At 40.0% G+C, this 72,089-nt stretch overlaps 1 protein-coding gene across 1 annotated transcript; it reads right to left on the bottom strand.

Annotated features, from left to right (window-relative positions):
• Nucleotides 1-22,873: 22,873 nt before the first annotated feature.
• On the bottom strand, nt 22,874-44,837 carry INHBA (inhibin subunit beta A). Its single transcript, XM_073630537.1, has 2 exons — nt 44,078-44,837; nt 22,874-28,528 (listed from the first exon to the last, which is right to left on the bottom strand). Exons 1-2 carry the CDS (start codon nt 44,463-44,465, stop codon nt 27,681-27,683), a joined length of 1,236 nt encoding a protein of 411 aa, XP_073486638.1. The 5' UTR covers nt 44,466-44,837; the 3' UTR covers nt 22,874-27,680.
• Between the last annotated feature and the right edge of the window lie 27,252 nt (nt 44,838-72,089).

Raw genomic sequence — 72,089 nt, forward strand, 5'->3', positions numbered from 1 at the left:
TCACATTTCATACTGATTTGATGTAGCTAGTGATTGTCTGCCAGATGCAACTGTGCAGCTATTTATTGACCTCTGAAGTTGTTTCTTATGCACTTAGAAAATAGAATTCAGCTATTTTTTCATGAAAACACATGTTTAATATAAGAGAAACACTCACAGCAATCTGCATTTACACCTCGCCATTTGACTCTTTAATAAGCATGAATTTACAGTATCTGGAGAAAATATACTTTAACAGCAAGGCTAATCAATAGAATGATCAGAGAGTAACTATCTCTTACAGTTTACAAAAAAAAGTTATTTTTTTCAGAATCACTACTTCAATAAGTATAGTACTGACAGTTGCTTTAGATTATTCACATACACAGTGTGCCTCACATTAAAATTCAGGGCAATCTGGATAAAACAGGTGAACAGCTGGAGGCAACCAAGCAACAACCAGTGTGGGGCAACCTGCAACCTTTAAGTCTTTGAGGTAGTGAACATGAGTTCCCCTCACTTGGTGTTCAGAAACCAAGAGAATTGTGTGAAAAGGAGTCTTAAAGGCATGTGCCTGCATCTGAGCATGGTAGGTAAATGGGCACTCAGCTACATACCACCCCACTTGAACTTGCTGCCTTTGGCAAGGTTGCAGACCATTCAAATTTGTCCTATGCAAAGTGTACAGGGGGTCTCCTGAAGTTAGGTCTCTCTTGCTTCTATCTTCTGTCACAAGAGACTCTGTCAGGCCCAACAGTGGATTGTGGCTCAGAAGTAGGAATGGGCTGAACGACCCCCTGTTCAGTGTGCACCAGAACTTTCGAACATCGCAAAAGTTTGGAACCGAATAACAAACCCCATTGAAGTCTATGGGACCTGAATGTGAAAAAAATCAACATTTTGAAGGCTTATATGCAAGTAATTGGACATACAATGGTTATGGGAGTCCAGGTACTGCCCTGGGGGACATGTATCAATGAAAAAAAGTTTGTAAAAAACTTCATTTTTAAATGAGCAGTGATTTATTGATGCTTAAAGTGAAAGTATAAAAATGAAAAATTCCTTTCAATATAGTGCCTGGGGCATCCCCTTAGTCCACCTGTAAAATGGCATATCTGTACTGTGTATAGAAGCTGCTGCAGCAATAATTGCATTTATAAAGCCCAAAAAAATTAAATTTTCCCTGCAAGCTTTCTTTATTTTGTAAGCAACAGCTTCGAGAGCCAGTCTGTAAGATTTTTTGGACACATCCTGGTGTCTCTACCACAGACTTTGGAATTCTACTCCTGTCAAACAGGTGTGGAAAAATTGTTCTTTGGGTGTCGGTGGCGCTTTAACACCATAACCCTATAGAGGTACTCTTGATGAAAGCAAGAATTGCCCTTGCTGTCAAAAGTTGTAATGATATGCACCTGTCAAATAGGTGTGGAAAAAATTGTTCTTTGGGTGACGGTGGCACCTTCACACTGTAACCCTATAGAGGAAGTCTTGATAAAAGCAAGAAATGGCCTTGATGTCAAAAATTGTAATGATGTGCATGTGTCAAACAGGTGCGTAAAAATTGTTTGACAGTACATGCTCAACGTCTAAATGCAAACTTCTGCCTTTCCCCCTGGTGGATTCTGCCCCCTTCCGTGAATTTTCAGAATGTGCTGTACCACAATGGCAGGTTCCCAGTCACTATTTATTTTTACATGAGGCCATTCCAGCTCTCTACCATCATGTAGAAGGCAATGTTGTGGCATCATTGGGCAAGGCAGTCAGCCCCAAAGTCCACATTACTGCTGACACGTGGTCCAGCAAGCTTGAGCAGGGACCATATATTTTGTTCACAGTACACTGGGTAACTCTGCTTGCAACTTACAAGATTTGTCAGCTCTACCCCCTCCTACTCCTCCTCCTCCATGCCCTCTTCTGCTGAAATGTTCTATGAACCTCAAGTACCCCCTAAGCATTCAGAGGGCTATTCAATGAGTCAGGCTAAAAGGTGCCATGCAGTGCTTCAGCTGGTGTGTCCAGAGGACAGGAACCACACCAGAGCAGAGATTCTTGCAGCTCTGTAGGGACAGGCCCAGAGGTGGTTCACGCCATGCCAGCCAGGAATGGTGGTGTGTGATAGTGGTACAAACCTCCTGTTCGTCCTTAGACAGAGAAAGATAACACAGTCAATTTGGTGGTGCAGTGTTTCCTAAATAGATACCCGGGTTGGAAGATTTACTAAAGCAGGCCAGAAAAGTCTGTAGCCATTTCAGGTGATCATACACAGCCAGTGCCCAGTTGACTGAAATTCAGCAGGAATTCCACCTGCCCATAAACCGCTTGATTTGTGACATGCCCACCAGGTGGAACTCGACTTTGGCAATGATACAGCAGCTGCACATGCAGCAGAGGGCCATCAACGAGTACCTGTGTGAGTATGGCACAACAACAGCCTCAGGCTGGCTCTGCTTTTTTTCCCCACAACAATGGCTGCTCATAAAGGATGCATGCACTGTACTGTCACCATTTGAGGAGGCCAGAAGGAAGGTGAGATGTGACAATGCATGTGTCAGTGACACAATCCCTGTTGTGTTCCTGCTGGAGCAGACTCTGCGTGACATTATGGACAGGGCACTCGAGGCAGAGAAGCGGGATGAAGAGAAGGACTTCCTTTCCTCTCAAGGCCCACTTTATGCATACACCATTGTTCCTATGCCACAGAACACGCAAGAGGAGAGAGAGGAGGATTAGAGTTCCAGATACTGTAATCCTCAGTGACCCAGAGGAGTCTGCTTCGCATGCCTCTGCAAATTTGTGGTGCATGGACTCCCTCATGTTTCAAAGTCTGCGAAAGGACCCAAGAATATGTGGTGTAAAGGAAAGGATCACTATTGGTTGGCAACCCTCCTTGACCACCATTATAAGGGGAAAGACTCAAAGCTCATCCTGTCCCCACAGAGAGAGCAGAAGATGAAATCTATTGGGGACACCTTAAAGATGAGTTTATCTAATGCTTTTCCTGACTCTGGTAGGTTACAGTGTCCTGGAAAACATAGTTTTGAGGCTTATGTTGGTCAAGAGAGGAGCGATGGAGAAGGTGGCTGCCTAAGTGATCCATTTCTCAATTTTTTCAGTCCTCGCTGCCCAGGGCTGTCAGCTTCCACATACCATAGGCAGCATCTGCATCACTAGGTGGACAATTATCTATAGGCAAAAACAGAGATGGAGAGCTTTCCAGATGATGATCCACTGGCTTACTGGGTCATGAAAATAAACCACTGGACAGAACTTGCCCAGTATGCTACTGAGCTGCTGGGCTGCCCTGCATCCAGCTTGCTTTATGAACGGCATTCGGTGCTGTTGGAGGTTTTGTTACTGATTATGGACTCTGTGGACTGCCTGACTTTTATCAAAATGAATCAGTCCTGGATTACCAGCAGCTATGAAGCCCCTGATGCCAATGTCGCCGATTAAGTGTTTTGGGGATGTGGAATCTCTGCAGGACTTTTAGGCTGCCTAGTGTTGTGGGTGTTGATTTCATCTGGAAGAATGTTTTTGGTGTAGGTTTTATGGGCACAATTAACACCCAAAGAACAATTTTTCCACACCTGTTTGACAGAGACTGTATTTTTTTTCCTGCTGCAGCAGATGGGGCAGAGAAGTTTGCTGGCTATTGTCTACAGCTGGTGGTGTGCTGCTGGCTTATGTGCTGCAGAGACCTGGGACACCCTGCTCTATAACATCATCCCTGTCAGTGGAGGCTGCTGTTCTCCCCTGTCTGCAGGCTCATGTTCCTGCCTTCTTCAACCTCAGAACCAACATCTGAATCGAGTAATGGCTGTGCATCGTCAAGGATCAAGTGGCTGACTCTGTGTTCAAATAACTCAGCTTACCACTCCATGCCTGATGCTGGGGCTATGGCAGGAATAGCTGTGGACAAGGAGGCAGGTTTAGCCACTCTGGCAGCTGCAGGGGACTGCGCACTAGTCTCTGCTTGGGTGACGGAGGATTAGGAGGATAAGGACGGTTTAGTAAGCCAGCCCGCCACCTCCTCTGAATGCTGTGGCTTGTTAGCATGGGCAACATCACTAAACAGAGGAAATGATGCCCTGCCTGAGGATTGACCATGTCCACCTTTGCCTGTGGACACATATGCTGCTGGCCCCCTTACAGTGCCATGGAAACATCTGCCTCTCCTTGCTGTCCTCCTAGTCATGATGGGGGGAGTGGGGGGTGCTTATTACCAAAATTTAATAAAGATGTGTAAATGTGTACATGGATGCACTTTAATCAATGGAAAGTGGTGTTTGGTGCACTTTAATTTGAGTATTCACTACACAGACACACTCCACGGATACAGTATAATACACTGCAATATACTGCGTCAAACATGCAGTAATGCACAGAACTATATGGCAATAACTTGCAGTCATGAAATGAAATATACCGAATTAAAATTGTAGTAACTCAATGAAATATACAGCGTTAAACTTGCAGTAATGCAATTAAATATACAGCGTTAAACTTGCAGTAATGCAATGAAGTATAGATTGTAAGCTCTAACGAGCAGGGCCCTCTGATTCCTCCTGTATTGAATTGTATTGTACTTGTACTGTCCTCCCTAATGTTGTAAAGCGCTGCGTAAACTGTTGGCGCTATATAAATCCTATATAATAATACAGCGTTAAACTTGCAGTAACACACAGACAGAACTATATGGAGTTAAACTTTCAGTAATGCACAGAACTATATGGCGTTAAACTTGCAGTAACGCAATTAAATATATGGCGTTTAACTTGCAGTAATGCAATTAAATATATGGAGTTCTACTTGCAGTAACGCAACAAAATATATGATGTTAAACTTGCAGTAACGCACTGAACTATACAGCTTTAAACTTGCAGTAATGCAATGAAATATACAGCGTTAAACTTGCAGTAACAGATAGAACTTTATGGCGTTAAACTTGCACTAATGCAATGAAATATACCGCGTTAAACTTGCAGCAATGCACAGAACTATATGGCGTTAAACTTGCAGTAACCCAATGAAATATATGATGTTAAACTTGCAGTAACACAATTACCTATACAGCGTTAAACTTGCAGTAACGCAATGAAATATACAGTGTTAAACTTGCAGTAACGCACAGAACTTTACGGTGTTAAACTTGCAGTAATGCACAGAATTATATGGTGTTAAACTTGCAGTGACGCAATTAAATATACGGCGTTAAACTTGCAGTAACAGACAGAACTTTATGACGTTAAACTTGCAATAACACAATGAAATATATGGCGTTAAACTTGTAGTAACCCATTGAAATATACAGCGTTAAACATGCCGTAACGCAATGACATATACTATGGAGTTAAACTTGCAGTAACACACAGAACTATATGGCGTTAAACTTGCAGTAACGCACTGAACTGTACAACATTAAATTTGCAGTAACACAACTGAAATATACTGTGTTAAGCGTTCAGTAACGGCCAGAAATGTACTGCGTTAAATGACATGTAACGCACTGAAATATACGGCGTTAAACTTGCAGTAATGCACTGAACTGTATGGCATTAAACTTGCAGTAATGCAACTGTAATATACTGTGTTAAGTGTGCACCAATGCACAGAAATGTACTGCGTTAAATGACACCTAACGCACTAATATATACAGAGTTAAACTTGCAGTAACGCAATAAAATATACTGTGTTAAACTGTCACTATACACACACTGACTGAACTTTCCCTACATTCACACTAATGTAAAGATGAATGGTCGCACTACATTTAAAATTACTAAACTATCCCTACATTCACACTAATGTAAAGATGAATGGTCTCACTACACTCACAATGATCTATCCCTAGATGCACACTAAACTGATATTATACATTGACAATAGAATCAGAATAGTGCACTATAAAACACTAACTGTCTAATAGCACTGAACAGAGCCCTGTTCTATCCCTCTCCACGCCGCTATCACACTAAAAATGGCCGCTATGCAAAGAATACTTTTATAGTGTGGGGCGTAATTAAGAGCAATTGATTGGATACAGTCATCATGACAGTGTCCAGTCATGGCTCTGGCAGTGCTCTACGGCCTGATTGGGCGAAGCTTTCATTGTAATAGCCATTCAGGGTTTTCAATGCACTGTGCAGCGGCGCAGTGCATTGTGGTCATTCGGCGGGCTGAACAAATAGTTGAACAACCCTAAAATTTGGTTGTTCGGAGAACTTCCGAACAGCTAAAGTTTGGCCCGAACTCATGCTCGAGCCAAACCACTCACCCATCCCTACTCCGAGGTTGCCACCGTGGAAGCATGTAGAAAATGTGAAAAAATATACCATGCTGTCTCTTTAAATCATAAAAAACAGCAGCCAGCACAGAAAATGGACAATTGCAAGCAGAGAAAACAAATAAAAGTGCAGCGCTAATATGCAATTTCAGAATAAAGTTAAAACTGAATAGTGACTAAATAATAATCAGTATACGGTATATGAAAAAACTTAGTTGATAAAAACAATATGTGTGGTAGAACCCATGAAGAGACATAACACCTAACACATAAATACAAAATATATTGTGTACAAAAAGTGAGCGCGATATCCACAGGAAAAAGGAAAATCAAACATGTGAATGAGTCCAAGTCCATAGATGGATTGTCATGGCATTACTGTGACTTCAAAAATAATAAAATAGATATATAGAAAAGTTGCAAGTAGATAATCCACCACCAATTGGTTGAAGGCTTACCAAAGAACTTGGACTCAGACAGGCGTATGCCTAATGAGTCAACCGAGACAATGGGCTCTGCTGATGCCATTGTGTCAATTTTACTAAAGCACTTTTAGTATGTGAGTGTTTCTTTTGTTTTATTTAATAAAATACCCCTTTTTCTTAATGGAATTACACTATGTGGCCCTACATTTACTTCCTTCTTAAACATATCACCCGGGAAAGTTATTCATCCTGCTCCTCATTTAACCATTCTGAGGGTTACCAATCTGGAGAGCTATTGGAAAGACCATAGGAATACCTGACTCCCAGCCAGAGGTCGTCTATATGGATGCCTACATTTCTTGGTGTACTTCCCCACAAGCTCGGTTGACTTATTAGGCATATGCCTGTTTTAGTCCAAGTTCTTCCAAGCCCTCAACCAATTGGTGGTGGATTATCTACTTGCAACTTTTCTATATATCTATTTTCTTCTTTTTGAAGTCACAATGATGCATGACAATCCATCTATGGACTTGGACTCATTCACATGTTTGATTTTCCTTTTTCCTGTGGATATCACATTCACTTTTTGTACACAATATATTTTGTATTAATGTGTTAGGTGTTATGTCCCTTCATGGGTTCTACCACACACATTTTTTTTATTATATAAGTTTTTTTAATATATACTGATTATCATTTAATCACTATTCAATTTTAGTTTATTTTGAAATTGCATATTAGCGCTGCACTTTTATTTATTATCACTGTGGAAGCATGGACCTGGTCTGGGTGACCTTTGGACTTTGTAATATTTTCAGGATCTATGGCAGCCACCTTTGAATTTCTGGTGGCAGAGACATTTTTGGCTGATTAACTTTTACAGGTTCTTTGAAAAAACCCTTATGGGCCTCTGTGAGGACCCCTGTGGGTTTGCAGAGTTTTTCTTGAGTTCCTTCTCTCTCACCTGGAATTGGTTGTTGTAGGACAACTACAGGGACTTCTGCCCATGGTGTTTGCATATTTCCATGCTGGTATGTGCCTTTATGTCAGACTAATACTCCTCAAGCTGAAGGTCAAAGTCTGATGCTTCTGACTCTCTTTACAAACATTACCACTCTTTAAAGATCTGCTGAACTTCATACAGATGTGGTTTTCACTCCTAGTTAAAGGAAGTTGGAGTGTGTTCAAGTTCTTCTGTGGGTTCCATGTCCCATAGGTCTGTGAGCCTATAATGTGAAGGAGTTAAAATTAACAATTTTCTTGCACTTTTTTTTCATCCATTTTTTTCATTCAAACAGACAACAGAACATATGGATAGGAACAATTGAATGGTGTGCTTTGAACACCCCAAACTTTAGCAAAGACCCTATTAACATAAAAAACAAAACACCAAAATAGACCCCCTGAAACAAAAACCTACTTTTTAAGGAAAGCCTTTGCAGTTTGCCTCCCTATGTGGGTTGTTAGCTTTCTCATCGGCATCTATGCCTCCCTATGTAGTTTGTCAGCTTTCTCGTCAGCATCTTCAATACAGTGACACCATGGCTGTTTTGTGCCCCTCCTTTTATACTGAGGGAGCTGGCTTATCTAAATGTTTCCCTATTGCCCCTTCTAAGCCTACTGGCTAAAGTTAACCACACCAACATAGGCAAAAAAAAGGCATTCCTTGGATCCCAAGATCCTGGTCAACTACAGACCCAGTCAAACCTTCTCTTTTAAGGAAAAATGATTAAAAATGTAGTAACTAGAAGCCTGACTGTCAAATGAAAAAATCTTTGACAAATTTTAATCCAGTTTCAGAAAAAAACATGGATCCCCTATTGATTGACCTATTAAAGGCAAGAGACAAGCGAAAATGGTCCATCCTTGATCTCTTTATTCTTTCTGCTGCATTTGACCATAATATCTTACTGGATCACTTAAAGCTGCTCTGTGGTCTAAACGGTACAGTGTTCAGCTGTTACAAAGTTTTATTGGGAGATCACAAAGGGTCACAGCATGAATACACTCATCCTCTCCACTTCCATTCCATTACTAGGTGCCACAGAGATTCATTCTGTCAACAACGTTATTTGAAGTATACACGATCCCGCTGGGAATAATCATCATGATGGTCTCAGCCACCAAGGTTATGCAGATGACACACATCTTTACCGATCCTTCAAACCTAACACTAGTGACTAGCGTTTGGCGAACAGTTCAGGCCGTGCAAAATTTTGGGCCAAACATCGCTTGTTCGCCCATTTTAACAAACACCCGAATGGGCGAACAGTGCATGCACAGTGCATTCTAAGCCCTGACTGGGCAAAGCTTTGCTCATTCAGGGCATAGGGAAAGCTGGTTGCTAAGGAAAGGGGCCAGGAAACCGTCTGTGGCATCCTTAACAACCAATGAGTCATCAGCTGACAATAGGCTTCCCCGCTGACAGATGAATAATCCCCCCAATCTATACCCCCAATCCATACCAGGCCATTCAGGTCTGGTATGGATTTTAAAGGGAACCCCACGCCAACATTTTTTTGAAAAACAGCATGGGTCCCCCCAAGATGAATACCAGATCCTTATCCAAGCATGCAGCTTGGCAGGCCAGGAAAGGGGGGTGAGCGCCCCCCCTCCTGAACCAATGCAGGCGATATGTCCTCAACATGGGGGGTGCTTCAGGGTGAGGGGTTCTGACTCTTCCCCACAACCCTGGGTGGTGGTTGTGGGGGTCTGCGGGTAGGGGGCTATTCAGAATCTGGAAGCTCCCTTTACCAAGAGAGCCCCCAGATCCTGCCCCCCTCATATAAGAACTGTCAAACAGTGGAGCAGGCAGATGGCAGTTAGCCTTTGTCAAGAGGTAGAGAGTTTTTTTTTATTTTTTCGGGTCTGGCGGTGGCATAATCATAATTGACAATGGATCTACATAGGGGGACATTTTTTTTTTAAAGGAATTGTCAAAAACTGTGTGTGTTTTTATTTATTTTTGAATTTTTTTTGATGAATGGGTAGGGTTACTATGTACCCCATATCTTCTTGTTAAAGGGGGCTTCCAGATTCCGATAAGCCCCCTGCCAGCAGACCCCCACAACCACAGCCCAGGGTTGTCGTGAAGATGCCCTTGTTCCCATCAACATGGGGACAAGGTGCTTTGGGGTGGGGGGGGGCTCTGGTTCAGGAGGGGGTGCTCACTTGTCCCCCCTTTTCTGACTTGCCAGGCTGCATGCTTGGATAAGGGTCTGATATGGATTTTGGGGGGATTTTGTATTGCCAGGTGTTGGCAAAAGCATGCAGCCATGAAGTACATTTAAATGCATTTTCTTCTTTATAAATGTCAGTTTTTCTGCAGAAGGTTCTATACACTGTACAGATGAGCCATTTTACAAGCAGACTAAGTGGACTCACCAGGCACTATATTCAATGGAATTTTGAATTTTTATTTTTTCACTTAAAAATTATTGTTTTTTAAAAAGAAATTGGCATTGATACCTGTCTCCCAGGGCGGTCGCCGAGCCCCAAGTTTGGGTCCCATAGACTTCAATGGGGTTCGGTGGGTCAGAACTTTTTGTGATGTTCGGCTTTTCCGGTGCAATCTGAACCAGGGAGGTGTTTGGTTCATCTCTACTGGTGACCAAGACCAACAGGTGTTTTATTGATGTACAAGAGTAGATGAACTTTACCTGGCTAAAATTGAACCCACACAAGACAGAAGTGCTTATAATTGGAGGGCAGACTGATAAAAGCAGAATTCCCCCAAAAACGTGCATCTCTCCGGCATGCAACATCATTCGGGGGATGTGCAGGCACTGACAGCAGCAGCTTTTCTTCCTTGGGCAAGGAGTTAGCAGAGCTGCAGCAAGCATTCCATCCAGCCTTGCTTGGCTTCCCCAGCACTCGTGAGCCTTGCAGCGTACCTGTGGTTACATTAGCTGCCAATACCTTCAAACTACATGCTGTTTCCTTCCTCTTGTTTGTGATTGCATGCATACATGTTTTAATTAATGAATAGTCATATTTACTTACTGCACTATGATTTCTTTGCGCTGGACTTCTCTATTTTTTTAGCAGAAAACATGTCAGCTGGTATAAACATAAGAACTACAAATCTCATGTTCTCAAATCATGTGCACAGGCTGAGCAGGATCCTGGACACTGACAAGTTGATTAGGCAGCAAATATTAAAACACTGAGTATAGCACTATGGATAAAACCTGAGAATACATATTTTAAAATATATATGTTTGCACTCAATCAAAATGCAAACATATATAGCAAGCAAGTACAAGAGAAATTCCATGTAACTGACTTCATGGTGAGTATTAAAAGTGACACAATCCTGTAAACACTCCCTTGCTAGTGACAGTGATCAGATCTTCAAAACACAGTGGGTCTTCACTCTACACTATTGCCCTGTAGACACGGTCGGACATTGATCGGACATTCCGACAACAAAATCCTAGGATTTTTTCCGATGGATGTTGGCTCAAACTTGCCTTGCATACACACGGTCACACAAAGTTGTCGGAAAATCTGATCATTCTGAACGCGGTGACGTAAAACAAGTACGTCGGGACTATAAACGGGGCAGTAACCAATAGCTTTCATCTCTTTATTTATTCTGAGCATGCATGGCACTTTGTGCGTCGGATTTGTGTACACACGATCGGAAATTCCGAAAACGGATTTTGTTGTCGGAAAATTTTATAGCCTGCTCTCAAACTTTGTGTGTCGGAACATCCGATGGAAAATGTGTGATGGAGCCTACACACGGTCGGGATTTCCCATAACAAGGTCCTATCACACATTTTCTGTCGGAAAATCCGACCGTGTGTACGGGGCATAAGTGTGCAAGCAGGATTACCAGAAAACCACGACCCTCATATAAAGAGGAGTCATAGAAAGCTTTTAAGCAGCAAACTCATACAGGAAAATAAACTGTCTCAATACTCCTCCAGTCTTCTAACTCCTTAAAAATGATGGGATGGAGAACTAAAGAACCTCCTCAGCTTAAACAATGTGTTATTTCATGTGAGAATATACAGCACAAGAGACTCTTCTTATAGTGTAAAACCATTAGAATAAACTCTTTATTAAAATAAAATTGCACTCACAGAATATCAGCAATGCTACTTACAATATAATCATCAAAATGCCAGTATCCAAGAAAAAAAGGCAAAAAATATATGCTGCCATCAGGTCCTCCTTCCACATCTCAGGAATATTAGAATAATCAAACACCTGATTCCATTAGAGGATATGCCACAATCAATCCATGTTTCTGTATCATCCAGATTGGACTACTTTAAAGTGGTTCTAAAGGTAAAAGCTTTTTGCCTTAATGCATTCTATGCATTAAAGTGAATATAAACTCAACGTGAATGTAAACCCATGTTTTTTTTTAAATAACAAACATGTCCTACACTCCTGTTCTGTTCAATGGTTATGCACAGAGCAGCCCTGATCCCCCTCTTCTCGGATCCCACTCTAGTGCTCTTGATTTCTCCCCCTGCCAAGTGCCCATCATAGCAAACTGCTTGACACATAAAGCGCAGCTCGGCCCCACCCTCCGCTCACTCCTCGCTTGCTGTGATTGATAGCAATAGGAGGCAATTTCTCCTTCCATCTCTAAACCTATGAGGAGGGAGAGAGCAGAGAGAGCTGTTGCTCTTGTGCACAGCACTGGACCGGGATCAGGCTCAGGTAAGTATAAGAGGAGGAGAGATGTGATCAGAAGTTTTTTTTACCTTAATGCAGAAAATGCTTCCTAAAAGTTTTCAGGTTGCTCCCCTGCTAGCCATTGCAGTCCATTTAGGTTTTGTTGTTGCGGTTCCTGCATGGTATTTGTTGGTCGAATAATGTATAGTGTATTTACAGTTCACCTCTTCTAAATCCATACACTTAGAACTGAATTGTTAGTAAAGTCATTTGACAGATTGCCCTGTTCTTCCTGTGATTCCCGTTAGTTCTAGATATTCTGTGCAGAGTTGGCACACTGTCGATAGTATCCTCTCTGCCCCCAGCTTTTCTGTGCCTTTTGTGTCTCTAACTTCTGATATTGTTAGTGAATACTAGGATAGCCAGGTAATTGGGTGCAGGACAAGAGAGTTGGCCTATGGAGGCAGAAAATAAAAAAAACATTATTGCTCAGACTACAGTATATCATCTGTAAACCATAGGAGCAGTACATTCTGAACTGGATATCAGCATGAGATTTGGAGTGAAAAACATATAGGGCTTAGAACTTCAGTTCAGCTGCAGCCTGCTTAAAGTCTGTTCTAGAAAAGGAACCTGGTATTTTGTGGGCAGAGTCAGCTTCACTTTAAAGAGAATCTGTCATTAAATTACACTGCTTGCTGGTTGAAAGCTCAGGAAACTAGATGTGCCAGTAGAAATGTGTGGGCATGGGAGGAAAATAAGCTGACATTGATGTCAGTGGGAGGAAAAGTATAAGGGGTTTCAAATTACACTAGGGACTCTGGATGGAGATGGAAGGGGGGGTTAAAATGCTTTGGATAGGACAGGGTGTCCCTTTGGAAGATGGGGGCTCTGGAGAGGATTAGATGATCCTTAAGCAGACTTAGTGGCCCGTGAAGGGGGATTGAGGGATCTAAGGAGGACAGAGCAATTATGCGGTAAGGGGTCTCTAGTTGGGGCTAGGAACAGTGGTGACTCAGTGCAATGGATATTACACCCCTTTTTTCCCACTTTCTTCAAACCTGCTTTATGAGCATGCCTACCACTGGGTCACAAGATGAGGGGGGTGCTAAGGTTTTGTCCCCAGGGGATGCCTTTACTGGTGGTGGGTCTGCTATGTCTGTGGCCACTCTGTGGCCTTGGTAACAGGGTGGGGACACTGTAGTTTTTCCCACAGTGCCCCCTGCCCAATTGATAACATTGTGACCATGGCAGCTGCCCCTCTTTCTCCCAAAAATGGGCTGAGATACATACCTGGAAACAACAGGCCAGTCAGCCTAATATCAGTAGATTGAAAACTGTTGGAGGGGATAAGAAAACATATCCAAGAATTTACTGATAAGAATAGTATCATTAGTAGTAAACAGCATGGATTTATGAAAGATTGTTCTTGCCAGACCAACCTATTAACATTCTGTAGCGCCCTCTACCTTTAGGTAGGTGCTTTATTGTATATTTTGATAGTGTAGAATATAGTGACAGGTAAATTTAGCCAGGCCTGTGTTCTTTATTGAGCTTGGATGTTAATTCAGGGTTGGAAGTATCAGAGTAGAAGGAGGTGTGGCCGCATACACTTGGGCTCAGGGAGACCTTCTCTGCTTAACAGTGGATTCTGCTGGAAAGAGAGGATGGGCTGAGACCTGAGTGGCAGGAAACCCATGTGAGAGGATTGACCAATGGTTAATTTCTATGGTCAATGGGAGGTCTCTCATAAAAGTCTCTCACTGAAATGCAGGTCTCTCACTGAAATGCAGGATCGGGTGTTCGTGGATACCGGCATCCGTTTGGAGGTAACCAGAGGACTGGCCCTGGGAGTAGTCGCTAGGGTGGAGAAGTTGTGCATGATGTGTCCAGAATGTCATTGGCCCACTGTTGGAGTTCGTGCCCGGGCCCGGTGCGGACATTGCGGAAGTCCCCTGACCTGGCTGGGATCAGTACAATGGGAAACGCAGTACTACAACATTCAACCATCCACCAGACTATGCACTCCTCAGATGCAGGTGACCTGGAAGCAAGAGGGTCGTGTGTCACCCACCCCTGTCCACCTCTGTCCTATGTTATAACAGCACTTATGTTAGTCCACAAAATTCCAGACCAACATAAATATGTTCATAAACATGTCATTTTATGTGATGACAATTAGTGAGTTCCACTCTGGAAATAGCAGTTGATTCTAAATGGTTGTCAAAGCGTGCACCAAACACCAAGATCTTTACCACGGGAGGCACACCCCCCCCAAAGGGTTACACTCACCAAAGCTCAGAATATCTCAGGCCCTAAAGTAAATCCTTATAACACTTTAAAGAAAAGTCATTAGCATTGCAGGCGGATTTGGACAGTGTGAATCGCTCCAGTTGGATAAGCCTTTTTTTCTTTAATTTGTAGGATTACCTGCTATTTCCATGTCATCACATCAAATTACATGTTTATGAACATATTTATGTTGGTCTGGAATTTTGTGGACTAACATAAGCCCTGTGATAGAAGAGCCGTCACCAACACCCAATAATACTGACTTTTACCCTAAACCAAAAAAGTATGCACAGTGGGTAACCCAATGACAATGCCAGCGACCCTCAGCTGCAAATTAATCCACTCCTCCAGTAGTATGCTGATTACAATGCACAGATATGGATATCAGTTTCCAAACTCCACCACTGACCACCAGGAAAGCCAATAAAGGGTCCTAATTACAGCAATGGTACTCTTTCATCGACGGTCTCTGAAAATAGATCCAAACACAGGTCAAGGTCTAAATCCTCTGCTCCACTGAAGAGTGGTCTGTGTTTGGACCTCTTTTCAGAGACCATCGACAAAAGAGTACAATTGCTGTGGTGAGGACCCTTTTATTGGCTTTCCTGGCGGTCAATGGTGGAGTTTGGAAACTGATATTCATATCTGTGCATTGTAATCAGCATACTCCTGGAGGAGTGAATTCATTTGCAGCTGAGGGTCGCTGGCATTGTCATTGGGTCACTGTGCATACTTATTTGGTTTAGGGTAAAAGTCAGTATTATTGGGTGTTGGTGACGGCTTTTCTATCCAATGTACCAGTATATACTTCAGGATCATCACTTTGACTCATTATGAACTTTTATTTGATTTATTTGGACTTTAATTAAGCTCTGCACCTCTTTTATCATTACTTCTATTGTAACCAGCAATATTGTGCTAGCTGCTATTTGTTAGTTATATAGTTCAAGCACAATAGATTTGTATTTTATAATGGCTTTGAAACGACAGACTCCAATTTACAAGCCGACTTCAATGCACTGTTTAATTGGGCAACTATGTGGCAAATGGGGTTTAATCCTAAGGGGAGTAAAACTGGGGGGAATTCATAGTGGAGCAGGATCTGGGGGTTTTTGGTAGATCATAAGCTTAAAAGTAGCATGCAATGCCAAGCTGTAGTTTCCAAAGCGAGCAAAGTCGCAGGATCTGGGGTTTTTTGGTAGATCATAAGTTTAATAGTAGCATGTAATGCCAAGCTGCACTTTCCACAGCGAGCAAAGTCCTTTCTTGTATTAAGAGAGGTATGGACTCCAGGGAGAGAGATATATAATTTTGCCCCTGTACAAACCATTAGTACAACCTAATCTGGAATATGCACTTCAGTCTTGGGCACCAGTTCTCAAAAAGGATATAGGGAAACTGGAGAAAGTGCAGAGAAGGGCAACCAAACTGATAAGAGACATGGAGGAAGTCAGCTATGAGAAGAGATTAGAGTAACTGAATTTATTCTCTCTTGAGCAGAGGAAAATAAGGGAGGATATGATCAACATGTACAAATACATAATGGTCCATATCGTGAACTTGGTGTTGAGTTATTCACTGTAAGGTCATCACAGAATTCAAGGGGGCACTCTCCAAATTCGGAAAGGTTTCTTCATAGTAAGTGCTGTGAAAATGTGGAATAGACTCCCTCAAGAGGTGGTTCAGTAGATTGCTTCAAAAAAGGACTGGATTCTTTCTAAATGTACATAATATAACTGGGTACTAACATTTTTAGGTAAAGTTGATCCAGGGAATATCCGATTGCCTCTCGGTGGATCAGGAAGGATTTTTTTTCTCCTGCTATAGCAAATTGGATCATGCTTTGCTGGCGTTTTTGCCCTCCTCTGGATCAACTGTGGGTATAGGATTGTATATATGGGATTGTATGGGGTTTTTTTTAATTGGTTGAACTAGATGGACTTGTGTCTTTTTTCAACCTGACTAACTATGTAACTATGTAACTATTGGCCAACCCTTTTATAGTGAGTGGGCTGGGTTATTCAGTCCTTCAAATTATTGTGACTCAGGTGACCAGGGGCAAAGGCTATGCACTGAATTTTAGGCTGTTCCTTATTTCTGGCAGCAAAAAGTTTGCAAATCCCTGGGATTTACCATGAATCCATTATAGTGGGAAATCCCAGCCTTATCGCTGCCCACAATCTATTTAGTGCAACTATAGTGAGGTAAGGTGAACTGCACACACAAAACAAAATGTATTTCCCAGCACACTTACCAACTAGTCAAAAAAAATTACACTGTCTAAAAATTTGCATTAAAAACAGAGGTTTTAGTTGAGCAACATTTGAAAATATATGTGGAAGCTGCAGTGCCTCACCAAGGCTCCTTTGTGTAGTGTGGCGCTAACCCTAGTCTATGAAAGCCTCCATTCACTTGCATTTCCCATAGTAATGATTTTTTTCCTAAAGTGGTTGTAAGCAAGAGTATCAAAACTCAAAATAAACAATCTCATCTGCTAATGTGCTTGTATCATACAAAATGGTGTGCAAGGGTGTTAAGTGCATCCACTTTTTTTAAATAATTCATCCCTACAGTGAACACAGTACATGGTCACTGACTCAGGATCGTGCTCGCATATCACTTGCAGATAAATTTCATTTATACAGTAGGTTGGGAAATCATTTATGTGCACATCAGTACACATTGGGGTTGATTTAGTAAAACTGGAGTGTGCAAAATCTTGGGCAGCTCTGCATAGAAACCAATTAGTTTCCAGTTGTTTTGTCAAAGCTTAATTGAACAAGCTGAAGTTAGAAGCTGATTGGCTACCATGCACATCTGCACCAGATTTTGCACTCTCCAGTTTTACCAAATCAACCTCATTGTTTGCTGTGCAGTCAAAAGGGGCAGGCAAATTTGGTGATTCTACATGCTGCAGCTGAGCTGTATTTGGTTGCTTGCACTATATAAATCCAAACACAACATGCTACAATAAAGTGCATTTGGCACAAGTGGAAGTCCATAGGGGTTGATTTACTAAAGCAGTTAAGCATGTTTACATTCAATTGAATTTTCACTTGGCTTAGTAAATGTGGTGAACATTCACTTTGCAAATGAGATGTAATCATGTGCAGGGAAAATAAAAAAAGAAAACATTTTCCTTGCACACGATTAGATAATTGAAGCCAGCACAGCTTCCCCACATTCACTAAGCTAAGTGAAAACTACCTTGGAAAGTTAAAACTTGCCTTTAGTAAATCAGCCCCATAGCGTGTACAGCACAGTTTTGATATGATAATTGCCATCCTGGGACAGGAGAATCACACATTGGCCAAAGCTCCCCAAGCTCAAATACATGAACAATACAATCTGCATGGTGTCTAGAAATAAACAGCTTTCACAGTCCAGTGCAGTTCATAGCAACTTTTTTTATTTTTAACAGACACACATTTGCTGCCAGGTGGACAGGCTTAAAGCCTCACTTCTAGCACCACAAAAAATACCCTTGCAGTAGGGCTTCCTCACACTACAAGGGTTAAATGCTTGTTAAGTATAGACACAGGTAAATAATCTTTAACACCTACCTTACTACTTGCTCTGGCAGGCTTACTGTAAACTATGGGAGCAGTCCCCTAAACCCTTTTTATCTAAGGCAATCTTGCCAGGGGTCACACCCTGACGTGATCACATACAATGTAGGACCAATAGTTGTACTTAGGAACGGCTAGGGCCCACCCACAAGCCTAGGCATCAGAGGGTAGATGTGATCATCAGAATTATTACAACTTATACCTCTACCACTACACTTTTTTTGGAGTTCAGATTTAAGAAACCTGTGCTAAGAAAATACAGAGGATGCAATTTTGTAATTGTTGCTTCTAAAAATGTAACTCATTGTACAATGCTACCATTTGTATGAAATAGTTAACTGTAATTAGTAATATTTATTTTTTAATTAGTCTGCATTAGTGCAAGACACCATTAAAGAGGCCGTACAGCCAAAGCTTGTTTGGCCGTTCTTCTCCTGTGAATAACAGGAGTGAAGTTCGATCTGCATTCCTGTTACTCGTTTTTAGCAGACAGAGGGCTGAAGCCAACTGTCAGCTGGTGTCACTGAGCTGATCCAGGCACTGGAAGGATTGCGGCCATATGGTCGGGATCTGCCCACATGCTTGGGCAGGCACCCTGTTCAGCCTCTCTGCGAGCTGCTGAGGGCCTGAGTTGGCTGCTCTTGCCCCCTCCACAGCCCAATGCTCCAGTAAGCAAGGGGAGGGCAAAGCAGAGAGCTGCTGACTGACAGTCACCTGCTCTCTGCTCAGGGAGCCCTGAAAACCAAGCGATCGGCAGTGTTTGATCACTCGGTTCTCAGTGTTAGAGCCAGAGGGGGACAGATGGAGCATCGGACCGATGCTGCATCCAGTTAGGTAAGTATGAATCTGAAAAAAACCCATACTTCTCTTTTAAATACAATTGTAATTCAGAAAACACTAACATGCAAATGCTGCATTTAAAGTAAAAGTAGAGACATAAATAAAGAACATATTTACTCCAGTCAAAAAGTCATGAAATGTACCTACATATATAACTTTATGGTACAGCTCTGAAAGTGCTCAGTACAATGACCCCCCAGGAATAGAAGTGCAGTGCATAATTTGCCGAAAGTATTAGATCCCAGGGGTAAGCTGATTGAAGGTAAGTATTGTATTACACAGGGCAGCCCTGGAAAGTGGAGGGAAGAGGGGGAAGTCTTTGGGTAACAGGCGCATGAAAGTTGTTCTTTTACTACCCAGTCACAGTCTTGACCAAATGGTATTACTTTTCTGCAATGAAGAAAAGTAAATGGTCAGGACATTGTATATTGTTTGACAGTGGTGCATTATTAAAAGAAATAGCTCAAAAGAGCTTCAATTCCTTTTAGCAAGTAAGAGAATTAACAAATCTGCACTTCAAATATATATTTAGCTGTTTTCCCACAATTACACTACACTTTTAACATGATTAGAGGTGCCACCCTTTAAATTTGCTAACAGCTCATATTCCCCTCCACTACAGCCAAATGCTTGAGGGGGCAAAATTCTAGCAATTCTCGTTAGTGATGAAGTTTGCCCACCCTCTTTTGCCTTATGCATATTCCTATTGACTAATAAGTAGCTCATCATATTCATAGCCAATAGAAAAGGGGAAAGTAACAGACAAGCTCCAACATAACCAGTTAGGCATTTGGCCACAACAGAGCTATGCAGGTATGTGTACTTTTGGGTGCCTGCACTTTAAACCTGCTAATAGCTCCTCTTTTTTTAAGCATCACATTATGTATTTCTATAGGAAACTATTGGAAGAACAAGTGTATTTCTCTTTAAGGCATTGTATATTACTAAAAAAAATGTGGTTTACGATTGTCTATGTTCATAACTTTTAAATGCTATTCTATCCTTGATTTGAAAATGGTTGATATATATATATATCAACCATTTTCAAATCAAGGATATATATATATATATATATATATATATATATATATATATATATATATAATAGTAAATGCTTGATTGCTTGATGTTGGTTTGTATGAGTTTGACGTATACTAATGCATTCTCTACCATATTTTAATAGCCCTTGATTTAATCCCAACCTGTCTGATTATCTCCTACTCGATTAGCTCATAGACAATCCTTGAAAACCTTCTTCTTCAGAGAAGCCTATCCTACCCACACCTAAAAACTGTATTTTCATTTTCTCCTTTTGATCATCCCCCACAGCTTTTACCTTTGTTCCACTTGTCTCCCTTCTAGATTGTAAGCTCTAACGAGCGGGGCCCTCTGATCCCTCCTGTATTGAATTGTATTGTAACTGTACTGTCTGCCCCCATGCTGTAAAGTGCTGCGCAAACTGCGCTATATAAATCCTGCATAATAATAATAATTTAAGGGGGTCTCTCTGCAGTTTTTTTGTAATAAAAAGTTCACTGAACAAGTTTCAGCTTCTAGGAATTCTTCTGTCCTAGTTTTTTGTACACATAAGCCTCACATTGGCATTGATGGGTGCTCATGCTTTGAGTTTTTTGTAAAGATCCATTGAGATTAGCTAGTTTAAACATAACTCACTAATTGTATTCTGGTGCTGTGTTATTCTAAGTGAAGGTCAAACACTATCATACAAATTTCAGCAGTAAACTTTACTTTTGCAATCACCTTTCGAAATCTACGTAATGGTCATCAGTAAAGCACTTGAATGACACTGTTAAACAAAGGGTAGTTAAAAAACACTTATAGCCTAATTGTTTTTTCAAAGTTGCCTGAAGGTCTAGAGTTCTTTCATGGATGAAATTGTTAGTTTTACAGACAAGTACAGAGCTACACAGAACAATAGTTTTTTTTTTTTTTTACACAGCTTTCCCACTAATGGCTGAAATTGTAATTTATTACAGCCTTTTCTTAAGAGAATTTGGGGAATGATTTTTTAAGGAAACCTGTCACAAATCTAAGGTAGCAGCTGTTACCTTTGTTAGTACAAATTGACTATAGCTCTGTTTATTTTTTAGCATCACATTGCTGTTGTCTTTTTGTGTTTTGGCATAGCTGTTATAAAAACAATGCCAATTTCAAACTCTTGGGCAGAGAAGATCATCTACATCAGTGCAGTTTTATAGGATGTGGTGGCCATGCCTCAAGTCACTTGGACCATAGTTGCAATTTGCACATTGCACCAACCAAATCCCTGGGAATCCCTGGGCATGTAGAGGAGGCACTTTAAAAACCCAGTGGTCTGTGCAAGTATTTAGTACCTGCTATCACCCACCTTTGTCAATGTGTACTTTCATTGCTGACCTCCTCCTGACCTCCTCTCAAATTATTGAAGCCAGAGAGTCAGCACGGTTGTCAGGCTGCTAACATTTAGAAAGATAGGTGAGGTATGGCAGCCTCCATATTGCTCATTAAACAGAATTTCCTTAGATTCAGCTATCAGAGACTGCCTTGGAGGGAAGACCTAGTGACAGCTCAGTAGGGTTATAACTTTGCAGCAGCATTATTAAATTCTGCACACAATCCATTCAAAAAGTAAAACAATCCAAACAAACACACAATCCAAACAAAAAGTAAAATTAGACATGAGCTTTATTGCTAAATATTGTGTCTTCTTTTAGCTGTTCTTTAACAAAAACCTGTTACATTATGGTTTTTGTAAACTGCTATTGCTGACTTGTTTTTAAAGATGCAGGCTCCAGGGCTTGTATCATGAATTTTGACTTTGCTGTCTCGTGAGTTACTAGCTTGGAATAACTACACAGTTAGTAAAGTCTTAAACGTCCACCCTGACACTAAAATCTCTACATCTACAGACATCCATGATCTAACACTAACCTATCTAGCCCTGTAAAGAAGAAACCAGTATACATACCTTTTTTGAAGCTGCACCAGTCCAGTCTCCAGCGGCGGAAGCTCTGCAGAGGATACAGCCGACAATGGCTGTAAAATGAATAGAAAGTGAACTCGCCCATAGACTTACTATGGGGCTTCCATTGTTGGCTGTGTCCTCTGCACCCACCTCCGCAGAGAAGCCAGAGCTGACAGCTCAGCATAGGACCGGACCAGAGCAGCTTCAGAAAATATATGTATACTGATTTCTTCTTTACAGGGTTAGATAGGTTAGCATTAGATTGTGGAGGTCTATAGATGTAGAGATTTTTGTGTTAAGGTGGACTTATCCTTTAAGCCAGCATTAAGGTAACAACCACAGAGCCCACACCTTTAAAAATCAGCAGTAACAGCTGCCGTATTTGTACCCTCAGAATTTCTCTTTAAGCAATGCATGTACTATATGTCATGTATAAAATGCTGCTGAAGAGTCATAGTGTATAGCTAAAACAAATGTAAAAGAAGCATAATGGGGATTATTTATTTAAAGTACTCAGGTTCATACTAGCTTACATTCACTTCAAACACCCAATATCATTTAAGGTAACAATTCTATTCTTATATTTCCTTTAACCAGACAGAATAAAATGTAGGCATGGAAATGTTTTGAGTACATCATTCCCTATTCCTTTGTTTAGTTGCATCCATGTTGTCTCTAGTTCTTGTTTGAAATGTGAATGAAATCAAATGCATGCAGCTCAAAAAGTGTTCCAAGGCTGTGACAAAGTAATTGGCTTTCAACATAAGCAGTCCCTCCTTAGAAAACAATATAAAAATAGCAGTGTACTTATTTATAGCATTTCCTTTCCAGTTTATCCCATCCCATAAAGACCCCAGAAAAATAAAAACACACAGTGACCAACGTATTTTTCTCAGTAAACTCCCTTTATTTTGCTCACTTATGTTGTTTCATTTTGTTCTTTTTCAAAGGGCAAGAATACAAAAGATCAAGATAAAACAATATCTTACCCCAAACATCTTGCATGTACATAAACATGTCTCAATATAGGAGTCTTCCTTAGATTTTATTTTTATCATCCTTTTTAACAACAGTGTCAGGGTTTACCAAAACAACCACCTGTGCTTATGGTGAACTTTTGAAAAAATGTTTTTTAAAAAGGATGGAAAAAAAGACTATCCAAACAGATCTTTAAACAATTCTAAAATCTACAAGGAGCTTTTGAGTATTTCCCACTAAATTGTACAACTAGCATACCATCCACATGTAAATCATACTGAATGGAATGCTGTCAAAATAAATAATATCTACTATAAACAAATGCAAATATCTCTTTCAACAAACCGTAAATAAAAAAAAAATACCAGTCCTTTTACACAATAAATATTAAGAAACCATTGACATAGTTGAAAATATTCTCATATAAATTAACAACTTTAATTACATAAAGCAGAATGGACAAAAGGTTAAAGCAATTAAAAAAAAGTGAAAGTGGAATGCAAAGAAAACATTTTTTCAGAATGAATTGGTCGCTAGACTTTACATGTAAGAAATACCTAGGGAATTACCATGTTTTTCTCTTTATTTTACAAAATAAATATTTTTTTCAATAAAGTATGTTTAAAAGAATAAATATTTTTTTGTAAGTTGATTGATTGACACTGGTAGTCAATGTGGTCAACCTTTTCAAATTTTGAAGTTCTGAAAAATTGTGTAAGATTTTGGAAATAAAATATTTTAAATAACTTTATATTTATAATTATAATTGTTTCAAATGTAGGTACTTTATGTATGATATGTTATGCATTTTAGCTACGTTAAAGGATTTTATGTTTACTGCTATGAAACTGATTTAAACTACATTGTTAGAGGTGACATGATTTATACACATTCTGGTGGAGGAAGGTGATCTGCAGTTGTGTTGCAGGCTTTTAAAAGTAATCCATTTGTTTCTAAAAGTTTTTTTTTCTCCCTATGGTAACATGTCTTCGTTGTTTGTAGTCTACTTTTTAGACTTTTTCGTTTTTTTGTATTTTACCATTTATACACATTGCATTTTAAGTCAAATAAAGGTTAGCGGCTACAAAGAGCTTCTGGAGAAAATACATATCAAAAGTATGGAGGAAACTGACATAAACATAATTTTACCGAATTCTATTGATGAAAAACTTTATAAGATATATGAAAAGCTATAGTTCAGAAAAATGTGCTAGCATTTATCAGTAATTATTTTTTTTTTCCAGCACAGCCACCTAAAAGGACGGTTGTCTTCTATGTAGCATGGCCTGTGAAAATGGTTAAATATGGTAGCAATTTATATTGCTATTTGTGAACATGCAGATTTCATTAGAGTAAATGGTCTTCTGTGCTGTTGGGCTATGGTTAGGCTTGATTGCTGTGCCACTTTTCTCTCATCTTATGCAGATTTTCTATTTCCTGGGATAGCCCCATACATTATTAAATCTGCCTTATGTTATCAAGTCCATTTATTTTCTTTATTCATCATCACTTTTCTTAGCTTAGATTTGTCTTTCTTTATAACTTGCTATTAAGGTAATGTATTTTCTGCTCACTGCAAGCTTTACAGTTGCTCTGGAAGTTGATTTGTTTCTTTAAAGTGATTTTTACTTTTAGTAACATAAAACGGTATTTGCTCCAAATCTAAACTTTGTGCAGGAAACAAAGCTATTTACATAAATTCTTGCTTTTTGGTTTGGCTGGAGTAATCATAGGTTAACTTCAGTTAATCAGGTCATTTCTTTTTTTAGCAGATCAACATCATACATTTGATTTTTCTTTTACTTTAAGAAACCACCTATCACCCTAAACTACATAAGTCAGGCTTTCCAAGTTATTCCAAGAATATGGCAGAATAAGCAATTTGACTGTGTGATAAAACTAAAGGCATTTTAAATTTTTAGAAAAAGACTCCAGGTTATGACCCCCCCCCTCTATGTACCAAAATGATTCACTGCAAATCACATGCACCCCTTTGTAAACAGACAGACATTATTTGTAATGTTGTTTACAGTGCCATGAAAGTTTATGTCCATACTAAATATAATGGAGCTCATAAAAGTGGCAACATATGTTGGCATGAATAGGTTGCCATATTAGGCTTCACCTGTGACATCACTGTAGATATAATCTGACAAAAATATTCTGTCAGTGGTAAAGAGGGTGCTGTGTGAATTGATATCTCTATGTTCTTACACTATTGGGTCTTAAGTGGAAGTCACATAATAAAGTTCAACTATTTTGTGATCACCATACTATAGAAATTTAACAGTTGTAGCAGTTTTTTAGTATTATCGTGTTAATTGTACTAATTACAACAGGCTCATGCTTGGGCTTTGAATCCTGTAAACACTGACTCATAAGTAAAACTATAAGAAACTATACCTACTGTATATGTATGTCTGTTGATGTTGGAATATAGTAGGATGCCTTTCTATTCTTACTGACTGTCTAACGCCAAATGTATATTTTCTTTTTTAGATCTTCAGTACATTGTCAGAATGTATAAGACTTGTATCTTTTTTAATTGTACAACCTTACTTTTTAATGCCATTTTTCAACTGGTAATCCCAAAGGAAGGTTATATTTTATAAATTATTGTCACTAAAAATGGTGAATAGAGAGTAATTTTGAAATTTCCTGCAGTTTCAAGCAAAACATATTTCATTTTTTAAAGCAATGAAATGTTTGACAATTTTTTGAAATGCTAGTCAAAATAAAGGAATTTATTTATGTGTTATATTTTTTTTACCTGTTTTCTACTGATGCTTCTCTATATGTAACTCTGTAACTTTGCATGACATTTTTATAAAATTGCAACTTGAAAAGATTTATATACAACAGTGTATTTGTTACACTATGTTCTACTTTGCATTTCTTTTTACCTTTTTATTTTTTATCTTTTTTTTTCTTTTTCTGTTTTTTTTTTTGCAAACTGCAAACATGTCAGAAATGTATCAGTATAAAATGCAAATATATGAATAAAACATTTGCCTTACAATGCAAGCTAAATACTGTGGAATAAATTAGAAATAGTTATACGCATGTATTTTAATATAACTGCACAAAAAAGGATATTTTGCACCTTTTTACACATATACATATTTCAACAGAAGTACTTAAGGTATCGTTGATGAAATAATTTATAATTAAATGCAACAAAATGATATGTTTTCAATCTCTTCTATCTGGTATAAAAGTTGTTGTGTACTTTGTATTTACTCCAAATGTGTTCCCTGTAAATAAAAACAAAAACGTTTATAGCTACCAAAAACCAATAGCCAAGGCAAGATTTTACCATGGGTAAATATTATGGCGGCAGCTTTGTGGAAACTAATGTAGTGGGAGACATTTTTAAATCTGCAACATTTGTCATTGTTCAAAAAAGTGGTTTTGTTATTTTCTAGTGCAGTTCAAGTGAAAAATTAAAGGTAACATCTAAAAAGCCAAATTGCAATACCATATACACAATTACATGTGCACAGATGTCATTAATGTGCTCCAGTTACTCATGGTAAACCATGCTTGCCAGAATGTTCCTAGTTGTATGCCACACAGTATGAAGCTTGCATTATCGTCAAAACAATGTCATTTTGTGCATATTCACAATTCTGAAATTCAAGAACATATGTCAGCATACTAAAACGGTTATCCAATTAGTGGAATGGTTAACCAAAGAAGAAATATGCAATAGAGATAAGTTGCTGAAGTGCCTTTTTTAAAGGAAACAAAGGCTGCCTGGAAGCAGCATAATTACCCAAAATGGATGTAGATAAAGTATACAATTTTGGCTTTGATACATTTTCATTTACACTCAATCCTTTAAATTCTTCCTTCCCATTTGCTCAGTAATTACCAACCACAGGCAGACTTAAATCTTTACACACATGTCTTTGGTGTAAGTGTCTCATTTATGGTAGAAAAATATTGAAAATAGTCATAAAAATAGCTATTTTGAAGTGTGCTGTAGCAGTTCTCATATATCTCATGTTAAGTGCAGCTCTTAAAACCTCTCACGAAAAAATACTTGTTAAATAAGGATATTAGACAGGTCAAATACTGTTGTAGTGCAAATAAAAAAAGAAACTTTTTTTTTACAAAATATAGAAATGTTTGGTTCCAGTACCTGAACCAACATGTTCCTTTCAAGTATCTCTCATGAAAGAACAAAAATATTAAACATGTTACTTCCACTGAAAAGTCTTTTTTTTTCTTGGTTTTTGGGTAAACAGTTTTCAAACCCCATAAGTTGCATAGTTCTAAGATCTTAAGCACCTTGATGAAAATTAACTTTGTATGCTTTTTATTTTTATTTTTTTCCTTTTTAGTATGCAGTAATAGTGCAAAGAAGGAAGTTGAGTCACCTGCACAGTATAGTTGTTAAAGTAAAATAAAGGGTTGAACTAACATGGTGCTATAGATCTATTTCTGAATATCTATTTATACAACCTGCATAAATGCTTATACATTTACACAAACAGGAATGTGTTGTATATATAGATAAACAGGTGTATTGTTGTGCCTCTTTATATAGTATCCAAGCTCATAGCTATAAGAGCTAGAAATGTCCTTTTCATATACTAACTGCAGCAGGTGCAGAACATGCTCTTCCTTCTCAAGTTCATCTCCCGTTGATCATTTTCACTTGCAAGCCATTTGCAATCTTTTTATGATTAGTGTGATACCAAATGTTCAGTTTACGAGCAACCACACTCTTCCACAATCATTTGCTGGATATCCTTCTTAATTATATTTTGTCCATCATCATAATAGAGCATGGACATAGCTCTAAACTTGGATGGAACACAGCAGGATTTAATGTTGTTGAATGGGCTGTGACCTTTAACTCGATACTGGTGGATTACTGTGGAATGAAATGAAAGTGAGGTACCAGAAGTCCCTGCAATGTGGTTAGGGCAGTCTCCCTCGCAATAGTTGGCGTGGTAGCCAGGAGGGGCTATGATCCAGTCGTTCCACCCTATATCTTTGAAACTGACGTAAAATTGCTTTTTGCAGCAATTGCTTACTTTACCATCACATTCTAGGCCACGTTTCTTTCTTCTGTGTGGGTGTTCATCTGTCTGCTGAGCAACAATCATTAGGAATGGCCTATGTGACTGTTCTTTTTCTTCCTCACCTCCATTTGTACCTGCTTCTCTCTCCTCGTCATCTTTTCTCTTCCTTTTCCCAAGGAGGACAGGAGTTGCCCCTGTCTCTTGGCACTGTTCACAAGCCACTCGAATGTCTATAGATGACTTGCCATGATTCAGTAAACGTTGAATGCTCCCAGATATGGGGAATGTGTGCCAGCCACTTTTCTTTGTGTCCACCACTTTCTCAGCAATCAGAACTTCATTTTTATTTGTTTCAGGTCCTCTATGTTCCTTCTGAAGCCTCTGCTGCTGGTACAGCCGTATTGTTAATCTAGCCCGGCTTCGGTTGGTTTTAGACAGTTTTACAAAGAGCCAAAGTTCTGCTTCTCGGATTATCAATAAATCACTGCCTTCTTTGGAAATTTCAAAGTGAAGCACTTTCTTTGAGGGACCTGCATATTATAATGACAAAAAAAGAATTAATACACGGTTTAAGCTTCAATATTTGTATACATTATCATTAAATATCATAAAAAATCCATTTTAACAAAACAATAGAAAAAATAGTTAATTTCTACCCAAGTACCACAATATTTTCACCATATTTATCTTGGCATTAATATATATATGGAACTTCTAAAGTGGCAACAAGAGCACATAAGACAGACTCATCAGGACAGAGAGGGCACCTAAAGACATGCAAGTAACTGAGATTGTATTATGACAATGTGGAGGAGTTTATATATCAGCCAATGATGTGGCAACAAGAGCACATACCACAGACTCATCAGGACAGAGAGAGCACCTAAAGACATTCAAGTAACTGAGATTGTATTATGACAATGTTGAGGAGTTTATATATCAATAATGTATATTTATATATATTAATAATGTGTTTTAATCTTTTCCCTTTAGATAATAATATCTATATGATCCAATGATCCAATGATTCCTTTACAAGAAAGTAATCTCGGGATCACATGGTTTTTTTTTTTAAATGATGTTTCATTTACAAGGTTCTTGACTCCTGGTCCATCATTTAAACAATTAATTATAGTTCAATAACCACTTATTATTCTTTCTGATTATGGCCTTATGATAACTTCCCTTCTGATTGCAGCACTTTAACATGTCTACATACCACAGCAACTCACGGTTCAATAAGAATTCTAGTTAAACACTGCATATTAATTGTGTCATGTGCTATGATCATATTGCATGTAATTCCATGAAACTTGCCACTGTCTCCATTAAGGAGATTTCAGCTAAATTTTTATCCTTCAGACATCACATCATAAAAATTATGGTAATTGAGTCATTGTGACAGGAAGGCACAGCCAATATTAACAAACTTAAGAGATATTATAACCTTTACCCACATTGCTAAAGAAGTGTTTGTCATGTTCAAAGTGCCCTTTCTTCACTTTCTGTGCCTCCAACCTCCTGTTACTGGGGCAGTAAAGGACGGTTCACACCACATGCAGTGGAGTTCTTTTTTTTTCTGCATCAAAACCGCATGGAAAGTATGTTACATGGGTTCCAATTGCATAGTTCACACCGGTGCAGTCAGTTCCAGTGCATTTCAGTTCCAGAAAAAATAATAAAACGTGCTGCTTTATTCCTGCACAAATCTGTACTGGAACACATCAAAACAGCATACAAAATGCACCAGACCCCAGTATAGTGACAGTAGAAGGAAAAAAATGTATTTTAACTCCTCCCAAGATCCTCTTCTGGTCACATGCACATCTGGACAAGATGGAGCATAAAGGACTGTATCTGGACACTGATAGGCTCCATCAACAGTGGTACCAAGGTTTCCTGGAACTCACCTCGCCTTAAGCATTATATATTAATGACTTGAGATGACTGACACGTGTGAAAGACTGGGATATGGCTGAGCTCATGGGCATGCGTTTTTAAGTGACAACGTTGTCAGTTTTTACCTTATGCAATCTCCTATTGTTTATGCTTTCCTTTCAATGATTAAAATGTTTTTCTACTAATTGGTCTAATAAAGTTATATCAGGTTAAACCGCAGTTTGTTCCTTTTCCTTCACTGAAGGTAAGGACATCTTGGGTCCTATTCCCACTCCCCTTTTATTTTTACTACTTCTCCTGTTCTGACAAGGAACACCACCCTATTAGGTGAGCCGGTAACCTGTTACCTGAATTGACCAACGATACTGGTCATCAGGACCCCGCCCATTGCGTTTTTTACTACGATTTGTATCCATCAACAGTGGATGTACCCAATAACGTCTTCTCTTGCAGGCATGGAGTCTTAGCAGTGCGATGGCCATAACCATGAGTAAGCCTGCCAGTGCAGACATGAAAATAAAGATTTTGCAATCGAAATGACCCAAAAAAGGAGAAAAAAAAACGCATCTGGAATGCATTCGGAAATGCATCAAAAACTCATTAAAAAAGTGCATGCAGAAACTCATCCGGAATGAATATGGAGGACATTTTTGTGGTGTGAACTGGCCCTAAGTAGAAAATCTTTACAATAAGACAACAACTGAAATATAACAGGGGCTCTTGCTCTTCCCCATTCAAAAAAACTAAAATATGTGTCTATTGTTTGGATTTATATGTTGTTTAGGAAACATGATTTAGTATGCATAGTAATCAAATGTTGATAGCAACACTTATTTAATATGCCGGATTTATAGCATGTGTAAGGCATTTTACCTGATAAACAAAAAAGTAATGTTGCCTTTAACAACTGATCAGATCTCTGAAAAAGGCCATTTAAAATCAGAAATATTTTTCTAAATATTTTCTTCCCATTGGTCAAAAGTTTTAAATAAGCTAGTTTTAAATTTAAACTAGTAATTATCACAATCAAAAAAATGACATGTCTTAGACCCCATTCTATAGCTACTGTATATGTTTTGTTCCTATGCACAAGAGTGCTTGTACATTTAAACAAAATAAGAACCATAGCATAGTTCACACCATGACTGTAGTAACTTGGTTCCAGGGCATCTATTGTGTGTAATGGAAAGATGCAATTCTCTGAGCTAGTAATGACCTGGAAATATGGTGCTATCTATCTATCTATCTATCTATCTATCTATCTATCTATCTATCTATCTATCTATCTATCTATCTATCTATCTATCTATCTATCTATCTATCTATCTATCTATCTATCTATCTATCTATCTATCTATCTATCTATCTATCTATCTATCTATCTATCTACCTATCATTCTGTACTTAAGTCCATAAGCCTATGATATCATGTTATTGGCTACACAGCAGTCTGCCATTTTGACTTGCTCCCTATATTGGTTTATGAGTTTGTGTGGATTGCATAAGCTAGATTTATAAGAAATTTAGAGGAAGCTTTGTCGCTGTCATTTATGTTTCTAATTTAACATGCTGTGTATGTGTTAATTATAGAACACTGCTGGTAGATATGCTGAGGAATGGATATAATCAGAGAACAGCAATTTTTGGGATGTTTTCTCTTATGCATATACTTGTTGGCATAATTGTGCTGATCGTGAACATCATGATGTGGGGGCGTTCCCTTGATAAAGACTCCATGTTCTTGGCAGAGGGTGAAATGAGTAATAGGTTCTGCTGGGTTATTTGATCATAAGCAAATGAAGTGTTTCTTATTATAACAAGTAATACTTTATTAAGAGAAGGTGAATTTTTAAGAAATATTTATTTTTACTGTTTAAATATAGTAGATGGTAAAATGATCAGTGCAGTAAGTGATATAAGCAGTTTAGGTGATGACTAGTTAGCAGAATGTTTTATAGCCTTTGAATTTGTTCCTACAGCACAGCCAGCCTCATGTTTTTGTCTGCCAAAACATGTTATATACTGATAACAAAAGCACATAAAATGTGATGTGGTTTTTACTTGTAGAGGAGTTTTAGAGTTGATGTACTTCGACACTTTCTACTCTGGATCTTAAAGTATGCAGGACAAAGCAACAAGTTAACTTTAATGCCAATTTCACCAGGTGAAAATACTTACCTTTGCTCCCCTAAAGCTCTGTTTGGTTGCTGGGAGGGAAGGGATTTAGCCCTGTATAAGCTCTAGGTCAGGACTACTCTATGTGACAGTGCTGGGTGCCTTAAACACCAATGCTTACATATGGAGGAAGGAGTGATATTCCCATGTTTCCATACACCTAGAAAGTACTGGGGATATTTATTTACTCCCAAAAGCTAAATGGCTCAGCTGGGAGCTAATTGAATGTGAGCATGTGCTTATTTTGGGACCATCTTTGAAGTTATTATGTTGCTTTGTCTTGAATTGGAAAGCACATGTTTGACTTTGGTAGAGTATTTTTTAGTGGCAAGGGTAAGGCCTCATTCACATGGGTGCTGATACCCGTAGCACATGAGTAAGCACTTTTTTGTTGTGGCTTCAGCTGCCAGGTGCTGCATGCATGCAGCTCATTCATGTCCATTGGGATGCAACAGCTTCATGGATGCAGTGGCTCATCCCAGTTGTACAGCTGTGTTGCTATATGTGAACGAATTCAAATATAGATGGGTGTGCACTTGGTGCTGTCAAAGTAGGATGAGCCACGATGTCCATGCAGCTACTACAACTAATAGACAGGAATAGGCCACTTGCATGCAGCACCTGGCAGCTGAAGCCGCATAAACAAGACACTCATTCACAGGCTATGGATGTCAGCATCCATCTGAATGAGGCATAAACCTCTGCCCCTGTTTTTTGTGTTTTATCACCTATGATTTTCTTTCTAATCTAATTAGTTCAAAAATAAGCTGACAGCATAAGCTTACTTCTTGAATCCTTTACTGTTGGATATCTATAAATGCCCTGTAAGGCAATGTATTCCAGCATTAATGGTACAGGGCCTTGTGTACCAATATGGTTATACTAGGAACCAAAGTTACTTTATCTTAGACCAATCAGAGTCAAACATGACCTGGAAGTTTGAATCTGATTGATGATGGTTGCTAAGATTAGAAAAAGGAACCCCCCCCCTTTATTGGGACTTTTAAGGCAACATACATTTGGATAATGCAAAAGAGTCAAATTTATTAAATATACCTAAAAGTATTTGATCATAGAGATGATCGATGATTAAAACACATCACACTTTGTACAAAAAATACACACAGAAAAGAGAAGAAAACAAAAAACAACAATTTACATGAGTAGTATGACAATAAAATAATACTCTCCGGTATATAGTAATCCCCGGTACCCAACACGTTTCTGGTTAAACACCTTAGTCAGGGGTATAGAATAGTAGTGAGTATAGTCACAAATTGTTTCTAACATGCAAAATGATTCCAACAGAGGAAAAAACAGGTGAAGCAACTGCGCAGGAGGGGGTGTAGATGGGCGCCAAACAGGAAGCAGTGAGGTCATAGAACACAAAAGGTTCCAGGATTGGTATCTGCCTATTAGGTAGCAAAAAGTAAGTACTGCCGGTTTGGCAGGACAATGTCCAATATCCAGTATAGATAGCTGATCAGAGCTTTAAATAAAGCTCCTAATTAGTCAGTAACGCCAGGACATCTAAATTTCATATCTCTATATTGTCCCATAAGAGTATATGTATGGGTCCCAAATCCGGCGTCTCCCCGCTCTGCAGTGCTTGTCCTGGCGTTACTGACTAATTAGGAGCTTTATTTAAAGCTCTGATTAGCTATCTCTACAGGATATTGGACATCGTCCTGACAAGCCACCAGTACGTACTTTTTGCTACCTAATAGGCATATACCAATCCTGGAACCTTTTGTGTTCTATGACTTCACCGCTTCCTTTTTGGCGCCCATCTACGCCCCCTCCTGCGCAGTTGCTTCACCTGTTTTTTCCTCTGTTGGAATCATTTTGCATGTAAAAAGCAATTTTGACTATACTCACTCCTATCCTAAACCCCTGACGAAGGTGTTTAACCAGAAGCGTGTCGGGTACCGGGGATTACTATATACTGGAGAGTATTATTGTATTGTCATACTGCTCATGTAAATTGATGTTTTTTTGTTTTTTTCTCTTTTCTGTATGTACTTTTTGTACAAAGTGTGATTTGTTTTAATCATCGATCATCTCTATGATCAAATTCTTTTATGAATATTTAATAAATTTGACTCTTTTGCATTATCCAAGTGTATGTTGCCTTAAATGTCTCAATAAAGGGGGATTTCTCTTTTTTCTAATCATACATCAGGGATGTGGCAACTACACTGTTAGAATCTGACATGGTGAAACCCTCTCTTTTGCAATGATGGTTTCTAAGAACTGCAGTTCTTAGTAAAAACACATTGATACTTGAAGTATATGTCGAGACAAAATCTTTACTTATATCGCCAGTTATGTTTTTATTGCTATGTGGGGCTCCTTTAGAGAGAATGTCCCTAACTTTCTGTCTTACTGACAACATTTAACCTGGGAGACACAGACAGAAATATATATATATATATATATATATATATATATATATATTTTTTTTTTTTTTTTTTTTGTAGAATAGAGAGAGATAGAACCCTTGACATATTTGTATTTCTAAAAGAGGAAGCAATCAAAACAAAAAAATCCCCTTCCCTTAATACATTAAACTTACAAAACAAATGGTAAAAACAGGCATCGAATAAATGGTAGCACGGTGCATTCAGCTCTGTCAATCTCACCACCTAGAGGAGAGCTGTAATCGTCTGTGGTGGTTCCCGGGAGAAAACAGAGCCAATGACTTGTATGGTAAGCCGTGTGGCTGTTATATGCAAAAGACTGTGTTTGAATTCCATTTTTAACTGGATTTATAGACTACCAAGCTTTTTATGCAAAACCTTTAGCGCTGCTGAAGTTTGAAAGATTACTTTTTGATTCTTGTAGTTTTAAATGCTTCCTCTTTTAGATATGTTTTTTTACTATAGCAGCTGCTTTTCCATTTTACTAGCTCATTTTCCTAAGCGCCGGATAAGTGATCTTTTTGAGAACTTTCAGCAGAACAGAAAGTGAGGGAAAATCTCTCTAAACATGCCCTGGATGGAAGTAAACACCTGACAGGGGTTCTAATGCCCCGTACACACAGTCGGACATTGATCGGACATTCCAACAACAAAATCCATGGATTTTTTCTGACAGATATTGGCTCAAACTTGTCTTGCATACACACGGTCACACAAAGTTGCCGGAAAATCCGATCATTCTAAACACGATGACGTAAAACACGTACGTCGGGACTATAAATGGGGCAGTAGCCAATAGCTTTAGTCTCTTAATTTATTCTAAGCATGCGTGGCACTTTGTGCGTCGGATTTGTATACACACGATCGGAATTTCCGACAACAGATTTTGTTGTCAGAAAATGTTATAGCAAGCTCTCAAACTTTGTGTGTCAGAAATTCCCATGGAAAATGTGTGATGGAGCCCACACATGGTCGGAATTTACAACAACAAGGTCCTATCACACATTTTCCGTCGGAAAATCCGACCGTGTGTACAAGGCATTACTCTTTTCTAATCTATCCAGAACACAAAGAACATTTGGCTTGACATATACTTTAAAGGTTCTTTGTGGCCTTACTGTGCATATTAAAGGAGTTAAATAGCTGCATTGCTACAAAAGGTATGCTGGTATGCATAATTGTGGAGACTCCTTCTGCAGCATTCAAAGCTCTGCTGTGGGAAGGTATTACCCTTTACCCCAGACATAGAGCAATAGTGCATGGCAGGCTACAGCAGCTAACACGTGAGTGAGCAGACTTAATTCTCAGGTAGATTAGTGGCCATTTGCCCAGGACAAATGATTAAAGAGTAAACATCTACTGAACCTTGAATATTTATATATCAATATTATCAGCAAGCTCAATTGTTTAGGCCTTGTGCATAAAAGCACCTATTGCCTTTCTCCCTGATGCACAGTGTACAAGATTTGAAATGTTCACTGCAGATCACTACAGATGGTCATTTAACAAAACTTAATTTTAGCTGCTTCTAATTGATAATCTACTGCATATGTAGCTATAAATGTATCTAAGCATCAAAAACTGAAAATGCTATTTAGTTAATTTTTAACATTCACAGTAAACTACCCATTCATCCATGTCTCCATGCTTTATTTTGTTGAGAAATCACTTTGAAAAGCACCCCCCTAGCATTGCTGCCCATGGTCGTCATGAGTAAGGGCAGATGATTTGCATAGCATTTACTTCTTGAAATTGCCCTTAGCCATCTGCCCTTAGCTCAAGCATGCAGGCATGAGGGCGTACTTAGCTTAGAAAGCCCCTCCTCCCCTCCTCCAGATGACAGGAAAAATGCCCATGAATACTCCTGGGATGTATAACATCCTTTCTATATACTAAAGCTAGTAGCATAAGGATTAGAAATTGTTCATGTTGATTGGGAGAGTTTAGTTTCACTTAGTCCTAATTTTTGTCAGTTGCATTCCTAAAGAAGGTATAATGCTGGTCTTCACGTTTACTAAGGTTAAAGAACTTTACTATCCTTCACCACCATTCCCCCTCCCACCCTCCATTTTTCACTTGGTAATCCACAAAAAAAATACTCACATGGCCAGCAATCCAACAGTGATCTATAGGTGTCCGACGCACCTCTTCTGCACACCAGGTCCTGGGCTTTCATCTTTATTTGTGACATCATTAGAAGGCCAGCTGCCTCTTCTGGGTTCTTGCAACTGCCCCTAATGATGCATATACACCTTGTTTCATCATCAGGGGGCAGGCTGCAAGTACCAGGAACGGTGAAGTGTCATGGCACATGTCTAGTAGCATACCCCACTGTCTCCTGAGGTGCTTAAAGTGGGTATTCTATAAGGCTGTGGGTGATTGACAAGTCATTCTCACTTAGGCGAGAACCTAGTAAGTGCAGGGAAAATTCCCCTGAAAAAGATGATTAAAAAAAGTGTAAAAAAAAATAGGGATTTTGAGATAGGGGCCTCTAGGAATGAGATGTCTGAAAGTGGCAGGGAAGGGTGAAGGTTCACTTTAAGGGCTAGAGTACATGTGCTTCATAATCTTCATAATCAGAAACAAATCCAAGGCAGAAACACCGCATGGATTTAAGATCATTTGAGTTCAGTTTGGGATGCCGTTCAGATGCATTCACATTGTAACAGAGAAAAAAGAAAAGAAATGTAATGTATGTTAAATGCAATAAAAAGGAAAAGTGTACTCTGTGCCAAAAAAAATGTAATTCAAAATCCAAACACTGTATTTGATATCTGTCAGAAATGCTAAATAAACAGCAAAAACACAAATGTCTGAGAACACTAGCCCTAAAGTAGACCAATAGTAAAATAACACCCTGTACCCTCTTGCCTATCCCACTGCACTAAATTCAAATAACCCTGAAGTACTCACCTTCCTAGCATTCCAAACCAAGTTTTCACTTTACTTTTATTCCTTTATACAAGTCAGTGTTAAATCACAGTAATGTAGATGTATTCAAACACATCTCAAACACCCTTGTACAGTAGCCCTTATTAATTAGGTTTTAAGCTCCATAATAAAAGAGACACTCCTCTTAATACAATTCAAATACACAGAGCAAAATCTGGGATCCATCATTGCTGACCTTCTTCTGAAGCTGATAGTTGCATGGCTATTAAGTTGAACCACTGGCTTCAGTATTGTCAAAGTCACTGACCTTGAACAAGTGTGCAGTTCAAGAAAGCAGGACAAATGTCAAAAGTCCTTATCTGCATACTTGTTCCAGATCAGTGTTGATCTGCTGGTTCCTCCTGCTGACCTCCACATCATTATAGGACACAGTAGTAACAAGGAAGCCAACAGGAGGAAGCATTGACAGCTGTAGGGGACCCAGGAGACCTAATTTTACAGGTATCCCTTGCTTGGAGCAGTTTTTTTTATAGTGACAGGGTCACTTTAAGTAGAATTTTACAACAACTATGTATTTTAAGAAAATGCATATAAAAACTATGCATTTTGAGACTGTGGTGTGTTGTTGTGCCTATAGCGTGTGCTGAAGGCTGGAATCAAGCTTGAGTTGGTTTACTTTTGCTTTGTGTATCATTATAGACTAATAAACAGGGAATTCAGACTTCCAGACAGCACACCTGGATTTTAAAAGCAGGCTACCATATACAATCCAGTGTAAAAGAAGTACAAGTTTCAAGTCTAGTTTTACTGACGCAGGGGATGTTTAAATCCATCGTGGTGGACATGTTTTATAGCTTGTGCAGAACATAGGGTTCATTTACATATTATATACATTATTTATATATATTTCTAATTGCTGTTAAAACACATTATTTTTCTTTATTTATCCTTTTTTTTGTCATCTCTGTACACTTCTTAGCCTCACAACTGCACGTGACATCAATGAGTGAGTCAGTGGATTGATCCGTCAGGCATGAATAATTATGTGTGTTAGTTTGGTCTGACAGTATCTGTATACGATGTGCGGGGAACAGCTAGCCATAAATGGAAGACAACTACCTGCAGCAAGAGTACATGTCAGATATATCACAATAGGGAGTGTAGCTAAGCAGCTGATAGAGTCTAGGAGACTTAAAGAACATGTGAAATAAAATTAAATAAAAAGTCACCAAAACTAAAAGCATCAATGATTATGGTTATGCAGCAACACAAAGAGCACTAAAAACTGCTACTTCAAAATTAAATTCTTTACAATATGTAAGAATATTATGGCTTTGCCAATTACTGATGCATTTTCTAAGTCTGGAGGCAAAGTAAGTCATAGTTACCAGTTAGGCCTTATATTTCTTTACACTGACCTAATATAAAGTAGCATGTGTTTGCTGTGCATATACAGTGGATTTTGGTTTGTTATTGGTTATTGTGCAGTTTTCCCAATTATAATAGTTGCAAACGCTGCATTATTAAATATGTATATGTAAGTATAAGTAGTGGGTTTGATGAGATAAGAACATTTCTTTGTCCAATAAGTCAAATACTCACAAAGCCAGTTAAGATCTCTTGAAGCAACATGAGCTGGATAGTAACAAGCCTTGCCAATATGATGTATGTAAAATAATAGATAAATCAAATAAAGCTTTGCTAACAGTAGCTATATAAGGGAACCTTGTTGGAATACTGGCAGATTATGAGTGACTCTTTGAGAGTAATATTACATACACAATATTTGTATAACATACAGTGTATCCCCTAACTTCTGTGAAAAGACCTCCTGGCATGGCACACCATCGCCTGACTGATAAATACCAACAGTTAAATTATCCAGAAATAAACTAACACTGCAGCTTGATTTCCTGCTTAAATAGATTTTCTTTCTTGGCAGCATTTAACAAGGATATACAGTTTAAAAATATTAAGTATAAAATGATTCCTACCATTAAAAGGAGCTTCGTGCTGTGGCTATTCTGCTCAACAACATAAAACAATTATGTGGGATAATCCGGCTTATTCAAGGAGCAATAAAGATGCATGAAGTGTAGAAATCTATAGCAATAAATCCGGTCACGTCGCTTGTGAGATGACTTTTAATGCTGTGTGTTACTGACCATCTGGCCTTTTGGAACATGAGTGTTTCCTTAAAGTGTAAAAACTTTTTTTGGGGTTTTGAATGAGTGCGGAATGGTAAAATCCCTGATATTTTTTTTTTTTTTTTTTTGCTGTCTGTGTACCATTGGGGAAATTTCACTTAACTTCCTGTTCCAGAGACAAAACAGGAAGTTAGACTGAATCTCCCAAAAAGAGGTGGACATGTGTCCTCAATGGGAGGTATTCCTTTGCGTCTTTGTGTCTGGGAACAATTTTGGATTTCCCCTCTCATTTTTCCATTGTGCTAATGGTCAGCAGGAAAAAGTGAGGGGTGAATCTCCACAATGGGGACTTAGACAACAATAAAAACCTGACAGAGGGTCTAGCCCTTCCCCCACCTTATCCAAAACTGAAAAACCTAGAGATACAATTTAATGCGGGAGATGTTAAAGGATAGAAAATGGAGATAATTAAGTGAATTCTAACTTTTTAAAGATACAAATGGAACGATTGTAATATATTCTAAAACACAAGTACAATATAACCCTTTCAATACATTTTAAATGCCTATGCAAAAAAAGACAAATTCTTTGGGCAAGGAGACACAACAGTATATTTCTACGAGGAAGATTTTAAGGTGGATTATGTCAAGACACTTGGTAATTGAAGTGCCATAAACAGAAAAAAAGGGGTTTTATTCTTTGGTCACAAGGTTTTTTCCAGATCAGTTAACTGATTTTCAAAACCAATAAAAGTTTGTAGGATGTTCCCATCAGAAGGGAATGGTCCCTTTTGACTTTTCCCTCTGTCACTTGCCTAAGTTAAATAGTTGTAAAAGGTCTGATAAATGTTACTCTTTGGGAGCCAACTCTTAATGAAATATTGCCCTTGTTTGCCCTTTGTCAATATGATGTAAATGATTGCATAAAGGCTCAGATCCGCCAAGATGAATGAGAATAAGGGCCTTTTTATACACAAGTAAAAAAAATTGTCCCATGTCTGCTGTTAACTGCAATCACAGTCAATGAGAGAATCACAGGCAGAAAACTACCTTAACAGGTTTGTCTGTGTATAAAACAGTGCCCTAAATCATGACTAAGCTCGTAGACATATTAAATCAGGGTTGAACATTTTTCTAATCGTAAGCAGAGAAACACTGCATTGTTTGTAATTTCTTGTGGGCAGTAATATATATTTTTATTTGACTCTGTGGTGCCTATTCTACCTCTTATACTTAGAAAAGCAGAGATGCTGCATTTATATAGCCTGCACGCAGCCTGTGCCAACGGATAGGACAGCAAATAACCAATGAGAAATTACCGCTGGGACTATGCATTTATGTATTAATGTAAAAGAAAGCAACAGGCAAATTTCAGAATGCAGTAACTAGTGCCCTCTAGTGGCCATTTAAATGAAGCTACCGTTATACAGAGCATCACATTTTTTTGCAGTGTTCATTGGTCCACATTTTACTATCTATACATATTTAAGAATATAGAGTTAAGAACCAAGTAAATATAGGAGTCAGATTATATCTTTGAGAAATCACTTATATTTTAGAACTGTTTAGGAAATTAGCTAGGGTGGTGTAATTTATTATTAAATTAAATGATATGGCATCACTTACATCTTTAACATAACAGGACATCTGTTAAATGGCTAATGCTACATGCAAATCAATAGCTGAATAACTGTGTTGTCAGTCAGCCAGAATAATAAATACATACTGGCATTATGTCAGATGGAAGAAGTTAACTGACTAACGTGTGCTATTACAGCAAAAGAAAAGCGCTGGCAGATTTACCCTGATCCAAGTGACGTATAAACGCCTTTACTCTTTAAGAAACCTCCTAGCTACATGCTTTTTTTATACATTATTGATGACTTTTTTAAAGACATGCGTTGTTAGTCTTATGACGCAAAGGGGAAGATTTCCTAAAGCCGGAGTGCGCAAAATCTGGTACAGCTCTCCATAGAAACCAATCAGCTTCAAGGTTTTATTGTCAGAGCCGAATTGAACAAGCTGATTGGCTACCATGAGCAGCTGCACCGAATTCTGAGTGCTCAAGTTTTAGTAAATCCCCCCCGAGTGTTTGATGCCAACGTCTGGACCAGTTACAGCCTTGGACTGTGGGAGATGCGACTTGTGTCGTGGACCTCATTTTTTTACCAACAAATATATATCTGATCTCACCTGCCAGTACAGTAAGATCAAAAATATTTTGCTAGTTCATTAACAATCAATGAAGCACTAAATGTATGTCAAAGAGGCTCATGGTACTACTCCCTCAGCTTTTGAAATCTGAGATTTTATCTTAGTGAACCCACCTGTCCTGAAGTGACTTTCTGGGCTCTTCATCTTCTTCTTCTGTTATCACGTACCTGAAACATCTAAGGCTCATGCAGCAACCAACCATTGCTAAGAATGCTTTTTTGGCTGTTTTAAGTCCCCCAGATTAGGTCATTTCATTTTCAGGGTGGTTGTTGGGTTGCATATGAGCCCAATGAAAACAGAGGAACTTCTTAAAAGACTGACATCATAAACCAGCTGCACTCTAGCCGGATTTGAACTGATGTGACAACTTCAGTGAGTCTGTTAACCTACAAAAACTCCCTCTTGCTGCATTTAAACAGTTGCCCTCCTTGGGCTTCTAAATAGCAGCTTACCACGTTTTTTCATTAACTTCAGTTGCAACATAACAACACATTCATCTATCGCTCCATTAAAAAAAAACAAAAAAAACAATGTAGACGTAATTTAAAATTTTCTGCAAAAAAAAAAAAACTGGCGTAATCATGCACATTGGCATCACCGTTGTAACACCAGGAGAAAAATACCTATATATAATCTTGTGTAGGGAGTGTGCGCATTGTGCCAATACAAGTCATATTAACAAAGCAGATGGGTATTCTAAAAAAAAAAATTATAATAATAAATACAAAGCGAACATACATCTACATTGACCCTTTCCCTTCCCAGATTGATAAAGAACTGTTGCTGTGCATTAGACCTCATAAATGACAGTTAGGGGGAGATTTACTAAAGCTGGAGCATGCAAAATCTGGTGTAGCTGTACATAGAAACCAATCAGCTTCCAGGTTTTATAGTCTAAGCTTAATTGAACAAGCTGAAGTTAGAAGCTGATTGGCTACCGTGCACAGCTGCACCAGATTTTGCACTCTCCTGTTTTAGTAAATCAACCCCCTGGTTAGCTTTGCTGGCTTTTAGCTCTCCAAACTGATAACACAGCCTCACTGACAGGGGGATCTAATGCAATGCTTTACTGTGTACTCAGAAGCAGCAAAAAGCTGGCAGGAATGTCTGCTTCGAAAGCATGCACACACATACACACACACACACTCACACACACACATACTCTCTGCAAGGCTTTCCTGCAGACAGAACATCTGAGTCAACAGGTTTTTTAAGACTGGAAACTCTGAGTGCTGTCTTAATTGTTTATATTGCTGCAGCACACTTTAAACAATATTGCTTATAGTTCCCGCACATACTTTGCCTTCCATACACTGCGCTAAACAATGGCATTCTTTTCTAAACGGTGGACGGACAAGATAGGGAAAAAAAAATGCTTTTACCAAACACCATTTAGTGAAAAGGAGGTGGCTAGTCCTGAGGTTTGACAGCCTTACAGCTTCTGCCTGTGCTAGTGTGTTTTCAGCAAACAATCTTCAACTCAGCTTTTGGGGAACGTGTTGAACTTTTTTTTTTCTATCCTTATGAATGGGAGAGAGGTCTCATGTCAAAACATACTCAATCTAGACTGCATTTCAGCACTGGAATTTTTGGAGACCTTTTAATAGCCTGTCTTGGGAGAAGTACAAAAAAAAAGTTCTTTCACAGTGGATATCACACCTTTTTTTCCTCTGCAATAAGAGACGAGCCCTTCGTGCACAAGAGATGGGTCCCTTTAAGAGTGCAGTGGGATATCCTGCCATGGAATGAGAGTACAGATAGCCGCTGAACTTGTCTAATTTCACAGCTGGGAGCACTGCAAGTGCACAGCTTTTCTAACTGCTGTGCTACCTGGGATGGCAGCTGCACATTGTTTTGGCACCAGATGGGTTCAGTTCTTTCCCTGCCTAGGACTGGCTGCTTGTTGCTTCTGTTCACACTACTTTTCATGCCTTTGATTATCATTAACCCCTATAGCTCGTGCTGAAGCCCATTGCTAGAAATAAGGTTGTTACTGTTTCACGTCAAGCTGATTGCTTTTCTGGGAGAAAAAAAAAAAAAGCATGCCCTGGGGGGCTTTTCGTAATATTTAGCACTCAGAGCTGGAGGTTCTCATTGGGTTTTTGGAGAATGCCTGTACCCCCCCCCCCCCCACACACACACACACACTTGTACTCTGTTAAAAAAATGTTCAGAGATGTTTTATATGAATTTAACACATGCAAACAAAGTTAAATCACCTGAAAAAAAAAAAATATTATCACTGATTTTTATTTTTTACCTGCTTTGAAGTCTTTACCTATACTTCCATGACAGCTGAAAAGTAGGACAAACTTTTTAACAGCACCACTCACCTGCTTCAGCAAACGTGATTATTTCGGAAGTTTGCTCCAATATTTCATTGACTTCTGCTCTCCGTGCAATTCTATCATCTATTTGCACTTGCCCATCATCTCCTATTTTCCCCACGTGAACTTTCTTGATGGCATTTAAAAGAGCTGCTTTGGGCACTGGCTGGGTGATGTTGGGTCTGTCCCTTAAATGCAGCATATTGAGAATGTGCTTCTTAACTGCCTCCACCATGTCATTTTGAGTACTGGGCGCATCCTTGTGGAATCTAGATAGGGAACATGATGGACAGTCAGTGATTGAAGTGTGCCCCTCAGATCCCGGCGTCGGCGTACTTCTCACTATAATCCAGCAAAGTACCAGCAAAAATCCGTTCAGCAAATGCACAGACATCCTGACACCAGTTTATAGAGACTTGCTTTTTTTTTTTTTTTTCCTCTTCTTAAAAATAATATTAAAAAAAAAAAGTGTATCCTTGGAGTAAATATATACTTTTCTTTTCTCTAGGGAAAAAAATATATATATTCTTGTTAAGCAACAAAAAATAAAAATCAGAAAAGGAGAAGAGGAAAAAAGTTTGTCAGTGTAGTTTTGGTTTGCAGTTTCTCTCTCTCTAGCCTCAGTAAGTGCTGTGAATAGTTGAGGCTGTCAGTGAGGAAAGCTCTGACTTCTGTCTCACAGTGAGAGAGAGAAAAGAGTGAAAAAGAGACAGACAGAGAGGACGGCTTGGCCTCAAGTGAGTGAGTGAATGAGAGGGTGGGAGTTCTTTAGTCTAGTATGAGTAAGGACTGCAAGAAGGGGAGGAACATTGTGACAGGCTCCCTCCTTGTGCTCTCTCATGCTCTCATGTATTCACCGCCTCCTCTCTTTTATCTTTCTATCTTTTTTCCTTCTCTTATTCCTCCCTGTGAATCTTTCTTTTCTATTTTTTTTTCCATTTTTTTTATAATGCATCTGGAGTTTTCTACATTATAGTATAAATGTAATTTACCTTGCTCCATTTCCATAAATGAATAGATCTTCAACACCCTGCACTATTAAGTGTTAAGATATAAGGCAGACACCTTCTACTAATTGATATACTATTAAAACAATACCTATACTATTGCTGCTGCTATTGATCTGGTATTATGAAACATGCTAGTGACACAGCTACCTTGTATCACAGATGTGCGACTCACTCTGCTGAGCAACTTCAGTGAGTAAAGTAACACTTTTACTGTATCAGTGATTCAACACCAATAAGTGACTTGTTTTACTACTGACTGCTCTATCTGTCTGCTTTTCATCCTTTTATGATGTGCTAGACCCTACTGCAAAGGTCCAGACATACGTTGTAGTCTGCTCTTTCTAGAAATTCAGCCTTATTTGTTTCTTTAGGGCATAAGTGTGTTTTAAAACTGAAAGCCCTGTTTTAATGGTACAAGAGTTCTCCCAGTGTACTTTATATAGTATGCTGCGGTTCAGCTGTCTATTCTAACTTCAGCTCATTGCTGCTAAAGTCCAGCACGCTGTAAGGTAAAGAAGTACTGAGCAGAATTGTATGATCAGGCACATGTAACACACGTTCACGTTAAGAGCAGAGATTGTCAACCAATACTATTAGGCTGATCTAAAAAAAAGGGAGTTTAGAATGTTCATTATCATATCATTATCAATTATCATATCATATCATTATCCATTATCATATGAGATGGGGGTTTTTTTCGCCTTCCTCTGGATCAACTGTGGGTATAGGATTGGGTATATGGGATTGTATGATTTTTTTAAAAAAAATTTTAATTTATTTTTTTTTATGGACTAGATGGACTTGTGTCTTTTTTCAACCTGACCAAATATGTAACTATATCATTATCAATTTTCATATCCTTATCAATTATCATATCATATCATTATCCATTATCATATCATATCATTAGCCATTATCAATTATCATATTATATCATATCATATCATTATCCATTATCATATCATATCATATCATATCATTATCGATTATCATATCATATCATATCATTATCCACTGTTATCATATCATATCATATCATATTATTATTAATTATCATCTTATATCATATCATATCATTATGCATTATCATATCATTTCATATCAAATCATTATCAAACCTGTCAGTGGTACTTGGAGGCGTATACAGAAGTGGCTAACTTACTAAAGGAGTTGAGAATGTTCACTTCAAAAAAAGGGCAAAGAGTCACTTTAATTATCCAATCATGTGCAAAGCACACCTCTGTTCATTATTATTATTATTTTTCATCTGCACATGATTGGATAATAAAGTACATTTTCACTCTTTTTTGAAGTGAACATTTTCAACTCATTCAGCAAATCAGCCACTTTGTGTACTCATTAAAGTAAAGCTGATAGGTTTCACAATGGTATGTTATAAAAAAGGTATTATAGTATTAATTTTTATTTTATTTTTTTTGTTATTGTTACACAGAATTTTTATAGCACACAGTTTGCACAATGCTTTACAAAATGAAAAGTGACAGTACAGCTACAATACTAGTCAAAACAATAAAGTTCAGAAACAGTTCTATAAGCTGGCTGCAGACAGGTAAATTACTAGGTATGATATTTTAAAAAGGAACTCCAAGCAGCGTTTTTTTTTTTTTTTTTGTGCGGAAAGAAAGTTCCTGGGTTAAATTATATTTAATCCACATACAGATTGCTGCTGTGTACTATAAAAACTGTTGTTTTTTTCAACCCCTCCTCTCCCCTTGTCCATTCACAGAAAGCCATGGGGTTTATTTATATGAAGAGTTGCTGCAAACATAGTTAAGAGTAAAAGGAGGTTCATTAGATACAAATGCTATTTGTTTATAGCAAAACTACACTTACCTGAAAAAACAGAAGGAGGTGAGTAAAGAGACATACCACATTTAAAGCAGAACTCCAGGTGGAGATTTTTTGGGGAATTTTGGTATGAAAAAATGTGAATGGTTCATAGAATACAAGATTGTTGACTTACTAAAGGCAAAGTGGCTTTTCGCTTTTGCACTCTGCAAGATAATTTTCCCCTGAGCTTAGTGAATGTTGCGAAGCTTCACTTTTCAAAGAATACCCAATCACATGCAATAAAAAAAAAAAAAAAACTATTTTACTTGCCTATGGGGAAAATTTCCTTGCAGAGTGCAACTTCCTTTGTAAAGTGAACAGCCTATATGCCTTTAGTAAATCAACCCCTTTGCATTCCATGAACCGTTCACATTTTTTAAAACCAGAATTCACAAATTATCTCTACCTGGAGTTCCCCTTTAAATATAGTGTGTCTCTTTACTTACCTCCTTTTGCTATAAACCAATAGTACCTTTATATCTGATCTTTCTTTTACTCTCATTATTATTATTATTATTATACATGATTTATGTAGTGTCAACAGTTTCCGCAGCGCTTAACAACTCTCATGTATGTTTGCAGCAACTCTTTATATAAATACTTCTTTATGAAAACAGTTTTTAGTTATATTAGTTATATAGGTGGAAAATAATTAAATGTGTACATTGTAGATTAGTATTAACCTTTTATACATACCAAATGATATCTGAAGTGTTTTTACAGTGTATTTGGTTTTTTACTCTTTACTCTTTCAGATAGAGAACATTAAGCACCCTTATTACAATAAAAAGACATGTATTGTAAAGTTACTGTCTTATGTGAATGTCATTTTTTTTTCTTGGCTCTCAATGCAAATGGGCCATATGAAGTATTATACAGTGTAACTGAAGGCTTATAGTACCGCATATTAATATCATGTCTCTTTGTAAACAACCCAACCGAGAGCTATAATTATGGCTTATTTCAGTGCCGAGTCTCAAACCAAAGTAAAAGTTCAGCTACATACATCTTTAACACAGCAAGCAGTCCTAATTCTCCTAGGAAACTGACTTTAAGAAAATGTTTATATGTTAACCTATTTATTTTTCACATGCACATTACAATTTCTCAAAATCAGACTGTATCTGTGTATGCGTCAAAACAAAATATAAATGTAAGGTTAATTAATTATTAAGGAAGTCACACTACTGACACACTATGCACATGTACACATGGGGACTGAATTACTAAGGACGAATGTTTTCACTTAGCCCAGTGGATTGTTTTGTGCTTCAAATATTTAACCACATACAAGAGAAGTTCTTAGTTTTTCTAATTTCAAAGCACGTAATTCGACATTTGACATGACCACACGTTTGCAGGGTTAAGTGAAACAAAGAAAAACAACTCCTTTAATAAATTAGCCAAAGAGAGACAAGGGTCTAAATTATTAGGGCTACAAGCTGGCTCACAAGGCCACAACTCTATGGTGAGACAAAAATGGAGCCTCAGCCTGATTTACTAAAATCTAATCCGATGCGCAAGTATTTGAAACTGCAATGCAAGCGTGTAACCCTGACTAAGTTAAGCGCCAATACATTTACCAACCTTAAACACGTCTCCATAGGTGTAACTCTCTATTTTAAGGTTTACGCATCCCTTGTCTTTAAGCGGCAGGTAAACAAGGCTTTTAGAAATAACTTAATTAATTTGACAATATTTTAGAATCTATTTAATACAGGCTATTTTTTTTCTAATATTTATAAGCCATTCAGGCTTGGAAATGTCTTACTATGATGAGTTATCTCAATATTCTCATATTTCATTCTAGTTGACTTCATTTGTTATTGTTGTCTTTCTACATACAAAATTACTAGCTAATTATATTTTTATAATAATCATCTAACATTTTTACATTCACATTTCTGAGAAAATTTAGGCACATCACATATAATCCAATCAATATTTTTTCTATAATAAAACTTTAATCATACATGTATATTAATATAACCAGCAGGAGCGTTATACCACAATAGATGCTGGTACATGTACCCAGCTTTACTTTCTTTTTATATGTAAACGCACATGAAACATAAAAGAGTGATGGCAAAAAAAAGTAAAATATATATATATATATATATATATATATATATATATATATATATACATTGTTGATTTTTTTTGTCTGAGTGTAGATCTGTTTGTCCCAATATGGTATGAATGTTTCTATAAAACATAAACCATCTGCTTCCCACATTACTTTTATTATTGTGATCACTTTTATGTATTATTGGTTTGAATAAACATATTATTGATCTGCACTATTGGAGCCCCCCCTCTCTTCTTTCATATATGTTCATTTTGAGGAGAGTTGCTGTGGCGTGTTTCCTTGGATACACTGTACTTCCAGTCCTGCAGAGCTCCATGAGGCTGTTCGGTGACATTCGTGGAGACCCAGACTTCCATTTCCATCGGAGGGAGCCACTGATTCGATCAGCTAAGCCTTACTGACCTAGTGCCTCTGAAATCTAGGTCCACCCTATCCGGTAAGAGTACCTTATCTTTTTCATCCCTTGGATCCACCACTGTTGAAGTCGCATAAGGTCGTTTGCACGATAGAAGATTGACCCTTCATTATCACACTTTTCCTTGGACTTTGTTAATTTATGCACATATTTTGGACTTTTCACTTTGGAATTGATTGTCCCAATTTGGGTTTATTCCCTACATTTGTTTTTCTTTTTTCCTTTGCACTTACCACAGAGCCTATATCATGTTAGCGCTACATTTCTTTATAGTTTTTGTTTAAAATTTTGGTCACATTTTGTGTAGCAGCTGTCACTATATATTGATATTTGCGCAGTATTTTTTCCACTTCCCTATATATGGTGGAGAACAGAATTGAAAATCCTTGATCCAGAGAAATTTTTTAAGTGGACAAAAAATTTATGAAAAGGTTTGGATATATATATATATATATATATATATATATATATATATATATATATATATATATATATATATATTTATATATATATATATATATATATATATATATATATATATAATGTTATTTTTAAGAAATTTTTTGGTCATACTCTTATTTGTTTTGAACAAAAAATTTGGATACTGTATATTAAAAATATTATTTTGTTTGTTGATTACATTTTACATTTCTTTCTTTCATTAGTGTTGAAATGTGTTTGATACATTACAGATGGGTTGCATAATATGATGTGCACGTTATGTATAGTTTTATTCCTGGTTTCACAATTTCTTTATTCATTCATTTCTTTCTAATTGACAGTTCTTCACATTTTTCCATTGATTGTGGTAAGCTACATGGCTTCGAATGACCCCTGAGTACAGCCATGTTCACACACAGGAAAAGGCATGCATACAGTATATACAGAGACAGAAAAGCATTTTGCCAGTAAGAGAGGGTAAGCACTGCTCACCAAAGCTGGCACTGTGAACTTAAAGGCATAGTTCACCTTTACCAAAAACTTCATATGCAGATAAGAGATGTCTGTAGATAAAAACAAGCTGTGCAGCTTTGACCAAATGTAAATAATGCTCTTGTTATAGGTGTATAAAAAAATTGAACCACCATGGGAAGCCATAGGTTGTTGGCCATTATTCATGTTATAGGTGTAGGCCATTTACATACCTCATAAAGCCTGACCTAAAAACACCCAGTATGTTGCAAAGACATTGCTAAGCAAAGCCCAGCTATTACTGTTCACCTTCACCATTATAGGAGTGAGCTTTTTCTCTGATTCAAACCCCTTCACGTGTGCATTGTCTCCCCTGATGCAGTAGATTCGAGCCCTTGAGTATGAGAGCTCACTCATACACATGGTAAAGATAAACAGTAATAGCTGGGCCTCACTTAGCAATGTCCTAGCAACGTCCTGGGAGTTTTCAGGTCAGGCCTCATGAGGTATATAAATGGCTTACACCTACAGCAAGAATCATTGTTCAACTTTAGTGAAAGCTGCATGGTTTGCTTTTACCTGCAGACATCTCTTATCTGCATAGGTAGTCTTTTTGGTAAATGTGAACTAACCCCTATAATTTCAGCAACTCAGGCACCCTTCATTTCCAGAACCAGAAAAAAAGAGGGTGCAAACGCCTTGTGCTAGCTCTGAGGAAGGGAGCTTGCCTCCTGAAACGCATCAGCCTACCAACCGTGGAGATGTGTCAATACTAAACAATAGCTGCACTAAAAAATGAACATGGTGTATGAAAAAAACGTCACATTAATAACAATGTGGCATGCACAAAAAGCAAAAAGAAAAAAGGAACCAAGTAAGGTGATAACAAAGAAGGAAAAAATAGCATAAAAGTCCAAACAGCCTGCAGATAGCTGGGTTCAGAATAAGAAAGTGCAGTCTTCCGTCACCAGTGAATGTGAATCATCAAAACAAATGCACGCTTACCAGAGGCAAGCAAGGGTGAGCTTGCGGGTATAAACCCAGCCAGGGCCTTTCCTTGGGAAATCAGGAATACGCACTCTCAGGAAGCACTGATCCAGGATCGGCACTCCGTTCAAAAAATGGAGGGGGCCCTCAGGTACCGTGTCATCAAGGCATGAAAGAAAAAGGACTTCCCATAGTGTGATACCGTATGAATGGTTTATTAGTAAAAAAGAGTAACACTTACAAGCATGGATAAAATTCAAACACAGGTAGCCGGCCGGCTTGCGAGCGCCCGTGACACTCAGGGAACCACACACGGTACGTCAGTGCGTCCTGTCTGCCCTTAGAGATGTGTCACCCGCAATATTGGAGTTGTATATAACATGCACTTTATCCTTTTATGTTTGAGAGTATGCTTTTGGCTTTTTAATTTTAAAAAAATGTTTGTCTAAGGTAATGCACTAGGCGTTTGCGTCCTCATTTTTATCTGTTTCTAGTGTTTTGGAGTTTCCCCGCTCAAGGAGAGCAGCATTGCTAAAAATACCATCTTCAACAGAGTGAGCACTGAGGTTTGACAGTCTTTTGGACCCTTTATTTCCGGTGTACTGATGCAGAGAGCAGCACTGATGTGATGAGGGAGGACCTTGCAACGGTCACATGTCCAGCCTGAAGATTTAAGAAATTGTAAGTAATAAAACACAAAAAACATGTAGTTCTGCCAGGGAGACCCACCAAAGGGGGTTGATTTAGGAGAGGTGACTCTACAAAGCACAGAGTTGGGCTTTAAGCTATAATGATACAGTTTATGTAAAATGTACTAAAGTGTAAAAAGTAGAAAAGTAAATAAAACCTGGATTCACTTCAAACATTCATTCCTGCTCATGGAAATTTAAAGGATTTAAAGTGATTGGTTCACTTCAGCTCATCTCCCTTCACATCTATATGGGTCCCTTTAGTATCGTTGAAGGTCTCCTTATGAGGCCCTCCATTTACTTACCACCAGTGTTGTTCTCTAAATCACAATATAAATGGGAGGCATAATCTATAATTTGTATAAGATAAAACAGTATGTACTGATGCTGTAAAATAAACAGTTGCCTGTGCATGTCTTACATTTTGAAACTCAAGTAAATATGTTTTTGTAAAGTGTTTTGTGCCCTCTATTGTCATTATAGGGCAGTCTCAAAGAGTTTCCAGCACTATTACGTTTAATGAAAACAGTAAGCTCTCTATTGCAAGTTTATTTTACAACACAAGTGACTGGCTCCCACGATGTATTCAATACATAGAGCATGTTATGCTAGGTCATCTATCAAAAATAACAGCTTTATTCCACTAGCACAAAATGCCATATTCATCTAGGACATGTTTTTTCTATTTTTAATTACACCCCATATATATTTTTTAGTGAATATAAACTGCTTCTTAAAAACAAATCTGCTGTTAACTTAAAGCCAAAAATTACATTTTCCTATTCAAGAAACTTTTATATCCAGTGCAGTAAAATATAATGAGTGCTTAAATTCTGGGGAAGATGAAGTAAACTCAGCAGCTGCTTACAAAGCACCTCCACTGGCTTCATACATGATATAAAGTGTATACAAGAGTTTTCACTAGTTTAATACGAAAAGTGATTCATGACTTATAATTAAAGTATTAATCATGTTTAGCAGAAGGATCAAGAGCATCTATAAGTCAACACTACAGTGCTGCTGTCCTATAAAATTGCAGCATAATCATTTCACTTTGCAAATCAATAAAAAATATTCCTTGTAGTGTAGTATGTTGCTTCATTCCAGTGACTAACATACATGTGACCTGTGATGTCACATAGGTCAGTGATGGATAGACAGATGTCTTCAGTGCCTGTTATTTACTTGTACATGACGTCTCTGTTATGCAGTTCATTTTTAGTAAGTGGAGCTTCTTAATAACCAAGTGCTGGAAATGTCATTTTTAAAACTTTCCTTGGCTGAAAAGACTTCATCTATAATGGAACCAAACACGCATTGATCTGAATACAGACATTTGATTCACTTTGTCAACAGCAACATGTAGTCAGTGATCTGCACCACAGCTTTAAATGGCAACCATTGATTGTGCAACAGTGACGGTTTTCTTAACCATTTTCGAAAATGCAAAAATAAATTAGGGTAAAAGAATACTTTAGAAGTTAACATATTCTTAAAACTTAAAGCCCAGCTCCAGGAAACTCCAAAGTTATCCTTTGCAGCGGACCCACATGCATTGTAAGGGTTAGTTGCTCATTTAAAATAGTTTTAAAATTTAAAATGGAACTTCTGCTTTTCGGAATCCCCCCCCTCCGGTGTCACATTTGGCACCTTTCAGGGGGGAGGGGGGGCAAACACCTGTCTAATACAGGTATTTTGCTCCCACTTTTGGGCATAGATACCTGTGCCACCCGCAGGTATCTATGCCAATTCCCATCCCCCCCCGCTGACTTCTGGGAGACACACGGGTTCCAGGAGACAGCAGGGACCAGTGGGAATGCGCAGCGCGAGTCGCGCATGCGCAGTAGGGAACCCTTACTGAAGATGGCGGCAGCAGCACCCGAGAGCCGAGGGACAGATCGGTTTCTGGTGCCGACATCGCGGGCGCCCTGGACAGGTAAGTGTCCATATTTTAAAAGTCAGCAGCTGCAGTATTTGTAGCTGCTGACTTAAAAAAAAAAAATCGGCGGAACTCCACTTTAACCTCAAACATGAACTCTGAAAAAAGCATATCCCTCTTTAGAATCTCAATTAAGGGCACTGAGGCCTCGTTCACACCTGAGCGATTTTCTGCTTGAAGCTTGTAGCGCTAAAACACTCAACAAGCCAAATCCTTTTAATTTCAATGGCCCCTGTTCACATCTGAGCGTTCTGTTGCCTGAAGCAAAACGCCTGTCACGATTATGAATTATGCAGCAACCAAATGCATGGGAGTATGGGAATTATCAGTCTAACTTATGCTACGCTGGTACCTAACACCCTTCCATATTTCTTAATTCCACCCGACATCTCTCCACAGTGTTGGAGACAATGTGGTCAAGTTGGCAACTTATACCACATTTTTAGGTCCTGCAGCAAACGTTCTGGGCTCTAGCCAAAGGTATTCGATTTGATCCCCAAAGTCACATGTTTTAGTGTAATCCTATCACCAAGCCTGGCAATCTTGAATATCGGCATAGCAGACATTCCCAGTAATCTCAGAACAGTAGTATCTCATATAATACTGGCCACCAGACACTCTATTGCCAAACTATGAAAATCACAATCCGTTCCTTCCATTACTGACATAATCAAACCCACCCAAACACACTCCCGCTATGAAATCTGCTTTGCTCGTTCACAAGGTAGATTTGAGTCCGTCAACAAACTATGGTCCCCCATGGTCAACCTGGTATGCCCAAAACAATACAGTCCTCTAGAGGTGCTCTCATATTCTTGATTTCCCTCTTAAAAAACTGTTTTAGACTTAGAAACTCTTTTAGCTCCTTACTGTTTATAACATAACATAGAATCTCTCTGACTCGTGTTGAGAACATTAGTTACCATTGTTTCAATTTTCCAGCTTACAGTTCGGTAAAGCAATAAGTGAAGATTAGGGATGAGCTTCGTGTTCGAGTCGAACCCATGTTCGACTCGAACATCGGCTGTTCGATCGTTCGCCGAATTGCGAACGTTATGGGCCGTTCGCGCTAAATTCGTGTGGCGCGTCACGGCCCATAATTCACTGCGGCATCGCAGTGCATTGCTGGCTGATGATTGGCCAAGCATGCACTATGACCCGCATGCTTGGCCAATCACAGCGCCGTCAGTAGAGAGAGCTGTAATTGGCCAAAGCCAGGGTGGCTTTGGCCAATTATGGCTCAGGGGATTTAGTACACACCCCACACTATATAAGGCCGCCTGCACGGCGGCCCTGTGTAGTGTGTGTTCCGGTGTGCTGAGAGATAGAGAGAGAGAGAGACAGTGTCATTTGATTTGAGTTAGATAGATTAGGCAGAACAGTCAGTCAGTTAGCTGCACTTACAGTGTATTGTGTATATATATGCATCCCAGGTGTTGCATATATATATATACACTGTATTCAGTTTAGCTAGATCCGTTCCTGTTATCTTCTATCTAGACTATTTACATTTAATGCAGTGCGTCCTGCTCACAGTGTTCAGCTAGATCCGTTCCTGCTATTTACATTTAGTGCAGTGCGTCCTGCTCACAGTGTTCAGCTAGATCCGTTCCTGTTATCTTCTAGACTATTTACATTTAGTGCAGTGCGTCCTGCTCACAGTGTTCAGCTAGATCCGTTCCTGCAATTTACATTTAGTGCAGTGCGTCCTGCTCACAGTGTTCAGCTAGATCCGTTCCTGCTATTTACATTTAGTGCAGTGCGTCCTGCTCACAGTGTTCAGCTAGATCCATTCCTGCAATTTACATTTAGTGCAGTGCGTCCTGCTCACAGTGTTCAGCTAGATCCGTTCCTGCTATTTACATTTAGTGCAGTGCGTCCTGCTCACAGTGTTCAGCTAGATCCGTTCCTGCTATTTACATTTAGTGCAGTGCGTCCTGCTCACAGTGTTCAGCTAGATCCGTTCCTGCTATTTACATTTAGTGCAGTGCGTCCTGCTCACAGTGTTCAGCTAGATCCGTTCCTGCTATTTACATTTAGTGCAGTGCGTCCTGCTCACAGTGTTCAGCTAGATCCGTTCCTGTTATCTTCCTACTGACAGGCAGGCTTGTCTGGTTACAGTATATAAAGCTACCTGAAGAAAATTACAGGTGTTCTATTTGATCCTATTAGTACCACGGTCAGGCAGCTAGACTATTTACATTTAGTACAGTGCGTCCTGCTCACAGTGTACAGCTAGATCCGTTCCTGTTATCTTCCTACTGACAGGCAGGCTTGTCTGGTTACAGTATATAAAGCTACCTGAAGAAAATTACAGGTGTTCTATTTGATCCTATTAGTACCACGGTCAGGCAGCTAGACTATTTACATTTAGTACAGTGCGTCCTGCTCACAGTGTACAGCTAGATCCGTTCCTGTTATCTTCCTACTGACAGGCAGGCTTGTCTGGTTACAGTATATAAAGCTACTTGAAGAAAATTACAGGTGTTCTATCCCAGCTTAGTGCAGCTACAGGCCATTAGTATGTCTGGAAGGCCAAGAAGGAGAGGCAGACAGTCACAAGCCAATAAGAGAGGGCAAGCAGGCTCTGTGTCTAGTGCTGGTCGTGGAGACGGTGCATCCTCATCAGCACGTGGCCATGGGACACGCTTGGCCTTTTTTTCGGCAGCTGGCCATGTTGAGCCGCAACATGCGGAAGACTTGGTCGAGTGGATGACCAAGCCGTCCTCATCCTCCTCATCCTCTCTCACCCATGCCCAGGGTGCTTTGTCTGGCAAAGCAGCGGCCTCTTCCCTCAGCTCAATGTCATCAGTGACTCCTTCCCTAGCTCCACCATGTCCTCATGAGGATTCCCTCGAACTGTTTGACCACAGTGTTGGGTACATGCTCCAGGAGGATGCCCAGCGTTTGGAAGGCTCTGATGACGATACTGAGCTCGATGAAGGCAGTAACATGAGCGCGGACAGAGGGGGTGCCCAAGAAGGACAGCAATCTGGCAGTCATGCTCCCCCTGCTGCAGCATACTGCCAGGTTTGCTCCAGTGATGAGGAGGGAGGGGATGATGAGGTCACTGACTCAACGTGGGTGCCTGATAGGAGAGAGGAGGAGGAGGAGGAGGAGGAGGAGGAGGAGGCGGCAGCACATCACCAACGAGGCAGGATGCCCTCCAGGGGCCAGCCTAAGGGCAGCACATTGACTGCATCACACCCCAAAGCTCCACATGTGCAGGGCGCTGCAGTCTCTGCGCGTTATTCAAAAAGTTCTTTGGTGTGGGCCTTTTTTGAGACGAGTGCATCAGATCGCACCGCTGCTATTTGCAACATATGTCTCAAGCGTATCTCGCGTGGCCAAAATATCTCCCGCTTGGGTACCACATGCTTGACCAGACATATGTTGACCTGCCATGCAGTTCGTTGGCAAGCGTATCTAAAAGACCCACACCAAAGAACAAAGAGGATCTCTCCTTGCTCCTCATCAGCTGAGATTTCCAACCCCACTAGACCTTCAGTCCTCTCTGAGACCTGCAGTGAGAGGAATGAAGGTGTAGAATTAGGTGTGTCACAGCCAAGTACTTGTGGGCAATCTGCTTTTGGTACACCGACGTCAGATTGTACCAGGCAAATTTCCCTGCCCCAGCTGCTGCACCGCCGAAAGAAGTTTGCTCCCAGCCATCCACATGCCCAGCGGTTGAATGCTAGCTTGGCAAAATTGCTAGCACTTCAACTGCTGCCTTTTCAGTTGGTAGACTCTGCCCCCTTCCGTGAGTTTGTGGAATGTGCGGTTCCTCAGTGGCAGGTACCCAAACGCCACTTTTTCTCACGGAAGGCGATTCCGGCTCTCTACCGGCATGTGGAAGGCAATGTCCATGCCTCGCTGGACAGGGCGGTCAGCGGTAAGGTGCATATTACCGCTGACTCATGGTCCAGCAGGCATGGACAGGGACGTTACCTAAGTTTCACGGCGCATTGGGTGACTCTGCTGGCAGCTGGGAAGGATGCAGGACAAGGTGCAGTAGTGTTGGAGGTTGTTCCGCCACCACGCCTCCAAAATGCTGATTGTGACACACCTCTCTCCTCCACCCCCTCCTCTTCTTCTTCCTCCATGGCCTCTTCCTCGGAACCAGCGGTGCTCCGTAGGCGTTCAAGGGGCTACGCAAGTACGCAGGCCAAAAGATGCCATGCGGTGCTTGAGCTGGTGTGCTTGGGGGACAGGAGCCACACTGGGGCAGAGGTTCTGTCAGCTCTGCAGGGGCAGGTTCAGAGGTGGTTGACGCCACGCCAACTTAAGGCAGGAATGGTGGTTTGCGACAATGGCACCAACCTCCTCTCTGCCCTCCGACAGGGACAAATGACCCATGTGCCCTGTTTGGCTCACGTCCTTAACTTGGTGGTGCAGCGGTTCTTGGGCAGGTACCCGGGCTTACAGGATGTCCTGAGGCAGGCCAGGAAAGTCTGTGTGCATTTCCGCCGGTCATATAATGCCAGTGCTCGGCTGACGGACCTCCAAAAGGAGTTTAACCTGCCCAAGAACCGCCTAATCTGTGACATGCCCACCAGGTGGAACTCAACGTTGGCCATGCTGCAGCGGCTGCACACGCAGCAGAGGGCCATCAATGAGTACCTGTGCGACTATGGCACCAGGACAGGGTCAGGGGAGCTTGGTTTTTTTTTCCCCACGCCAGTGGGCCATGATCAGGGATGCATGCACTGTCCTGTCACCATTCGAGGAGGCCACGAGGATGGTGAGCAGTGACAGTGCATGCATCAGTGACACTGTCCCCCTTGTCCACCTGTTGGAGCACACGCTGCGTGGAATAATGGACAGGGCACTTGAGGCAGAACAGAGGCAGGAAGAGGAGGACTTCCTTAGCTCTCAAGGCCCCCTTTATCCAGACAGTGTTCCTGCGTGCCCGCCGATCACACAGGAAGAGGACGAGGAGGAAGAGGAGGAGGAGGAAGATTGTGTCAGTATGGAGGTGGAGCCTGGCACTCAGCATCAGCAGCAGTCTTTAAGGGATCAGTCCCAAGAAACACATGGACTTGTACGTGGCTGGGAGGAGGTGGCTGCGGACCATGTCGTTCTTAGTGACCCAGAGGACTCCGGACCGAATGCCTCAGCAAACCTACGCTGCATGGCCTCCCTGATCCTGCAAAGCCTGCGTAAGGATCCTCGTATTCGTGGTATCAAGGAGAAGGACCAATACTGGCTGGCAACCCTCCTTGATCCACGTTACAAGGGTAAGGTTGCGGACCTTATCTTGCCATCGCAGAGGGAGCAGAGGATGAAACATCTTCGGGAGGCCTTGCAGAAAGGTCTGTGCAACGCGTTCCCAGAGACTGGGAGGTTACAAACTCCTGTTTCTGGACAACGTGTTGCTGAGGCTTCGGTCAGTCAAAGAAGGAGCGGTGGAGAAGGTGGCCGTCTGACCGATGCGTTCAGACAATTTTTTGGTCCGCAGCCCCAAGGTATGATCGGTTCCAGCAACCATCGCCAGCGTCTGTTTTACATGGTGCAGGAATACCTAGGGGCAAGATCAGACTTGGACACCTTTCCCACCGAAAATCCTCTGGGTTACTGGGTCTTGAGGATGGATCACTGGCCAGAGCTTGCACAGTATGCAATTGAGCTACTGGCCTGTCCTGCATCCAGCGTTCTTTCGGAACGCACATTCAGTGCTGCTGGAGGCGTGGTAACCGATCACAGGGTGCGTCTGTCCACCGACTCGGTCGATCGGCTGACCTTCATAAAAATGAATGAGTCTTGGATCACCACCAGCTACCAAGCACCTGATGCTGATGTAACCGAATAATTTTTTTTGAAATCTCAGATCCCTTCAAAGACTGCCTATGCTGATGCTGAGTGACTATCCCTGAGTAATTATCCTCTTCCTCCTCAATCATCACGCTGATAGCTTGTAAGAACATTTTTGGTTCTGGGCGCCACCACCAGTGCCTAAGGCACAATTTTTCAGCCCCTGTTTAACAGGGGCGTGTAATTACAATTTTTGATGTAATACTTTGCAGCAGGGCTCGTTCCTGCATTCCAACTAGAGTGTCTGTGAGGGGTTGCAGTGTTGTGGCACCAGCACCAGTGCCTAAGGCCCAATTTTTCTGCCCCTGTCTAACAGGGGCGTGTAATTACAATTTTTGAAGCAATAATTTGCAGCAGGGCTCGTTCCTGCGTTCCAACTAGAGTGTCTGTGAGGGGTTGCAGTGTTGTGGCACCAGCACCAGTGCCTAAGGCCTAATTTTTCAGCTCCTGTTCAACAGGGGCATGTAATTACAATTCTTGATCTAATATTTCACAGCAGGGCCCTGTGAGGGCTTACAGTGTTGTGGCCACAGCAACACCTAAGGCCCAAATTTCTGCTGAGTATATAGGGCAGGACCCTACTTTCAAACATCTAACTTACAAACGACTCCTACTTGCAAACGGAAGGAGACAACAGGAAGTGAGATGAAATCTACCCCTAGGAAGGGAAATTCTCTCCTGTAAGAGTTAATATGGGAAAACAATTTCTCCTTTCCACTGATGCTTTCCAATCCTTGTTCCACAAAAAAACCCAAATTTTCAAAAAACATTTTTCATTGGGACAAAAAAGTGAGGTGAAATCTTCTGAAGAGGAGGAAAGACAGCAAAACAAATGTCACAGGGGTGATAACCCTTCCCTATGTTTTCCAAAAAGCTTAGAAAAGATTTTTTGGCTGGAGCTAAACACGTTAAAAATGTTCAAAATTACAAACAGATTCTACTTAACAACAAACCTACAGTCCCTGTCTTGTTTGCACCGCCTGTATACTGCTGTTCAGAGTATATAGGGCCTGGTGGCCCCACACCTTTCCTTATTTTAATTTGGGTGCGGGGTTCCCCTTAATATCCATACAAGACCCAAAGGGCCTGGTAATGGACTGGGGGGTACCCATGCCGTTTGTCTCACTGATTTTCATCCATATTGCCATGACCCGACATGACATTAAACCCGCAAGCAGTTTTAAATGAGATTTTTTCCTTTAAAAATGACATTTGGTGCAGGGACTGTTCTAAACATGGGAAACACGCGTCACTTTACAGGCATACTATAGACACCCCCCAGGTACGATATTTAAAGGAATATTTCACTTTTTTTTTTTTACTTTAAGCATCATTAAAATCACTGCTCCCGAAAAAACGGCCGTTTTTAAAAGTTTTTTTTGCATTGATACATGTCCCCTGGGGTAGGACCCGGGTCCCCAAACCCTTTTTAGGACAATACCATGCAAATTAGCCTTTAAAATGAGCACTTTTGATTTCGAACGTTCGAGTCCCATAGACGTCAATGGGGTTCTAACGTTCGTGCGAACTTTCGGTCCGTTCGCGGGTTCTGGTGCGAACCGAACCGGGGGGTGTTCGGCTCATCCCTAGTGAAGATGAGTCTCGGCGTGGATGTGCCTGCCCTTATCCCAGAACACAGCTAGTTCCCATTGGGGTGTATGGGGTGTAGGGGAACAGCACCCCACGCCTGGATGGATTAGAATATGATATTTAAAATTTTGGATTCATCACAAACTATATACACTCATTACAACCAGATGATACTACTATGATATTGGATCCACTCATTCACAAATGCTCCATTACTGTACTCTTTGCTCCTTATCACCATGTACTGTGTATTACGTTTTTTTGTGTGAAAACATTAAAAAAAACAAAACATTAAACACAAAAACGCCTGTCACGCAAAAAAGTATATGAGCTTCTTTTTGGCAGATCACAAGCGTTTTTGCCCCCATGGACTTCAATAGAAACTTTAGTGTTTTATGAGCGTTTTGTCACTTCTTTTCTGCTCAAACAGCAGCTCTCCACCCCTAATTTCCTTTCCTTCCCCTCCCTTTCTATTGGCTAAACAAAAACGCCTGAAGCTGTAAAACTTTGTAATACGCTTCTAAAACACTTTAAAAATGATTGTAAAAAGCTGCAATAAAGCTTAAAAAAGGCCAGAAAAATGCCAAACAGACTGTGCACATTGCAAAATGCAGTTGCTCCAGAGCTTATTAAATGATGTAAAGCTTCACTTTGCAAAGAATACCCAATCGCAAGCAAGGAAAATAAAAAAAAACAGCATTTTTGCCTGCACATGATTGGATGATGAAAGTCAGCAGAGTTTTTGCTCATTTACTAAGCTCTGGAGCAACTGCTCTTGCAGAGTGCTACTGCACTTTGCAAAGTGCTGAGTAAATTTGCCGTTAGTAAATCAACCTTTAAGTGTCACTTCTGTTTGCTGCTTCATTCCTCTGCTATCAGAATTAAACTTTTTACAAGTTTTCCTGACACCAAGAGAAAAACGTGACAGGGGAGCGAGCTCCAGCTGATTGACAGCCTCAGCTCTGTTCCTGTGTGCTGTGTGTGTCCTTCCCTCCAATCAGCTCTCACAGTTCCTCACAGAGCTCTGCAGAGTGTAACTTCAACTCTCTGCTCCCTTATTTTTCATCTCTGTGTATCACCTGAGGCCAGTCACTTCACCGGGTATATGTAAGGGTTTACAACCACTTTAAAAGTAGAGGAAAAAGAAAAGAAGATTTACAAACCCAAACCTCCACTCCTCAGCTCTGATAGACCAGTCCCCGCAGCTTCAAACTACTGAATTAATAGAAATGCCTTCTTGGGGGGCATCAACTCCACCTAAGCTAGCGGGATCCCTGCAGCAGAAAGACCCAGCTGTCCCAGATCCTACACTATTCATTAGCTTTCCCATGCACCATCTGGGCAAACCTCCCCAGGTATTGGCTGGAGCTGCATGATTTTTCACTGCTTATTTGACTCTCCCACCCACTATGTTCTGGTAATCTCCAGAAAACAGGAGGGAAGCAATTAAACTTGCGGCCTGCAGAACCCAGGGCAGCCTTGCGCAACCAAAAGCTGCTCTCCTGATTACAGGAGAGCTACAGAATTAAAATTGTCTTACCAAGCCTAGCAGCCAATATAGGGGGGTGCTACATCTAAATACAAAAGACGTGTATTCTTACTTGAATATTGGTGTGCTTTGTTTAATTCTTCCAGATCTGTGCAGTAACTAACTGTTATATGTTACTTCTGTGCAGGTGCTTCCTCTCATAAAGACTGGTCACTGGTGCTCTCTCTCCTTGTGCAGGGTGACTGGTCTTATATAAACACCTCCTGTAGTTTACTGCAGACAGCCTGTGTAGTGGATAGAGCGTGATGGGTTCCTCCCACAGCTCTTCTCTCTGCACAGTACAGCCCAGTGTTGTTGTCACTGCTACTTTTACAAAGGTAATATCAAAATTTGCAAAGGCATTTGGTGAACAAAAAGTTAATTTATATCCCTCATGGGTTAATAAGTATATTTGAATGAAAGGTTTTGTACCCGGAGTTCAGCTTTAGGCTAGCCATACACTGTTTGAATCTCAGTTTTTGAGATTCAATACTAATTTATTCCACAGTTTCTAAAGTTTAGGGTAGTATCAATGATATAAAGATATGATGCTTACCATATCTAAATTAGATTATATGTTTTGGTCCTTACATGTAGGCTCAGGACTCATATTTCAGCATTTGGTGAATGATGGATGTTTAATTCACCTAACATTTTCTTTTGTTTCTCAAGGACTAGTGATTAAATCTCTGCAAATACATTTCTGGGTCTGTTCATAGTAGCAGGCTTTACAATGAAACCCCATCCTACCTTTTAGATTTTCAATTCGTTTTATAATGTCAAGGACTCAACCAGAGGATTTAATGCAGTTCATCCCTGCTAGCAGGAAGCATATGACTCCTGGACAGGCTAGAAAAATGATGGGAACTATGGCAGGGACATCTCACATCTGGAGTTACATAGTTAGTCTGGTTGAAAAAAAACTTTAAAGATTATACAATCTTACATACACAATATTATACTTACAGTTGATCCAGAGGAAGGCAAAAACCCGAGCAAAGCATGATCCAATTTTCTCCAGCAGGGGAAAAAATTGCTTTCTGATCTCCCGAGAGGCAATCAGATATTCCCTGGATCAACTTTACCTATAAATGTTAGTATCCAGGTATATTATGTACATTTAGGAAAGAATCCAGGCCTTTTTAATGCAATCTACTGAGCTGGACAGAACCAGCTTTTGAGGGAGTCTATTTCACATTTTCACAGCTCTTACTATGAAGAATCCTTTCCGTATTTGGAGATTAAATCTCTTTTTCTCCAGACATAAAGAGTGTCCCCTTGTCCTCTGTGATGACCTTAAAGTGAATAACTCAACACCAAGTTCACTATATGGACCACTTATGTATTTATACATGGAGTGCCCAAGGGTTGTATAAAGCCAACAGCACCAAGAAAATTTCATTTGCATTCATAGAATACAGTACAAAAATTGAAATTGAAGCACTATACCACTGCTGAGAGTCTAGATAAACATCATCAGGGCTTGACTGACAACATTGTGAATAGATTGGGTCTTTAATGTGATTTTTTTTCCAGCAAGCGCATGCCTTGTCAGCATGTTTTGTTTTTGTTTTTTCCTTGCAAGTGTTTGGGTATGATTTGCAAAGTTTTTGAATTTTCAACACATTCACTAAGTTAAATGAATATTCCTTTGCAAAGTGGAAATTCCCTTGCAAATGGAACAGCCTTTTTACCTTTAGTAAATTAGCCACTATATCTCCTCTTTCCCTCTGAGCACTTGGTTTAAAGAGGTGCATATCTGATTGTACAGAAGACTACCAACTTCCCCCAGGTGCAGTTTTGAGCTTCCTGGCTTACATTTTTAATATTTTCATGATTAATATTATTGATTTTGGAGGGGCGTGGCATGGCGCGTGGCTTGGATGGCAGCACACTAGAGGAGCTCCGGCGATCACACAGCCTTACAGCCTGATACCCAACCTCTAGGATACCAATACCGGGTAAAAAGCTCTACAGCACCCCACACTCATGTTCCCATCGTGGGCAGGCAACCACCGCTGCATGGAACATATCGGATCTGTTTAAACAAAAGTCTGCGGTCCGTAACGGTGCAGCCTGCTCCGAGATGGTGCCGGCACACCATGAGGAGGACTTCAGCGGGGATTCTGAATCAGCTACTGTGGACACAGGTAGGGGAACATCCCGCTCTGACAAACCCCTGACCTATACTGACATGTCCTGCTTCACAGCGGACATTAAATCCACCTTCTTGGCCGCCATTACGAACTTGAAAACCAACCTCGTGGTTCTCACTGAGAAGCTGGCTTCAGCATGCAGGGAGACAGAGAGACAAGGCTATCCACAGGCTGGACAGGGTTACTGTCTTACACTCCCAGCACTTCATTGAAATCAACAGGCACTTGGAAGACCTCGAAAATAGAGGCAGGAGGAATAACATTAGGGTGAGGGGCATACCAGAAAACAATCAAATTATCTCTGTTCTCCAAAGAGTTTTTAACAGCCTGCTAGACAGACAGGAAGATATGGAGATAGATTTTGTTCGGACCCACAGGGATCTCAGACTGAGGGGACCAGACACTGCTCCACCTAGAGAAATACAGTATCTCACAAAAGTGAGTATACCCCTCACATTTTTGTAAATATTTTATTATATCTTTTCATGTGACAACACTGAATAAATGACACTGTACTACAATGTAAAGTAGTGAGTGTACAGTTTGTATAACAGTGTAAATTTGCTGTCCCCTCAAAATAACTCAACACACAGCCATTAATGTCTAAACTGCTGGCAACAAAAGTGAGTACACCCCTAAGTGAAAATGTCCAAATTGGGCCCAAAGTGTCAATATTTTGTGTGGCCACCATTATTTTCCAGCACTACCTTAACCCTCTTGGGCATGGAGTTCACCAGAGCTTCACAGGTTGCCACTGGAGTCCTCTTCCACTCCTCCATGAAGACATCACGGAGCTGGTGGATATTAGAGACCTTGCGCTCCTCCACCTTCCGTTTGAGTATGCCCCACAAATGCTCAGTAGGGTTTAGGTCTGGAGACATGATTGGCCAGTCCATCACCTTTACCCTCAGTTTCTTTAGCAAGGCAGTGGTCCTCTTGGAGGTGTGTTTGGGGTCATTATCATGTTGGAATACTGCCCTGCGGCCCAGTCTCCGAAGGGAGGGGATCATGCTCTGCTTCAGTATGTCACAATACATGTTGGCATTCATGGTTCCCTCAATGAACTGTAGCTCCCCAGTGCCGACAGCACTCATGCAGCCTCAGACCATGACACTACCACCACCATGCTTGACTGTAGGCAAGACACACTTGTCTTTGTACTCCTCACCTGGTTGCCGCCACACATGCTTGACACCATCTGAACCAAATAAGTTTATCTTGGTCTCATCAGACCATAGGACATGGTTCCAGTAATCCATGTCCTTAATCTGTCTTCAGCAAACTGTTTGCGGGCTTTCTTGTGCATCATTTTTAGAAGAGGCTTCCTTCTGGGATGACAACCATGCAGACCAATTTGATGCAGTGTGCGGCATTTGGTCTGAGCACTGACAGGCTGACCCCCCACCTCTTCAACCTCTGCAGCAATGGTGGCAGCACTCATACGTCTATTTCCCAAAGACAACCTCTGGATATGATGCTGAGCACATGCACTCAACTTCTTTGGTCAACCATGATAAGGCCTGTTCTGAGTGGAACCTGCCCTGTTAAACCGCTGTATGGTCTTGGCCACCGTGCTGCAGCTCAGTTTCAGGGTCTTGTCAATCTTCTTATAGCCTAGGCCATCTTTATGTAGAGCAACAATTCTTTTTTTCAGATCCTCAAAGTTCTTTCCCATGAGGTGCCATATTGAACTTCCAGTGATCATTATTAGAGACTGAGAGCGATAACACCAAATTTAACACACCTGCTCCCCATTCACACCTGAGACCTTATAACACTAATGAGTCACATGACACCAGGGAGAGAAAATGGCTAATTGGGCCCAATTTGGACATTTTCATTTGGGGTGTACTCACTTTTGTTTCCAGCGGTTTAGACATTAATGGCTGTGTGTTGAGTTAATTTGAGGAGACAGCAAATTTACACTGTTATACAAGCTGTACACTCACTACTTTACATTGTAGCAAAGTGTAATTTCTTCAGTGTTGTTACATGAAAAGATAAAATATTTACAAAAATGTGAGGGGTGTACTCACGTTTGTGAGACACTGTAATACTGTATGTTGTCTACAGAGCTTTACACTAAAAGAAGACATATGCGAAAGGCCAGGAGAAATGACCGAATCATTTTTGATGGTGAAACTATAATGCTGTTTCAGGACCTATCCCAAATCACCTTAAAAAAATCGCAGGGCACTGCATCCTCTTCTGGATAAGCTGAAAGATAAGGACTTAAAATATACCTGGCGTTTCCCCTTTGCACTCATTGTGCTCACTAATGGCCACCAACATGTTCTGCGCACCCCAGCGGAGTTGCCAGACTTCTCTGAAGGGCTGGGTCTGGGCCTGATAGATCTACCGGACTGGTACGCTGACTTTACATTACCACCTCCAGACAGAAGCCCAATCCGTTCTCCATTCTCCTCGCCCAAAAAGAGGATTTCCAAAAAAGATGAAACATAACAGAAGTGGAGGCTCTAAAGCTAGCACCCCAAACTCAATACCTGTGGCTGCATGAGCTCAAGAGGAGGGTTAATGGTCGGGTTAGACTGTCCAGTTCATCCATACTCCATTCTTTGTTTTGTATTTGCAGGTTTTTTCTTTTTTCTTCAGTTCTTCAGTTCCCCAAATGCAGCTCTGACATGTTGACTGACCCCCGCATCTGTCCGACTGTGAACACGGCAATGGGGCTTTATAGGAAATGTATTTGAGACCATATGCTGTAATTTAGGATTACGCATATTTCCACTGAGGTTCTCATTCTTTATTCCAGGAACTATGGCTGTTACCTCTGGCTTTACCATAATTGCTATCATGATAGGGGTCAGTGACTTTATACGGCAATTATTATACTACTTTTTTTTTTATTGAAAGCCTATGGCGTGCATAACACACCCAAAAACTTCACCCGGTGCAATTATTATACTACTGCAGAAGCTTTAACTGTTAAGTCTGACCTGCCTGGCTCTGTTGCGGCATATGTGGGGGGCAGGCAGAATATTTGTCCTGTCACCCACATATGGCAGACACAGATGAGAATTGTGCTGGTGCAAACTATTAGAACGCATCATACTTATCCGCAAAGGGCTGGTGGTACTATGCTCTACTGTCTATATTGTATAAGAGCATTTGCCCACCAGTTGGTTGGGTTGATTAATTAGCACTCTATATTGTTGTCCTTAAAGCTGTGTGTTTTTTTTGGAGGTGTGGTTTAACTCATTAAATTTACATATTACCTTTATTAGTGATATCTGTTTACTCACCGAGTGGCCGCCTCCCTCTCTCCCACACAAAGTGATCTTGAAAACACAGAACACACGTTAACCTTTTCAGATAGTGTTCTATCTAAAGGTAGATCTTTACTTCTTCAACTTTCTCACTCTGACTCTTATCTTTTCTATCTGTTATTGCCTTTGATTGACCACTTTGCTTATACAACAGTGCAATAATACCCGGTATATATAAGTCTGTATTCCAGGGACTTCTACCGGCACATCAACTAAAGAGAACAACTCTTTCAGATAGGATCCCAAGACACTGAAATATTTAGGAGTTAGGCTGACACCGCAGCTTTCACTGATTTACGAACAAAACTTTCCACCATTGCTTAAAATCATAAAGAAAGACCTCAACAACTGGTACTTGGGCACCTTTTCATGGTTTGGCAGTGTGGCCATCATCAAGATAATCATCTTACCTAGGCTACTCTATCTCATGTGCACATTACTGGTCAGACTACCCCAAGGCCTGTTTAATTCATTACGCTCCATCCTGTTAAGGTTCTTATGGGCTCACAAGAAACCTAGAATCAGTTTTGGTCTTTTAACCAGACTAAAAGAACACAGTGGGATGGGCCTACCCAACTTCAGGGACTACTACTTGGCCTCACACCTCACAAGGATCATAGATTGGCATTGCCATAAAGACACTAAAGACTGGGTAACCTTGGAGATGGCTCTAAATCCCATTCCCTTACAATTTGCACCATGGATTCCATGGCACACTTACCCTGATAGTTTAAAACAACATCCACTGACAGGGACCACTCTAGAGATTGCTTATAGGTTAGCTAGAACAATGGATGTCACTTCTTCATTTAGCCCGCTAAACCCCCCTAAAAGACAACCCAGACTTTATACCTGGCGTAGGCAACTCAATGTTTCTAACAACACATCGAAACAAACCACTTCTAGCTGGGGACTTCTTCCATCAGGCCAAGATCAAAGACCTGACTGACTTAAAATGAGAAAATGACCTCCCTCATCTACCCTTCTGGTCATATCTACAGTTGCGTAGCTATCTTTATTGTAAATCTCGGATGGGCGTTTTCTCTAGACCCTGAACAGAGTTTGAATCAGTTTGTTGCACGGGTGATTAATTTTTTAAGGCAACCTCATTTGCATATGCATGGTTACAGGAGGCCAAAAAGACAACGGATGACAGACTTAGGAGGAGGTGGTCCAAAGCTATACAGATGGTCACACCATTCTGCAACAAAGTTAGGGAAACAATCATCCTGATCACTGAGACTAAACTTATACTTAATGTGGCATATTGTTTACTGCATAAAGTGGAACCTCGGTTTGCGAGTAACACGGTTAGCGAGCGTTTCGCAAACCGAGCACTGTATTTCTAAAAATCCTAACTCAGTTTGCGAGTGTTGTATTGCAAAACGAGCAGGATTCAGTGTGCAGTACCACTTTTGGCCTGAGGTGGGGGGCGTTGGAGCCAAGCAGAGCCGAAAGTTGCCAATCAGCGCCGTTCGGAAATGCACGGAAAGCCCGAGGAGAGTTCGCTGACCTCGGCAAACCTCAGAAAGATTCGTGAATGGAGTCTTTCCGAGGTTTAACGAGGTCAGCCGAAGTGTCCCACGGGCCTTTTCGGCCGTTTCCGAGGCTCTCCGGCGCCCCCTGCCTGTGGCTGCATGCGGTATTGCGTCCCATTGAAATCAATGCGGAACAAATTATTTTCGTTTCCATTGACTTCAATGGGAAAACTCGCTTTGATATGCGAGTACATTGGATTACGAGCATATTCCTTGAACGGATTATGCTCATAATCCGAGGTTTCACTGTATATCAAACTCACCTTTGAAGAAATACAAACACTCTCTTTCAAAACATTTATTAAATGCTGCCAAATCCATAATTCCAATTCACTGGAACTTCCCCCAGGTTCCCTCAATAACAGAATGGCTTCATAAAGTATCAGAAATTTATGAAATGGAAGACACACTGGCACAATCCAGTGACCAGGTAGAGAGGTTACATAAAACTTGACAACCCTGGACCATCTTTAAATATTCTCAGGCATATTTGGACATCATTACTGAACAATATACTCAACCTAGCATTAGCTGAATGATTTCTCAACATAATCAGGTCATTATACCCTTGGTTGTTGTACCTTCATCAATGAAACTGAATAATGTGGTTGATCACTTTTCTCCCTTCCCTCAGCCTATATCTACTAATACTAATAATTACTCTACTACTAACTTTTCTTACATATGGTATTAGATGTTGTGGCCCTACATAACTGGCCTGATTGTCAATATTGTTTCACAGTTTAATTGTTGAAAATGGCTCAGGAGATTCCTATAATTCTCCACATTATGTGGGCTCATATCAATAGCAATGATAAGACAGTTACAATTACTTTACCTTCATGTAACTTGTTCCCATACATATGTATGCTTCCTTGATTTGTACTGATCTTTTGTCATCAATAAAAATCTTTAATGGAAAAAAAAAATTGATTTTGGAAAAATAAATGGAATGAAATACAAATGGAAAATTACTAGTATCTGCATGTTACTGGGGTAGGTGGAGTAATTAGCAAATTACAGAACTAAAAGAGAACTCGGTCAATCACGACTAATGAGGAAAGATATGCATTTTGAGTGATCACCAGAGCAGGAATAGATAGGAAATCCTCCAATGGGGACACCTGTTCTGGTAATGTCTAAGAGCCGGTTCACAAATATGCAGAGAGCTGCATTTTCATGCAGAAGAAAAATGCCCCTCAGCAGTGGCAGCGGGTGGGTTCTTCTTTGGGGGGGCGGCAAACAATCAACACCACCCCCGGCGTGCTCATGTTGTGGGGCAGTGATGTCCTCTCCTGGAGTGCATGCAGCGGCTCCAGTGTCTGCTCCTCCAGCTTCCTCCGCCGTATGTCTTCCGCCAAAGTGCTAGGCATCCAATAGGATCGCCTGATGCTTTGGCCAATTGGGAAACAGGTCTCACAGACCTGCCTCCTGATTGGCGGGGAGGAACTTTAGCTTGATAATAATGAAAATTAATTTGCTATGGTCACACAACTGGGTGGGCTCGGAGCGCAATGCTCTGAGCTCAACCTTTTTTGAAGCCTATTAGAGCCTGGTGCTTCAAAAAAACACCCATCCCGCATTGATATCCATGGTCCCTCACCACTGATATATAGATCATGGGACGGACACATAGATAGGGGAGCTGGCACCCATGCGCCCTATATGGAGGGGCCGCCAATGCCCCTCAGCTTAACCAACAATGGTTTTCTGTGTGCTCTGTTCACACTTCCTTAAGCTGTCAGCTGCAGGGCAGAGCAGTGCAAAACCTGCAACATGTCTGTATTTTTCTTTCTGCACTGCTCCACAGCTTTCCATCACACCCCGCGTTTTTGTCTGTGGTGCATAGAAATTAATGAAATGTCCCTTTCTGACATTTCCATAATGTTGAAACATTAAAAAAAGTGAGAAAACTGTGCCTTGCACTGTAAAAGTGCAAGGCACCATTCCCAAAAGCCTGCCCAGCACAGCACAAATTTCCCCTCACTTCTTGTTGTGTCTATAGCACAGAAAGTGAAGGAAAATCTCTTGAATGAGAGTGAGTTTTGGCTATAGTTATACTTTTTGGTGACTAGGGTAATAGATACTTTGGATACTTTGAAAATATGTAACAAATCATTTTGATGAGTGTATAAACTTTCTGTAAGCAATATTATTATCTTAAAGGCTTAAACCTATACAGTTTATTGGAGTACAAGGTGAATTTATTAGAGAAC

Source organism: Aquarana catesbeiana, linkage group LG05 (genome assembly GCF_042186555.1).
Source record: "Aquarana catesbeiana isolate 2022-GZ linkage group LG05, ASM4218655v1, whole genome shotgun sequence".
Taxonomy (NCBI): domain Eukaryota; kingdom Metazoa; phylum Chordata; class Amphibia; order Anura; family Ranidae; genus Aquarana; species Aquarana catesbeiana.

Coding starts and splice junctions, on each gene's coding strand:
- INHBA (XM_073630537.1), bottom strand. CDS start 44,465: ATGTCTGTGCATTTGCTGAACGGATTTTTGCTGGTACTTTGCTGGATT. Junction 28,529..44,077: donor AATCACGTTTGCTGAAGCAG/GTGAGTGGTGCT, acceptor TATAATATGCAG/GTCCCTCAAAGAAAGTGCTT.